We start from the raw sequence: 72,089 nt of genomic DNA, 5'->3' as shown, positions 1-72,089 counted from the left end.
ACTTGAGTTTTTATTTATACAAATAAAAAATTTAGGGTTTACTCAGGCTTTTTTATACCTGGGACATTTACATTGTTGAGAAATGTTTCAATCTATGAATATGCCCGTTTACCGTGTGAGTTCTTTGCCTCTTTATGTGGCCTCCAAACAAATTTGGACTCGGTTCATTTTGTATGGAGTAATTAGTAGTTTTGCCAAAATGTTTTGGACCATTAGCTACTAAGGCGAGCTATCGCATTGAGTGAAATAGGTTGAATTTGGTTTTAATGTACTCTTTATTTTTTTTTTTGGTTTAAATTATATGTTTCTTTTATCTCAAAGAAACGGATAATAATTTTTAATAATTTATCAACAAAAAGAAGTACTAATATTTATGATGTGGTAATAGTTAACAAATAGCATTAATCATTCATATGGACACTATTTATGCATAAACTAGGGTTGGCGTATGATACAAGTGTATAATATATGACTGTAAACATTATGGGGGTTTAGCTGTAATAGGCAGTAACAGTGACAGGCTGGTCATCCTGTCGGTGACCAAGTGGTGAAAGCGATCTGATGAAGGTAATACCACAAATCTACGCGTGGTATCGTGACACGTCATCAGTTGGACATGAGCACGTGTTGATTGCAGTTTGTGGGTCCCTCCACATCATCTTCTTCAATCAAACGCTTCCGAAATCTCAATGTTCAGTGCCTATTTATTCAAAATTGGACGAGAAGCCCATCGAGTGTAGGCCCCACATGGGGGGAAAATTATAGTATATGTGGGCCCTGTTATTATCTAGTGACGATGGATGGTGACAGACTGACAGTCATATCAGCCAAATCTAAAAGGGAATTTCTCAAGTGACGGAGTGAACTTATTGTTGGATTCTTACTTTCAGTAAAAAGAACCTTACTCGCTTTTTTTTTCTGACACGTAGCGTTGAACGTTTATTCACAAAGTTGTCGAGCGTGTGGGTGGACACGTGTCATTCACCCAGACGCGGGTATCTTTTTTTGGTACACGAAGAGAGAGTCAAATAACTATAAAAACTGATCACCCGTTCCGTTTTGAGAAGTTTTATGTGACAAATATATACATATATATTATCATAATTTTAAAAATATTGTTAGCTTGGATAACTCATGAAAATTTTAAATTTTTAGACAATTATAATTAAGTTTATTAAAATTTATAATTTATTTTTTTTCAAAATACATTTATATCTTAATTATTTATTAACTTATTATTAGTTGACAGTTACCAATAAAAACTTATGAACCTATTATGAAACAATGCCTAATATCAAACGACCCTAATGTAAACATACAAATTATTTTAATTATTTATCAAATACCACTTAAATGCACACATGTATAAACTAGTTGATTCAATTTAAGACATTAAGGAGTAACATTTGACTTGAAAAAATATAAGACAATTTACAATTATCTTGAGCAAAAGTCGTGAAACTTATAAGCCATAAAAGAGGGTTTTATTACTATTAGCCCAATTTTTCTAGATGAGCAACATTGAAGAGTCAATGAAACTTGGGTTCCCTTCAATATATAAACTTTTATAGTTTTGATTTTCTAAATTTATGTATTTATGCATATTTTATTCATATAATATGTTAAAGATGTCCATTTAAAGAATAATTAAGTACATAGAGAATAGTTTTCTAAAAAAAATTACTACAATATTTTCAAGATTTTTTAATTTCATTAACATTTTCACTATTTTTATTTATTATTACCAACTTGTATGTTTTTATGAATTAAATACATAAAATGTGCTTCTGTACCTAATGAAACCTTGTTTTACTTTTTATGTGACATTGGACGTAATCATTGTATTTGTGTTAGTTATATAATCTAGGTTTAATAATTTTTCATGAAATTTGATGGGGTTAACAGCTTCACAAACCTTGTGGTTCATGATGCAATATCAAAGAACAGATATAGTGATTCTTAAATAAGAGAAACCTCTAGGGAAGAAAGACAATAGTTACTTATAACTAGGAAATTTTATGTTGTTATGTAGATAAAAAAGTGATAGTTATTGAGGCAATCAACTTCTAAATTCATCTTTATGCATTGTAGCCATTAGAACGGTTAGTACTGTAACATCCCGAGCCCAAAAATTAGGCTCGGAATGATGTGATTTATTTTTTTAAAATAATGATAAAAAGTGTAGGGTTTAATTTTAATTATTTTTTTTTAAATATATGTATTTTGGACGAAACTAAAAATAATTTTAGAAAGCAGAGCAAAACTGTAAATAAATGGGGGGATATTTGAAAGAAAAGTTTAAAAACAGGAGTTAAATCATAAAAAGAGAAAGTACGGGCCACGTAAGACGGTGATGTCAGCAGCACGGTGAGTCAGGATGCACCGCGTGGCAGACACACAAACAGGGGCTCCACAAGAGCGCCACGCGGGCGATTGAATGACCCATGTCCACTCTCACGCGCATGAATGGTTTAGATTGATTTCTTAGATAAGCGCGATCGAACGATCTGCACGTCTTCAATCAAACGATGCATATTTGTTTTCCATATAAGCGAGATCGGATGGCTAAGGATGATCCACGCAGGCTCGGATGGACAACCATGTAGAGGGGAGGGGGTATTTATACATCATTTTGGACGACCCCCAAAACTCTAACTAAAGGACGTTGGCACCACCGCACTAGAAACCAAAAACACACTAGTGAGCACGTATTTTTGTCTCATTCTTCTCGTTTCTCTGCCCTTTAGTTGCTTAACACATTTTCGATACAGGTTGGCCAAGAAAAACCAGGAAGTGCGAGACAGGGATGGCGAAGCTTGGGCGAGCCGCTGCATCAGAGGATCGAGACAGCCGATAAGCATATGTTTTTCCCCTTTTTTCACCTAGAAACACCTCCTAACTATGATTTAAACAGATTTTCACCAAAAACTGGCCAAAAATAACCTGACTGAGAGGAAGGGCTGCTCAGAAAAAGAAGACTAGGCGGCAGAGCACAGCGACGCCGCTAGACTGGAACCCCAACCTGACCCCGGGTGAGATTTTTTATCCTTTTTCGCTGTTCTTCGTGCATTTTTATACCATTTGACGTACATTTTAATCTTATCAGGAAAATCCAAAAACTCAAAAAATCAAGAACCATAAAAAAATACAGTGAAAATGACAGTGTTCTGGACACCGACCCAGGGTAAGAATCTCTCACCCATTTTTTCTGTTACGATTAAATTGAAACTAAATTAATAATAAACGAAAAATTATAAATAGTTGGCGACCCCTTGATTAATTAAATATAGGTTGCCGATGGAGGCAGTAACTGGTCAGTCTATGTTTGTCACTAGCTTATTCGTGTTGTCTATTCATTATTTTTATTCTTATTTTATCGTATTTACTTATTTTGACTTCATTTCATTTTGTTATGATTTATTTTATTTTTAATCTATTCAGTTGACCTAACCTGTTTCTATCTTTCTTTCATTATATTAGTTTAACATGAACATTTTAATTATACTTCTTAAATCTTTAGATTTTAGTTCATTTCACTTCATTATCACATTCTGCTCCACCTTAATTGATCGTTTCATTTTACTATTCGTATTATCGCAACATATGATGTCCCTATTCTATCATGATATTATAGTCCATCTTTACTTATAGTTTTATCTCTTAATAAGTATTGAACCATGGATTTCATTTTCTTGTATTTGCGAGATATGAGTCTTACACGTTATTGATGGCTAAATAATGATGTAAACTATGTATGTGTAAATCAGCGTTATTAAATTAAAGGGTTTACCGTGTGTCCTGAGAAATGGTATACAGACCTAGTACATAGGGTGAACCCCACCGTGGACGTTACCCTCAGCTGTACAGGACTGGAAAGTTCCATACCGGGTAAGGTTGAAAGTTTATAAGTGTCACTCATACCGGATAGGGTATTGAGCCAGTTTCTAGTTATTGCACCCAATACCAGAAGGGGTATGAGAACGACCGTTTGATTACAAAGAAAGTATTTGTATCTATGTGTAGCGATGGTCCCTATGGACCCTCAATGGCATCGGTAGGAAAATATAAAAATAATAGAGTAGTGATAGACATGGTAAGGATTCGATTTTAGAAAAATAACAAAAAGTAAAATGTTATACGTCTTTTGGTATGTATACTGTTAGATTGTTATTCTGATTTTTATCTTAATGTATGGTATTTGAGAAGTTACAAGTTAGTTGAGAAAATACTAATGTTTTAAGTGAAATAAATGATGAATGCACTAGCATTTCGAGTTTTATTAAGAATGGGCTCCATTGGTTGTTTTATATATTCTACAACTCTTTGATTTTTCGTATTAGTCAAAAGGTGTTAATATTCTTACTAAACTAGTGTAGCTCACTCATTTCTTATTACCATTTCATATCAGGACGAACAAGACCCGGATCCTAAACAGCAAAAGATCAATTAAAGAATTATCTCTTCCACTTCGCCAGTTTCGAGTAGAGGGTAATCATAATTATTTTCCTTCTATGTTTTTTTTCGTTGAAGTTTCAAAAGTATTCTCATAACTTTATTAGGTATTTTTAATAACATGTAAGGAATGTAACCTCAAAATATTAATTGCTTCCGCTAAAAATAAATAAACTTCAGTATTGTCGTATTATATTTACTGAGTTATACGCTCGAAATCTCTGATATGAGTTTGGACTTTTACAAGTACACCAATATCTTAATGAAAAATCCTACAACTGAGATATTTATCTTTTTTCAAATCCCAGACTTATGGATCATTTAAAGCAATGAGTTGCTATGTTACATGAAAGAAAATAAATTTGAAAAATCTTAGCCATTAATTTTTCTTTTCATTAAGGAAGAAAATTGGCTAGGAAAATATTTATTCATTGATAAAAATATAATTTAAAGAATCAAGTTTAAATCTTTAAAACCTATGTAAGAGACAAGAGTATTTTGGTTATTTAGCTCACATTGGCATAGCTAATAGAGATATTGGTTACCTTATATGAATAATTAATTAAGATAAAGGTCATGTTAAGTCTTAATATTTATCCTAAACTCTGGGTGTGAAGTCCATTGATTAAAATACCTATATTAGTTTGACTAGTACTTAGTATTTTAATTTGACATAGACTCTAGAGTTTGGAAACTTGATCTCAGTCTCATTTATACCCTCTATGAGAGTTTTTACAAAAGAAGGAAAACAAAATAAAGGTAAGTATAAAGGAGAAATATATCTTGGTTACAATTTATTTAAGACATGAAATTAGTTTTAGGAAAACTCCCCGAATCGATTAAACTCTTGCTTCTTTCTTACTTATTCTAATATCTTCTAATATAGTCTAAACTCTTCAACGAATATCTACAATAGAGCATAGACTCTCACATGCTAGTATGCTTGGTTATTATAGGATTACTCACTCAAAGCTTCAAAAAAAAGAATTCTGAAACTAATTTTAGAGTCTAACAACTATGTATGTGAAACTGAAGAGATTTTAATTTTAGATTTTTTTTCTCAAGCAAAATCAATAAAATAAAGATTTTCTTAGAGGTGAGTGTTCACTTAAGAGGGTAAAGAGAATAGTAAAATAGTTCCTCTCTAATTCGGTGACCTAACTCATGAATTAGGATGAAGAAAAGGTAAAGAAAATTTTTGTCTTCTCTTAGTGCTTTTTCCTCCTAGGTTTTACACCAAGAACACAAGGTATGTAAATATAAAATTTTTGATGTCTACAAAAAAATGAAGCCAAAATAGTTTGACTTGTTTAAGTTTTAATTAAATATTAGAACCTACCCTAGCTTAGATGAAAACAAATCATATGTGATCCATTTTTTTTAAAAAAAAATTAATTAAATGAAAATTTAAATTTTGCATCTAATCTAAAAAGATGCACAAACTTACAAACTAAAAAATCCGTCAAATTCCTTCCATATATAAGAGTTAAAGCATATATTTTTTCCACATACCATGTAAATGATGATAGATGAGCTAAAGGTTAACAATAAAGCAAAAATCAATGGCTAGATCAAATAGTGGAAACCTTATATGGGAACTAGAAGACTAAAGATGAGAATCGATGATGGAAATGTAAATGAAAAAGTATATAATGGAAATAGATGCACAAAAAGTTCGTAGAATGGAATTTATAGAAGATTAAATTGCCCAAAATAATATAAAGCAATTGAGAACTTATCTCTTCACCTTAAAAAGTTTTAAAATAGGGTAATCCTCTTCAGGGGGGGGGGAAGAATTTATCTAAGAAAAGAACAAAGTTATATAGGAATGTTTCTCTCACTTTGAATTAAATCATGCATCAAGTGCCACTTAAAGTTAGGAGAAACATTTTCTTCCTGTACATTGAAATTGACAAATGCCTTGAATAACAAAAAGAATGTGATAATGTTTAAGGGCCAAAGTTGTTTGAAAAATAAATTATCTATTATATATTTTTATTATTTTTAATGTGCTTGTAGATTAAATTTCTTTTTAAAAGAGTTTTGAAGAAATTTTTTAGTAGACTTGCAAACCTCCCACGTTACTAGTAATGATTTCTTAGGACTTTATTGGATAAGAAAGAATTGACTCTTATGACTATATTCGAAATAAAATTGTTCCTCAACCCTTGCTTTATATCATTTAGAAATTGATTGAGACATGATATTGATTATTACCTAATGTAATGACCTATTTTCCTAAACTATATTTATTTAGTTATTTTAAGTATCTGTTTTATTTTGAGTTTTTTAGCATATTGAGCATGGTGATTATAATGAAATGGAACATGATTTTATTTTGTCCATTTGATATTGTATGTGTGCATTATATTTCTGCATGAAATATATAGCCTTTTATAGGAAAAATTTAATACTTGGCTTTAGCAAGGGTTAGTCTTTATATTAGACGAGCTAGGATTTTCAAATCTTTTTTTTTCAACTCCTCTTTTTGAGAAGTAGTTGGTGGGATAAAATAATAAACTATTACTTTATTTATGATAGTCATTAACTTAATCGACAATATGAGCATATTCTAGATTTAAAAAATCATGAGGAGTAATGCCCTCATCATTTTTACCAACTTAAAGGCCTAATTAGTGTTTTCTTGAATTAAAAAATTTACATAATCTTCATTACTAATCCTTGAACTCATACTTAGGATACTCGATCAAGTCCCTTATAAAGGATACACAATCATTTATTATTTCGATCATTTTCAGTTTTATGTGGGTGGAGACTCCCTACTATGTCTTCATTTTAGCACATCTAATAACTTTTCAATTCCTATGCTTTAAGCCCAATGATTGTTGTGGGAACCAAAAATTTAAATTTTTTGTGTCAAAATTTATGCCCTCAATGGTGATTCTTCTAGAGATAGAGAACTGATTTTAGATAAAATTTTACATTAATGTTTATTTTGTTTTGGGAATAATCTTGATATTCTTAATCTTACATGCATTATGCACACTGTTTCTAATTAGGAGGGAGCAGACTTCGCGCAATTCACGATCAAAATATAGCATTCTGGATGAAATTGAGTTTTACAATGATTTCTAAGATTAATCTTTTATGGGTCCAGGTTCTCACTCATAAGTATAAATGAAAGGGATTATCATAGAATTACAAGTTGAATGAGCTAGCCTCTCATCTTTGGCATAATCTAAACCATCTTTGGACATACCTTAAAATGGGCATCAAATGGTCCATTAGCTCAGGAAGAAATGTTAGGTTTTGGAAAGACTGTTGACCAATCCTTCCAAATTCACATCTTTGGTGAAAGAATTTTTTTTGTAATTCCTTACATAAGGATTCAAAAAATATTGGATCTCCGCCTACACAAGAAAATTGTTGATAAAACTCCAAAATGGCATTTTCTTTTGACCCAATTTTTTTTTCTCCTTATCGGTTAAGAAAGACAAGAAAATTTTAAGGTAGCAAACATTCTCTAAAAAATTTCTCTTAGATTCGAACCCATAGCTGATAATATAACTAAAATAAATATTTTCTGTTTCCTACTCACACGAGCCCATATCCTTGCTTTTTTATCAATCTCTAATTCTAACCTTCCTCCCCAATTTGATATTATAGTGCCGGTATGGAATTGGTTAGGTGATGTTGGGCCTCTTAAGTTATTGGCGTATGCTCTTATTGACGAGCATGAGCTCCAGAAATATGTTAGGGACTTCATTGCGCCGTCTAGCTAATGGAATTAGAGTGCTCTGCACCATGTGTTGTCGACAGGTATTCTTCTCCAAATGGCGCCAGGGCAAATCCCTAACAAAGATAATCTTCCCGACTCTTGTTATTGGGGTAGGTCGAGCTCAAGAGAATTCTCAATTAGTTCAACTTATGCTCTTTTACAGAGTGATCATTAGAACATAGATGATAAGGATTGAAAGGTCATTTGGCATTGGCCAGGAGCCTAACGTGTGCGTACTTTCCTTTGGCTTGCGGTGAAGGAAAAACTCTTAAAAAATTGGGAGAGGCACTAGCGACATATGACATCTAATGCAGGTTGTAATATGTGTGGCAATATCATTGAGGACGTTGATCATGTTCTCTGGGAGTATAGCAAAGCTAGGCTACTTTGATCGAAAATCATTCCTCAAGAAGTTTCAATATCCTTTTTCAAGGATATTAGAAATGATTGGTTCATGATGAATCTCAAGAATTGTTGGTCTTGGTGCAAGAATTTTCAAGATTAGAGAGTGTTTTTTGGTCTAACTTACTGGATACTTTGCAATCACATGAATAATTTTATTTTTCAGGGGATAGTTAGTAGTGTTGATGATCTAGTTAAAGAATTTTTTCTTATGACTTATTATACTTTTATGGCTAATACTATGAATACTATGGATGTCAAAATCCCTCCCGGGTTGAGTCAAAGTGAACATTGATGGAGTCCATCATGATAACATTAATCTTTCCTACTATGGTGGCCTTATCAAAGACGAGAATGGAGTGTGCTTAGAAAGTTTTAACAGGAAAATGGGTAGTTTTTTAGTGCTGCAGGCCGAGCTTTGGGAGGTCTTAGATGGTCTTCAGCTTGCATGGACTACTGGATATTGTAGCATTATTCTTGAGATAGATAATTCTCTGGCTGTGCAACTGCTTACTAAGGATGATTATTGCATTAATGCTCATGTTGCTCTCGCCCATGCTATTAAACACTTGTTATTAAAGGATTAGTATTTTGTGAAAGGAATAAATGCATTGACTAGTTGACGAATTTTGGTTTCTCGTTACAGCTTGGTCTTCATGACACATGTGATATCTGGCAACTTATCATGAAAGATGTTATGAAAATTTCTTGGCCCAGGATGTGCATGAGAAGCTCTTAGTTTTCTAGGCTTTTGCCTCTCTTTATAACCCAATTATCGTATCTTATTAGTTCATCAATTTTAAGAACAATTCACAGGGTTACTCTATTAAAAATTAGGGTTATATTTCAACTAGATTTTAAATCATCTCTATTTTTTATATATTTTATTATTAATTAATATCAAACAATTTAAATTTACTTACCTATATCCTAATTAATTAACTAAATTATAGTGTCACAACCCTCTCTTAGGTATGACCGTAACACAAATTCATGAATAATAACATTATTATTATTTATAATGCAGATTCATATCCCTTGAAAACATATATACATTATATATACAAACGATAAGGCCAGATTCACAAATCTTGCGGGCACATAAATATTTCTCCAATACACTCGAACACGTAACGGGCATGTATGGACAGAAAAACAGACTCCTAACATGGTATAGATGGATTTAAAGTTGTCAATGAGGCCACACTCCCCTCATAATTATTGATGAACATATTTTCAAAATTATGTGTTGAAAATGAAAACGTAATGATTACTAATTTTTAGTTTCAAAATCAAAATGTTGATTTCCGGAATTTTTAAAACAAATAAGATAATTTGAATTTAATAATCTTGGATTAATGACATAATTAACTCATACTTCAAACATTAAAATCAGGCCACTAAAACCATTGTAAGCACATATATTGCTCTCATTAATTTTCAAAAAATCTTTAAACCCTTTTCATAGTCCCAGTGGCATATCAGCCTATTCGAGTACCGATTTTATCCCTAATTTTTAGCAAAATGCGAGTTTTTTATATCTATATTTATTTTCAAATAATATCTTAATTATATTCTGATTGACATTCCAAAATTAATCATAAAATCAGAATTTCAAAATTTTAGAAAAGTTTTAGAATTATATATTTGAGGCTCATCTAGTTTAGCTTGTTTTCTTTACTATTTCGACCGTGATTCCTTCCTTCTTTCCTCCTTATTTTATAAATTTTATTCTTTGCAAATATTTCTCAAATTCTCTCCAAAATTCCTTCACAATTTTCTCAAAATTTCTTATCTCAAAATACTATTTTCTTAATTTTTTTCTCTTCATTCTTCTTCAAGTCTTTCTCTTTTTTTTTGTTCTTATTCTTTTTTTCTTCTCTTTTCTCATTGCTAATTTCTCCTTGAGTTCCCTCCCTATTTATAGGGAGAGGGAACCATTACAAATGGACAAGTGCTGTGGGAAGGTTGAGCTTCCTATAACAAGTGTATGCATATATTGGTGTATATATATACTTGTGTGTGTGTGTGTGTGTATGTGTATATTGGTGTGTATATATATATATGTATATATGTATAACATGGCCCTTATATCCTCAAAAATTCGCCACCTCACTTCCCATTATCTCCCTTCACTTTTCTTTTCTTAATTCAACGCCCCTTATTTCTCTCTCTTCTTATATATATATAATATATATATAACATTAATTAATTCATATGTATATATATATTAATTCATACATTATATATAATATTAATTTAAATAATAATAATTATTCATGTGGCCTTCTTCATTTAATTACATTCTCTTCTTCATCTTATGATTAATTTTATTTTACTATATATATATATTTTTATACCATTAATCCATTTTCATGTTAATTAATTAATTTATTAAAGTTCTGATTAATTTTGGACACTTGGCAAGGGTTAATCAAAGGGAAATACAAAACCGAGAGATTTCTTTACCCGTGGGATTTTTATCCCTCAACCACGGGTTGGCTAATTTTCTCCTATTTTTTGTTTCTCAAAATTTTTTCTTTCTTTATTACTGCATTTTCCTATATGTTAACATGTCCTCAGTCGAATTCAAAGTTAAAATTCCAAGTATTCCAATATCAAGAAGCATTTTAACATAAAAAAGGTTAATTTAGGATTTTTCAAGGGATAATTTACGTAATCTTCGCTTCTCTCTCATTTTTCTTGATCCAAAAATTCTTCTTTCCTTACAATTCTCTTTTCTTTTGTGCTAACTAATATTTCCCAAAATTTTAGACTTAAATTTTAGGATTTTTCAAGGGATAATTTACGTAATCTTCGCTTCTCTCTCATTTTTCTTGCTCTAAAAATTTTTCTTTCCTTACAATTCTCTTTTCTTTTGTGCTAACTAGCATTTCCCAAAATTTCAGACTTAAATTCCTTCTATTTTAAGTTCAGGAAGCGTTTCAAGCTCAAAAGGTCAGTTTATCTCTCAACTAGGCGATTTAGGGTTTCCCTTTAATCCTAATTTTCGTTTTATCACTTAGCTTTTGTTCTGATTCTTTTTCTCATTCTCATGGAATTTTTTTAAATTTTTTAGAATGTTATCTAGAGTTTAGAAACCTAATTCGAAGTTCGGAATAACTTAACTCCACTTTTGAGGGATAAAATCCCTTGTTCGGGATTTTTCTCTTTAAACATAATTTCTCTTTCATTTTTCCTTTCTAGTTTTCCTTTTTCTACTTTTATAACATATTTTTATTTATATGTGCATGTTAAACATTCATGTCATGTATAAATTAGAAAATGAGTAATTTGGGATATTAAATTTCTCCCCACCTTAAAATAAATTTTGTCTCCAAAATTTGAACTTACTAGGGATTGAAAAATAGATGAGGGTACTTGTCTTTACTCTCCTCTTCTAGCTCCCAAGTAGATTTCTTAGTAGAATGGTGTTGCCACAACACCATCATAAATGGAATCACCTTGGATTGTTGTACCTTTTTTTTAATGATCCAAAATCTACACAGGGACCTCAATATATAACAAATCATCTTGTAAAGGAAGGCATTTATACCAAAGTCCATGTGTCGGATCTAATTGATACTTCCTCAGTGAAGACAAATGAAAGACATTGTGAATATTGGTTAGTTCCAATGGTAAGGCCAAAATATAGGCAACAACTCCAACTTTATCTAATATCTCGAAAGGTCTGATAAATCTGGACTTAGTTTGCCATTCGTTTCGAACCTCATTATCCCTTTGATCAGAGATATCTTCAGGAAAACATGATCGCCTACCTCAAACTCTAAAACTCTTCTCCAGTTACTTTTATAGCATTTCTATCTATTTTGAGCTGTCAACAGATGTTTTCTGATTAACTTGATTTTCTCTATAGCCTCTTCTACTAAATCTAGGCCAAATACCTTTCTTTCAAACTATTCCTTACAGACTGGTGATCTACATGGCCTTCCATATAGAGCTTTTTACAATGTCATTTGAGTGTTGGACTGGTAATTGTTATTATAAGTAAACTTTATCAAAGGTAAATGATCGTCTCAATTATCTTTCAGTTTGAGAACACAAGCTCGTAACATAGCTTCCAGTGTCTTCTTTCATATCGTCTATTTGTTTATGGATGGAACACTACACTAAATGATAATTTAGTCCTCACGGCACTCTGTAAGCTTTGCCAAAATCTTGAAGTAAGCAGTGGATCTCAATCCCAGATAATAGTAATTGGAATCTCATGCAATCTTACAATTTATTTAATGTAAAACTTTGTCAATCTACTTAGAGAATCATTCACCTTTTGTGGCTTGGTCAACCTATCATAATCACCATATGGAGTCATGGTTAGATCTTGTTTTAGGGAGGCCTACAACAAACTCCTTAGTGATGTTTTCCTATTTTCATTCAAAGATTGGTAAAGGTTGTAAGAAACCTGCAAGGTCTATGATGTTTAGCTTTTATGTGTTAACACGTAAGGCATTTTGACACAAATTTTATTATATTCTTCTTCATGTTATTCCACCAGTACCTCTTCTTCAAATTCTAATACATCTTGGTGTTCCCTGGGTGCATAGCAAACTTAGAGCAGGTGACTTCCTCTCAAAACTTCAGTAAACCATCTTTTGAAATTTTAAACCTTGGTTTCAGACCTTTCTAAAAATCATTACTGATGGATTTTAGTACTGAATCTTTCTATTGACTCTCGTGAATCAATTGTATCATAATTAGCTGAATTCTTAAATTTGCTAGATAGCCATTTAACCTTTACCTTTGAACATTAAGACTTAGTTTCTACACATCCTCTAACAACTTTCATTTTAAAACCATCATGTGGGCGAGGGTGTTTTTTCTACTCAGTACATCTATAACTTGATTACCTTTGTTTAGATGATATAAAATCTTACAGTTGTAATCATTTAACAGATACATCCATTATCTCTAACACATATTAAGCTTATTATAAGAAAATAAGTACTCGAGACTTTTATCATTAGTATAGATCTTAAAAGTCTCACCATAAAGGTAATGACATTAGATCTTCAGTGCAATCACAATGACAACTAACTCTTCTACATGGGTGTGATAGTTTTGCTAATGATTCTTCAATTGTCTTGAACCATAAAAACTAAGTTTACCATTTTGCATTAATGTACATCTCAACCCCTGTTTGAAAGCATCAATGTATATTATAAATCCTCATGTGCCTTCTAAAATAGTCAACACTAGTGCAATAGTCAACCACTTCTTCATCTTTTTAAAATTGTTCTCACATTTATCTGTTTACTTGAACATTACATATTTTCTTGTCATTTATGTCAACGATGCTGCAATCTTAGAGAATCCCTCTACAAATCTTTTATAGTAACCTGTCATTTCTAAAAAATTTCTAATTTTTTTTACTATTGTAGGCCTTTCGCAGTTTATCACATCCTCAACCTTTAGTAGATCCATTGAAATGCCATATTTAGAAACTATATGATCAGCCATGTTGCGTGAATAGATTAAAGTATCACATATGAAAATAATGATATATCTATTAAATAACGACTTAAAAGTTTGATTCATCATATCCATAAATATAGACAGAGCATTAGTTAACCCAAGTGGCATAATGAGAAATTCATTGTGCTCATACCTTGTTCTAAAGGTAGTATTGGAAATATCTTTGCCCTTGATCTTCAAGTAATGGTACCCTGATCTCAAATCTATAATTGACAATACTTGGGATCCTTGCAAATGGTCAAACAGATCATCAATTCTAGGCAACAGATACTTAATCTTGATTGTTACCTTATTCAACTATCTATAGCTAATGTAAAGCCTCATTGTGTTATCTTTCTATTTCATGAGTAGTACCAGTGCTCTCTACAGAGATATACTAGGTGATAAATCCTTTGTCTAACAATTCTTACAATTGTTTCTTCAGTTTTTCTAGTTCAATATGACCACCTGATTAGGAGTCTTAGAAGTTGCATTTGCTCTGGGAATCACATCAATTGTAAATTCAACTTCTCGATTAAGAGAGAGACCTCAAAGATCCTCTGGGAACACATTTGGAAATTCTTTCACTATCAGTATCTGTAGTAAATCCATATCACCAGTCTTGTTCTCTGTCACGTACATTAAGGTAACCCCCACATATTGTTTCTAGAAATTGATGAGATTAAATGCTACAAATCAAACAAGGACTTCGAGATTCCTTAATTCCTTTAAATTAAAAGGGCTTGTCATTAAAAATGTTGAAAGTGGCTACCTAGATCATAGTCTGCACTTGTGTGATACGTGGCTAACCAATCCATACCGAAAATGATATCAAAATCATGCATATTTACTAAAATTAAATCTACCTTTAGTTCTCTATCATCAATCTCTATTATATAGTTCTTACGTACACTATCAATAATTAGTTCAGTATATGCTAGTGTAGATACTATCAGAAAGCAGTCTAATTATGGAAGTTTAACATATAACTATGATGTAAAGTAATAAGACAAAAAGGAATGTGTCAAAGAAGGGTTCATCAGAACTTTTAGTAACTGCTTAAAATCATATCCTAAATCACAGTTTGAGTCACCTATGCATCTCTCTCAGTAATGGCATAGACTCTTCCTTGTGCACTGGGCCTGTTCTATTGTTGTCGGAGGGGATAATACCGAATCATGTACTATTTACTACCACATGTGAAATAACTATTAATTAGCTTGTAGTATGACTTGCTCCCATGATTTTTTCCATAATGCAGACAGTTTTGCTCAAGTACTGGAACTAGTCATGAGCTTTAGGTGCCAGAGCTCTAGGTGCAATAAATATTATCCTAAGCCTCTTGTCTAGCTATCTCAACTCTTGTGGTCTCCTCTTATTATTGTTGAGCATAAAATTTCTTGCCCTAATTGTCTAAGCCACATTCCTGGTTGCTTATTCTAGAAGTTGAGTATGATCCAATGCCTCCTAATAGGTACTCAATCTGAGTATGAGATCATATTCCAGATCTATTTACACAGACAGTGTTGGAACTTCTTTATCTTGCTTTTTTCGTTTACAACCAAGTATGGAGCAAATATGGAGAGCTTTGTAAATTTCTCTGCATACTTTTAGACACTAATATTGCCCTATTTCAGCTCAATGAACTCAACTTCCTTCTGGTCGCTAATGTACTGATAAAAGTATTCCTCATAGAATGCTATTAGAAATACTTCTTAGGTCACTAGAGCTCTCAATATCTCTTTTTTCATGCAACACTAGTATGCGACGACTCCCTCAATTATAAAGCTTATCAAATGGACCTCATGCTTGGAGGTAGGTCTGATGATCTCAAACAATTTCTCAATTTGCATTATCCATTATTCAACTACAATTGGATAAGGTCCTCCTCGGAATGATGGTGGTCTGAGTCTCTTCCAAAATTCTTCCATTGATCTCCCACACTATTTCAGATTGGTTATTGTTATGATTTAGTGTTTCGTTGTTATTGTTTGCAACATTCTATTGATTAATCACTTGTTGGCTTACTATTGTAGCCAACCCTTCCATGATCCATATTAATCGATCCAGAGTTTGTTATGTTCTATCTTATGGTGCAGGTTGCATCCTTGGCCTCATCATTTTTCCTTACATTCAAAAAATAAATTTAGGTAGAGTTTTTCAACGTTATTCTACTATTCTATCTTGTGTTCACAAAAACCTAAACATCGTGTTTCAAGGGACATTTAGAAACTTGGCTCTAATATCATCAAATGTCACAACCATCTTTTATAAGGTATGACTGACACAGATTCATGAACAATTACACATTATTATTATTTATAATGTGGAAGTGTATTCCTTGAAAACATATATACACTGTATATAAAAACAAGACTCTATTAGTTTACAATTCTTACAAAGATAAACATTAACCTGGATATTACAAAATTTAGAGCCTAATGTATCCCCAAAACCTTCTTAGCACTACCCACTACTCAACAACAGTGTCCTTCGTATCTAAAGAGTAATCCTTGGGTGAGATTTACTATCTCATTAAGTATCTTACTATGGAAATACAACATTTATCAAGTAATATACACATACATATATATATATATATTCTCATGTAAAATATCATGTACAAAATCATATATATATTTTGTATTGAGAAATCAACGTATACGTATACAAAACAGAGCATACAAAACACAAAATGAATTTATAGAGTTATAGTGCTACATTGTACAATGAGCCTAATTCATCTTAACTATGGAGGGCACAACAAATATATCCAACTGCACCATGCCTAAGCACAAAATGCCGATAAAACCAGACTCCCAACCTCCTGGGCACATAAATATATCCCCAATACACATGAGTATGCAATCAGCATGTATAAAAAGACAAAAAGACTCCTAGAATGGTATAGATGGGTTTAAGTTGCTGATGAGGCCAAACTCCCCCCATAATTATTGATGAGTGTATTTTCAAAATCATGTACCATAGACAAAAACATAGCGGCTACTAATTTTCAATTTCAAAATAAAAAAAGATGATTTTCAAATATTTTCATAATTTTCAAAACAAATACGATAATTTGAATTTACTAATTTTAAATTAACAATATAATTAATTCATACTTAAAATATTAAAATCATGTCAATAAAACCATTGTAAGCACTTAATTCTTTAAACCCTTTTCATAGTCCCAACAGCATAGTAGCCTACTCAAGTACGAATTTTATCCTTAATTTTGGACAGAACCTTGAATTATTTTATGTCTATATTTATTTTCAAATAATACCTCAATTATGTTCTAATTGACATTCTAAAATTAATTCTAAAATGAAAAAATTTGGAATTTACAAAAATTTTATAATTATACCTCTAAGGCTCTTTTGCTTTAGCCTTGTTTTCTTTCCTAGTATGGCTATGGTTCCTTCTTCATTTCCTCTTTATTTCCTAACTCTTATTCTTTTTAAAATATTTCTCAAATCTCTTTAAAATTCCCTCACAATTTTCTCAAAATTTTCTTCTCTTAAAATATTATTTTCTTAATTTTTTTCTCTCCATTTTTCTTCACGCTTTTCCCTTTTTTTCTTATATTTTTCTTTTCATTTCTTATTTTCTTGTTACTGATTTCCCCTTCAATTCCCTCCATATTTATAGGGAGAGGGAACCATTACAAATGGATAAGTGATAGGGGAAGGTTGAGCTTCACACACCGAAACTTTCTTCTTCCCAAATGGTGCCCATCACCGTTACCAACTTAACTTCCACATTTTAAATCATTATTCAGCAAAATCTTGATTCCACAAAACCCACTCAACATCAAATGTTGATACAAAACTAAGGGATTTTTATCGCTCAACAGCAGATTAGCTAATTTTCTCCCATTTTTCGTTTATAAAATTTTTTTCTCTCTTTACTACTTCCTTTCCTATATGTTAGCATGTCCTCTGTCAAATTTGAACTTAAAATTATAAGTATTCTAATCTCATAAAGCACTTTAACCCAAAAAGGTTAATTTAGGGGTTTTCGATGGATAATTTTCCTAATCTTTGCTTCTCTCTCATTTTTATTGCTTCAAAAATTTTTCCTTTACGATTTTCTTTTTTCATGTGTTAATTAATATTTTCCAAAATTTCAAACTTAAATTTTATCTATTTTGAGCTCAGGAAGCATTTCAAGCTCAAAATATCACTTTATCTCTCAACTAGGGGATTTAGGGTTTTCCTTTAACCCTAATTATCATTTTCTTGCTTAAGTTTCATTCTGATTCTTCTTCTCATTCATGTAGAATGTTTTTAAATGTTTTAGAACTTTATCTAAGGTTTAGAAACCTAATTCGAATTTTAAAGTAACTCAATTCCACTATCGTGGGATAAAATCCCTCGTTTAGGGAATTTTTCCCTCTAAACCTAATTTCTACTTTGTTTTTCTTTTCTCGTTTACTAATTTCTATTTTTATAACATATTTCTATTTACATGTGCATATTAAGCATTCAAATCATGCATAAAATAGAAAACTGAGAAACTTGGGATATTACATTTATAATAATTATTATTAGAGTTACCTTGGTATCCTTTAAGATATCACAACTTTAAGGTCAAATTGATTTAATTCCACATCTTACCAAAACCCCAAGTTGGGTATAAAAATATAATTCTTAGGGTTTAATTTCCCAAAAATTTCCTTGCACTGAATTTTTGCTTTCTCGTTAATCCTCTAACTCAAATGCCTAGTAGTGATTGCCAAGTTCCTACTTGCTTCTTATTCTTAAAGCTTGGTTTTCCACAAAAAGAAACTTTTAGATTATCTTCCATGTTAAAATAAATACTTCAACTTGGATTTTTTAATATTTTTTTAAAAAAATCTTGAGTTAAAAAGCAAAATTTCTACTTACGTTGAAGGCTATTATTAATGAGTGTTACAACTTCAATTTTCTTCTCTTTTAAGTGTGTGTAAACATCATATCTTCCATTTGCTCCTTTATTTACCTATATCCAGGAGGTCTTTAAGTTATTCACTTGTTGTTTTAGCTTTTACTGCAGTTAAAATTTCAAAAACTTATCTAAAACAATCTTACTATAAATTAAGTATTTTTATGTCATCAAAATTAATTACATATTCTAACAATTTTATTTAATTTTATATTATTTGCTAAATTAGTACTGTAAATTACTAGATTAGTATCATAATTATAGGAACTTGATTAGTTGATTTTTTGTGTAATAATTTTATTTCTTTTTCTGTGATATAATTGTACTTTTATATTGCCTCTGAAGAGAAGAATAGACATCCTTGAATTAGTTACAAATTCTATTGTTTTACATGGTATTAAAGAGTTCTTCCTAAAGGACCTCTTGAATCAAATCTTGTATTCCTCTCTGTAAAATCAAATAATTGAACTAACTCCCTTCGTATCCGACAACCAAACACCATCGATTGTCATCCACCAAAATAATTCTATGTTTTTTATTAGTACCGTATTAGATAAGATAGACTACTCATTATGGTCTCAGCTCATGGAGATGCGAAGTGGTGCTCGAAATAAAACTAGTTATCTTATTGGAGAAATGAAAAAGTCTGCACCTAAAGACAATTACAAAACATGTGACACGAGAACCATCACAAAGAATATTCCGATAAAAGAGGAAGACACGAAGGACACTGAAGCCCATGACTAACTAGGGCTAATGGGGAGACAAGCCTAGTTGCCTGAGGGCTCAATCACCCAAAGCTGCGCTAGCAAGCTTCAAGGAATTTTTAATCTTATAATACAAGACTGGGTAAGCAACACAATTATTGATGAAGCACAAAGAAATGCCCAAAGTCCAGTGCGACAGTGGAAGACACATGCAACATGTATAAACTATCTTTGACACGTGAGTAACAAGCATGGGAGCCCACCCGCACAAGTAGAAGACTCACACACATGAAACAGCATGTGCGGCATGCGCGCAAAACACGAGTGACATGTGTGTGGCACCGCGCATGTGCGCGAGCCTAGGGTTGCAAGCACTATCGCCCGAGCATGTGAGACCCACAACCCGAGAGAGGAAGATCCGCAGCTAGCAGGCCCAACCTAGCCGCCCTACGCAGTTGGGCCAGAAATCAGCCCAGCCACGACCACCCGCGGGCCTGCCTTATACGATCCGAGAGGTTCAGTCGTCCCAACCCATTCGGGCTGTCCAAAACTGGCCCTCTTCCCACCTTTTTAATTAAATAAATTATTTTTAATTATTTTAAATATTTGGACCCTACCTTTTTAATTCCTCATGTTTTAATTTAATTCCCACATGCATAAATTAAATTTTCCATGTATTTTATATGATAATCACATGGGATAAATCCTTATCTTATTTTTATTATTATTTTAATATAAATTCTATCTCTAGGATTATTTAACTGATTATCTTGTATTTAAATGGGATACAATAAATATTTTATTATGTAATTATTTTAGAATTAGATAAAATTTTATTTATGATATTATTTTATTAATTTTTTTTAAGAGATAATAATCATCTAGAATTATCTCAAAAAAGCTATAAATAGACTTTTGTCTATAGGCTATAAACATACCAATTATAATCAATTTGAGAGAAACTCTTGAAAGCTTAGGCTTTTCTTCTATTAGTATTTTTACTAATTTAGTTTATTCAAGTTCTTTGAGGAATAGGAGTCTTTTGAAGTTTTGTTGAACCAAGGAGCAAGGATCATCTTATCAGTAAGTTCGTGGAGTTTTTCATTTTCTTGTTTTATTTTTCCTAGTCTTTGTTTTTCCATTCTTTTTATGATTGTAGATTCAATTAGAGGAATGGATTTTCTAGACAGTTAAATTTTAGTATTACATAACGTTGAGTGGGTTATAGGAGTTGATTTAATCTTTCCCATACCCTCCAGCATCATTTGGTATCAGAGCTTAGACTCCTAAAACCCAAATCTATCTTTATTGATTTCAACATTTTTTTCTTTAATTAACAATTCAAATTAAATTTTTGATTTGTTAGTTCGTCTTGCATCCCATTTGAATTCATATCTATCCATTCAATTCAAGTGATTTGTGTTTATTATTATCTTTCTTTTGCTTATAGTTGACCACATAGGAGAACATTTCTATGAACTCTACTCACTTACCATATCGATACTTGAGTTTACCTTGGTCCTTTAAGTGCTTACGGGATTCGTGATTGGTTTGAATCACAAATTATTTTGGTAACAAGTAATGTTGCCACACTTCTAAGGATTGTACCAAGTTATATAGCTCCTTATCATAGGTCGAGTAGTTAAGTGGTGCACCACTAAGTTTCTCGCTGAAGTAGGCTATCAGGCACACTTCTTGCATCAATATAGCTCCTATATCTATTTTTGAAGCATCACATTCAAACTCAAATGTTTTATTAAAGTCAGGTAAAACAAGTATAGGGGCAGAGCATAACTTTTTCTTTAACAGGGTAAAGACGGATTCCTGTTTATCAATCCACACGAATTTGACGTCCTTTTTAACCAACTCATTTAAAGGTGTCGCGATGGAATTGAAATCTTTGACAAACCTGCGATAGAAATTGACTAGCCCATGGAAGCTTCTCACTTCACTCGTATTTTTCTGTGGAGGCCATCCCCTAATGTCTTTTATTTTTTCTTCATCAACCTTAATACCACGAGCACTCATTATGAATCTTAAAGAAGGTCAATTTATAACTACATAAGGTACATTTCTTCGCATTAGGATATAACTGTTCCCTTCGTAAAACCTCAAGAATGTAACAAATATGCTGGATATGTTCATTTAGATCCTTGCTGTAGATTATGATATCGTCAAAGTACACAACTACGAATTTTCCTCGGAAAGGTCGTAAGATATGGTTCATAGGTCTCATGAAAGTACTGGGGTTGTTTGAAAGGCTAAAAGGCATTAGGAGCCATGCAGAGAGGCTATACTTAGTTTTGAATGCCGTTTTTCACTCATCTCTAAGGTTCATCCTAATTTGGTGGTACCCACTTTTGAGATCGATTTTGGTGAAAATGTATACCCCACTAAGTTCATCTAGCATGTCATCTAACTGAGGAACTGGGTGCCTATACTTTACGATAATTTTTTTAACAGTCCGACAGTTGACACACATTCTCTAGGAACTTTCTTATTTGGATACTAGTAGGACAAGTATAGTACAAGGGCTTAAACTTTCCCCAACATGCCCCTTTGCTAATAGCTCTTCCACTTTGCGCTAGAGTTCCTTAGTTTCTTCCGGATTACTCCTATAGGTAGGGCGATTAGGAATGGTCGCTCTGGGGATAAAATCAATATGATGTTTGATTCCCACAATAGTGGAAGTCCGTCCGGAATTTCCTCCAACAGAGCATCCTCAAATTCTTGGAGGAGGGAAATAATACCTCGAGGTAGGGTTGGTTAGGCTAGATAGGTTCAGATAGACTTCCTTATATCGCAACACGATGAGGTTTTTTCTTTCACAAACTACTTGCTTCACCTGTTGTTCCCTCACATAAAGACTCTTTTTCTTTTTTCTCTTTCTTGGGTCTTTACTGGACCCAATTTACTTCTCTCTGAGGACTCCTAAATCTTTCTCTCCCTTTATCTCTTTAGGTATTCCTCGAAGGCTTTTTGACCTTCACTTGATCCTCGTACACCTCTTGATGTTAGAGGGGTATGAAAACATGAGTGAGGCCATCTTTTCATAAAGAATAGCGATTAGTCTGACCATGGTATTGGACTTGTCTATTAAATTTCCAAGGCCTGCCAAGTATCATATGGCTGATGTGCATAGGAACGATATCACAACATACCTAATCTTTGTACTTACTGATGGATAAGGGTACCATGACTTATTGGGTTACCTTTAATTCGCTACACTCATTTAACCACTGCAACTGATAGGGGGGTTGGGATGAGCAATGCATGCTAGTCCCAATCTTTCCATAAGTAGGTTCTTGTCATGTTGGTGCAGCTTCCTCCATCGACGATCATACTACACACCTTTTCATCGACCTGATAGTGGGTGTGGAATATGTTCACCCTTTATTCATGGTCCCCGTCCTTAACTTATAAGTTGGGGGCTCTCCACAGAATAAGGGTATTGCTCCAGTTGGGAGTTTCTCTAACAATCTGAAACATATCAAAGTACCTACAAGAAGAAATTAACAGAAATAAAAACTCTCCCTTACCTTTGCTTGTGTTTACCGGCAATCTCTTAGTCTATCGAGTTGAGCATCCAGAATTGGAATCACTTGAATTGGGTTAGCATGTTAGTCCTTACGATACAACAAAGAACCCTAAAAGGATTTGATTTCTTCAGAAGCTTAGAAACAAGTACACGAAAAAAAGAATAGTGTGTCATTTATGTGTTAAGCAACTAGTATCAATTAGTCACTTTATAATGGGATAAACATAAAATAAAAGACAAAACTATAGATCACAAAGATTGACAATACGGGCTAATGCCTAAGGATTCGATCAATCCCAACAGATATAACCAAAAGGTGTACCTGTGTATAATACTCCCGATCTGTTGGCTACACTCGACGACATGTCTAGTTTCTTTATGTAATATTGATGCAAGATTATAGAAATGCTCAAAAATTAAACGTGGATAATGTGCAGAATGAAAACAAAAGTTTTCGCTTGCACCCATAATGTGAGGTACTTTGCCTTCGATTTCTCAAAGGATTTTCAGTTACTAACCAAGTGGCTATTCTGCTTTTTTCATGAAAGATGGAAATAATGTGCCAATTGCCTTATGAGGTGCAATTGAGATATTTTTGATATTTTGATATATATAGTTGTGGATGCATTATCTCAAAAGTACGCACTTCTCTCCACTTCAAGTTCCAAATTTTTAGGATTTGAGCATATAAAAGAGATGTACACTAATGATAAAGATTTTTCCTCTGTTTATCAAGGTAGTGAGCACTATGTTTTCCACAAATATCACCGAAGTGATGGGTTCCTCCTAAGGAAAAATAGGCTCTGTGTACCAAGCTATTCCATTAGGGAATTAATGGTACATAAAGCACATAATGGGGGACTCATGGGACATTTTGGGGTAGCAAAAACTCTAGATATGTTACAGGAACACTTATACTGACCAAACATAAAGATAGATGTCAAACGCATCTATAGTTAGTGTATAACACATAGGCAAACTAAGTCTAGAGTAATACCTCATGGCATATACACCCTGCTACTTGTACCCACCGTCTGGTCGGTTGACATCTCTATTAACTTTGCTCTAGGGTTGCCTAGGACAAGCAGAGGTCATGATAAAGTATTTATTATGGTAGACTGTTTTAGCAAAATGGCCTATTTTATTGCATGCCATAAAACAGATGATGTCATAAATATCACAAATTTGTTCTTTGAATACGTCATAAAACTTCACGGTATACCTAAAACAATTGTGAGTGATAGGGACGTTAAGTTCCTCAGCCACTTTTGGAGAGTGTTGTGAGAAAAACTAGCGACAAAATTGTTATTCTCCACTATCTGTCACCCCCAAACTGATGGGCAAACTAAGGTGATAAATAGGACCCTAGGATCTCTTCTAAGAGTCGTGGTATCGCCTTTCAAGATAATATACAGTTTTAATCCTTAAACTCCATTAGATCTAATCCATGTTCTTGTGCAAGAAGTGAAAAATACAGATGGATAGCAGCGCGCCAAACTCATTAAAACCATACATAAGAGAAATCGACAACACATATAAAACAAAATGAATCTTATGCCCACAATGCTAACAAGGGATGGAAACACATCATTTTCAAACCAGGAGACTGGGTATAGGTTACTTGAGAAATGATAGATTCCCTAAACAGTAAAAATTTAAGCTGAATCCTCGGAAAGAAAAACCATTCCAAGTTTTAAAGCGTATCAATGACAATGCCTACAAGATCAATCTACCAGGTGAATATGAAGTGTCCACTACTTTTAATATATATGATCTCTCGCCTTTTAATATAGGTAAAAATTCGAGGACGAATCTTTCTAAAGAAAGGGGGGATGATGCAAGAACCATCACAAAGGATATTTTAATAAAAGAGGAAGAGACGTAGGACACTGAAACCCATGACAAACTAGGGCGAATAGGGAGACAAACCTAGTTTCCCATAGACCCATTCACTCGAAGTCGGGCCTGCAAGCTTCAAGGAATTTTTAATTTGATAGTACATGACTAGGTAAGCAACACAGTCAACAATGAAGCACAAAGAAAGGCCCAAAGTCCAGTGCAATAGTGGAAGACAAATGCAACATACATAAACTACCTCTAACACATGGGTAACAAGCATGGGAGTCCACCCGCAAATGCGGGGGACTCACACGTGTGAAACAGCATGCGAGAATGTGACAAGAGCAACTCGCATGCCTAGCGTACGTGGCATACGCGCAAGACACGAGTGACATACTCACGGAACCATGCATTTGTGCGAGCCCGGGGTCATATGTACTACCACCCATGCACGCACAACCCATGGCCTGAGAGAGGAAGACCTGCGGCAAGTAGGCCCAACTTGGCCGCCCCATGCAGAGAGGCCAGAAACTGGCCTTGTCGGCCTAGACGCACAAGCCCGTGACCACCAACGGGCCTGCCTTGTGCAACCCAAACAGGCCGGTTGGCCCAACCTATCGGGTTCTCCAAAATCAGCCCTCTTCCCACCTTTTTAATTAAATAAATTATTTTCAATTATTCTAAGGCTTTGGACCCCATAGTTTCAATTCCTAATGTTTTAATTTAATTCCCACATGTCTAAATTAATTTTCTCATGTATTTTACATGAAAACGAAATGGGATAAAGTCTTATTTTATTTTTATTATTATTTTAATATAAATTCTCTCCCTATGATTATTTAATTAATTATCTTGTATTTAAATGGGATAGAATAAATATTTTATTACATAATTATTCTAGAATTAGATAGAATTTTATCTAGATTATTATTTTATTAATTTTTTAAGAGATTATAATCATCTAGAATTATCCCAGGGAGTGCTATAAATAGGCCTTTGTTTATAGGTTGCAAACACACCTATTACAATCAATTTGAGAAAAATTCTTGAAAGCTTAGGTTTTTCCTCTATTAACATTTTTGTTAATTTAGTTTCTTCAAGTTCTTTGAAGAATAGGAGTCCTTAAAAGTCTTGTTAAGCCAAGAAATGAGGATCAACTAATCGGTTAGTTTGCAACGTTTTTCCTTTCCTTATTTTATTTTTTCTATTATTTGTTTTTGCATTCCTTTTAGGATTGTAGATTCAATTAGAGGAAGAAGTTTTTTAGGTAGTTAAGTTTTGGTATTGTATAACATTAAGTAGGTTATAGGAGTTTATTCGATCCTCCCTATGCTCTCCCATGTCAACATGGGTCACCGTAAATCAGAAAGTAAAGAGTTAGCTTATTAACTCAATGAGTCCATCCCTTATACAACGATTTATTCGCCTTCCCACAGCCAAGGAAATATAGTAAACTGTATCAAGGAATTTTTATAATAGATTATATGAAAATCATCTATTTAAATTAAGCTAGAAGACCTTTTCTACCACACAAAATGGTAGACCACTGTCTATTTACTATAATGAACTTGTTGCTATTTTTTAGAAAATTGATCATAGGACTGACTCTCAAGTAGAAACAGTTGAAAGAGTTGTTCAGTTGTATTTTGCAATGGCTAGACTTCGAGTTCATATTTTTTTAAGTGGACTTGATTTTGAGTTTGATCAAGTTCATGGAGAAATCTTGTAAAAAGATCCAAAACTGGATTTAGAGAGTGTATATGTACATATAAGAAAAGACTACCAATAACGACAGACAATGGGAGGTTCTCAAGTGATTACAGAAAGCTCAGCCATGCTTGTTAATTGAAAACTGAATGGATTATCCTTGACATCACCAAAACTTGAAATAATCAATCCATTGGAAAGTCCAACAATTTTGTGTGCAGCCATTAGGGTGAGACATGTCATTTTAAACAATAATGCTATGAAATCATTAGTTATCCTAAATGATGGGATTTCTCAAAGAAACCATAGAAAAAGATTGTAGGGAAAACTACGACGAGATCGTCTAAGGAAGTTGAATTTAATACGAAAGATAATTTGCAGCCTATAGCAAATATTGTTCACCTAGGTATTCTCAATCAAACAAATATTTTTTCTGTAACTTCTAAGAATACAACTTAGATTATTGATACAGGTGGATATGATCATATGACTAAAGACCCTTCCCAGTTACAATCCATTTGCTCATCTTCTTAATCCATTATATTTACAGCTAATGGGAGTACAAGTCCTGTTATTGGAGAAGGATATGCCATTTTGTCTGATATACTTACTTTGGATATAGTTATTATTGTCATATCTCTTGAATATAACTTTTTACATGAGACAAATTACCTTATCTCTTGATTCGGCAATAACATTTTGACCTTATTTTTATGTATTTCAGGATATTTTTACCCAAAAGATTTTTGTTTATGATATTAAACGAGGCAAAATCTACTATTTGAATTGATAAAAAATGGGGAACAAAAATTTAATCGTACATGTCAAACTAATAGTGAAGAGAAAGCTTGAACAACTATATGGTTATGACATAGAAGATTGGGGCATCTTTCTTTTAGATATCTTTAAAATTGTAACCACTTTTATTTTTGAACCTGGATGTTTCTGATTTTTATTGTGATATTTGTGAGCGACTAAAAGCCATTGTATTCCTTACTTACCTAGTAAGAATAAATGTTCTAAACTTTTTGTTGTCATACACTCTAATATTTGAGGCCCTGCAAAGGTTCCTTCTCTATCTAAAGCTTTATATTTTGTTACATTCATTGATGAATGTACTAGGATGACTTGGGTGTCCTTGGTTCAGAGAAAAAGTGATGTTTTTATAGCTTCACAAACATTTCATAGTTTGGTGGGAACTCAATATCAATGCAAGATTTGTGTTTGGTGATCTGACAACATAAAAGAGCTTGTTGATGCAAAGTTTAAAAATTTTCTTATCTAAAAAAGTATTCGACATCATACCTCTTGCACATATAATTCGTAACATAATGGGATGGCAGAGAAGAAGAATAGGCAAATAATGGGGGTGGTTCATGCATCGCTTTTTGATATGAATATGCCTTGGTTCTATTGGGATGAGGCTATAAAATATGCTGCTTATTTAATCAATCAGACACCTTCTAGAGTATTAAATTTCTAAACACCATAACAAAAGATTTAATCTATTTAATCAATCTTTTTTCTCCATTCTGCTGTGAAACTTAAAGTAGACGAAAATATTAATCGATATAAGGCGAGACTAGTTGCAAAAGAGTATACACAGAAGTATGGGGTGGATTACCAAGAGACATTTGCACTAGTAACTAAACTAAATACAATTCGCATTCTCTTATATATAGCAGCAAATCGAGACTGGCCCTTGTAATAATTTGATGTTAAGAATGCATTTCTTAACAGAAACGTAGAAGAAGAAGTTTATATGGAGTTGTCACCAAGATTTATGCAAAATTCTTCAAGTAAAAATAAAGTCTATAAATTAAAGAATTCGTTGTATGGACTTAAGCAGTCACTAAGAGCATGGTTTAGAAGGTTTTCTGCAGCAATGAAAGCTTTTGTTATAAGTAAAGTAATTCATATCATACTTTGTTTATAAAGAATAAAGAAGGGAAGGTAACAACTTTAATTTTGTACGTTAATGACATGGTCTTAACAAGATATGATTTTTGTGGAATGAAGTTATTATAAGAATATTTGGATACTGAATTTGAAATGAAGGACCTAGGACAACTTAAATACTTCTTAGGTATTGAAATAACCATATTGAACACGAGATTTTCCTTTCACAGTGAACATATGTGCTGGATCTTTTGACTGAGACTGGAATGCTTGCTTGTAAGCCGATAGACACGCCCATGGAAATGAATCACAAGCTTGAAATTTTTTCAAACCAAGCTTTAACAGATATTAGTCGATATCAACAGATGGTTGGGAGATTAATTTATTCGACACACACCAGGCCAGATATATCCTTCGATGTAAGTGTCGTCAGACAATTCATGCATGCACTAAGGGAAGATCATTTAAATGCAAAGTACTAAATCTTGAGATACTTAAAGGTGCTCCCGACAGAGGTTTATTATTTTCAAAAAATAACTCCTCAATAATTGAAGAATACACAGATGCTGATTGGGCAGGTGATCAAATGACTAGATGATCCATTTCTGGTTATTTTGCTTTCATGGAAGGTAACCTGGTCACATGGAAAAGCAAAAAATAAAAGATTGTGGCAAGATCAAGTGCAAAAACTGAATTTCGAGGAATGACTCATGGAATATGTGAATTGTTATAGATCAAGTGTATTTTAAAAGATTTCGGAATTAAATATGAGAAACCTATGAATTTTTATTATGAAAATACAACTGTTATTGAGATTGCACAAAATCATATACAACATGATCGCACTAAACATATTGATATTGATATACACTTCATCAAGAAAAAAATGGATCAAAAGATTACACTTTTTTTCTTTGTCAAATCTGAAAATTAGTTAGTTGACATTCTCACAAAAACAGTTACTGGAAAAAGATTCTTTGAAATGACCAACAAGTTAGGCATAATAGACGTCTATGCTCCAACTTGATGAGCAGTGTTGACATGAGTTGTAAATTACTAATTAATGTTATAAATTATTATATTAATTGCTAAATTATTGTTGTAGATTACTCTCTTAGTATCATAATTACAGGAACATGATTAGCTGATTTTTGTATAATAATTTTTATTTTTTTTATGTGATATAATTGTATCTTTATATTATCTCTGAATATAGAAGAATAGGTATACGTGAATTAATTACAAATTCTATTGTTTTACATAAACCAATACCATCTACTCTAATTATTTTTCTCTTATAGATACTTATATTATCCATCACGTATTATTGTTTACATTGTTTGGCTTTCTGTTTTTTTTTTAACTACTATTTTTATTTCACTTCATTTACATGTCTTTGTGAATAACCTAATGTAGTTGTTCTCTTTCTTTTATGCAGTAAATATATACTTATATCTAAATGTCATATAATGTATGAACTAAATTGAATCATTATAAAATTAAAATTTAAATGAATTAGTAACATTAAATAATAAGAAATGAACTCTAATAACCAAATAATTTAAAATATATAATAATAATTTTTCTAATCATACTCAACTTCTAAACTTTTAAAAATGAGATTAATCATTAAATCCTGATAAAAATCTACTATCTACTCTCAACATAAGTGATGTTCTATTTTGATATTACTTTAAATTTATCTAACTAACTTATTTCGTATTTTTAAAGATATAATGTTTGAAAATTGAAACATGTTAAAAACTTGATGTGCATATATATTTTTATAACTCAACCATTTGTGTGTATATATATATTTTACAAGAGGTTAGAGTTGCTAACTATTTGTATTTATACACACCACCTCCTGTATATATAGCTCAAGCAGTATAGAAAAGATTTTTCATAGCCATAACAAAATTTTGAAACCAAAAAAAGAAAGTTCGTATATGTTGACGAGGGTAGCCAGACAACAAACCATAAATAACTATTATCTCTATTTTCCACGTCACCCAAGAAAGAGCACCTGAATGTGATATTACTTTAATACCCTTGGAAGACCCTGACATTTTCTAAAAAATCCAGGGGCAGGCAGATCTGTACATGGATACAAGACTACTAGATCCACTGTTAGATGCGGTAGTAGGAGAATACCATGATTAATTCAATTTCATTTACCTCTTTCTGCTTAACTCAGCGAATCTTAACCGTTCCAATAAATTAACGGCCAAGATCCATTGAGACTTCTTGCAGTACGACACTGCCAAAATATGACCATACATTTTCACCATTGAGACTTTTTCACTGACAAGACCAGAGCGCGTGCATATACGCTCAAGTACATTGTCCTAGCTTTTGACGTTGTGTATAGGTTGGAAAGGAAATGACGATTGGCACGTGGCGTATACGTCCCTCTAGAGAGAGTGAACTATGTAAGTTTATTTATTATTATTATTATTATTATTTTATCTTATGAGAAGGCCAATAATTTTGGAGTTTTCAGGTTTAAGAATTTTCTTTTCTTTTTTCTTTTTTCTAATAATGGAAATTAAAATTAGCATTTCTTGTTCAGCTCTTGGGATATTTTTCTTTGAGAATTTTCAGTATTACTAAAGCCATAGCTTCATTCTCTTTGGTATGTTTTTAGTATTGATATATCTTTGAACTCTTTTTTATGTATTAATATAGTAAACTTGTGTTTTGTTATATATATCTTTTTTCACGAAAAAAAAATCTAAATCTTCATTATAAATCTTTGAATTTTGCAAGAAAACGAAAGATATTTTCTTTTTATTGAAAAGTGTTTTGAAGAAAGATTTGTAAGGCGTGAGCTTGGTATCGAGATCAACAAGCATTGTGAAAATTAAAGCTTAACGTGTTGAGAAAAAAATAGTTGTATTTAGAGGAACACATTTGAGAGATAAAGTTAGGTAACTTGAGAAAAATAAACGGTTGTAATCGAGTTTTTTATTAGTGAAAGTTTTAAATGATCAACTTGAGAAGATGATATAACACAAGTTGTGCAACATCCTAGATACCTGGTGGGGTAAAAAAGAGTGTGATAACAAAAACATATACAAGTGTAAGTATATATATATATATACTTATATAGCAAAAAAAAATAGAAATCTCTTACAATAAAATCAAATGTTCATTTACACCTAAGGCCAAAAGTTGGCTATCAAAATACGAATATACAAAAGTAAGAGTCATTATAATAATTACAAACAAGTGTCATTAGAGTGTAGACAAAATATTGCACTCGTAAATATCTTAAGGATCCAAGAAGGGATCCAAACAAGGTTAAAGGGCAACTCAGCGAGCGAATCATCACTTCCATCATATGAGAGAGGCATGGATTGGTGTGAGTTCTATAAACTCAGTAAAAAAAATTATATAAACTACACAACTAAGGTTTAAAAAATGATTAACTTTCATAATAAAACGTCATTTTTTTAACTAAACAACTTACCTCAGAAATCTCTATAGGACGAGTTCAATTTAAATATGTAGAAGAGATCGTTATTTCTTTATAAAAACATATGAACATCATCGATATATTAAATAACAAAGGCATAAAAAATATAAAGTCATTCATAAATCAAACAATTCAGTATAAACTAGTTGAACAAACCAAGAACACAATAAGATCAAGATAAATTAAAAGAATCATCATACAAAATTGTCATCCTGTATCAACAACTATTCTAGTCAATATTTGTATTTTATTTAACTCTTCTACTGAAATCTGCACAAAATCGTTCTAACATATATCCAATGAGGGCAAAGGAGATTCTTAACTACTATTGTGAATGACTAATTAATTCTATTTCCATATTGGGTCGGTTCCATTTTTACGTTGGGTATAATTTATGACCACAATCATACGTTGCCACTGTGGCTCGACATATCATATCGTATATCTACTCTCTTCAACGGAAATGCCAATTATTTATATGGAGCGGTTCACCAACATTTCATATTTATAATAAGGAGAGACAGAAACTCCTCAAAAGTAATAATTAAATGTGTTTTTATTCTTTTCTCTTTTATATTCGACGTTCAATCATAATTACTTTTATACTTAGAATTCAGTGAGGATCTAAGTACATGTTCGACCCAATGCTCATTTACCCGAACTTGACTTTCGGGTCATCCTCTTAAGTCAAGGCTCACTAGTATAACCATCTTTGACATTATCAATATAAAGCGAATGACCAAACCCGCATGCATTTTTCAATCATCATGTTTTTATGCATCATAGTCATTATTTCCATAATTCATATTCAAATGAGCAATAATCAATCACTATAAAGATTTATGCATCAAAATCATCATACTCAATAATTCTGTATTTTTATATCTAAAAAAACAATCGTCAATCATAATAGAATTCATGCATCATAAATCATTTAAATTATTCTTTCTAGAAAACACACTTAGGAATATAAAAAAAAAAAAAAACTAAAAGAATTCCTTATCAAAACCGAAGTCATATTAGTCTCTAGAAAAAGAATGAATGATTTTTAGTTCTAGTTGTATAACTTCTTAAACTTCTACTTTCTTATCTTTGTTCTTGCCTCTTTTTCTCACTAAAATTCTCTCTCTCTCTCTCTCTCTCTCTCTAAAGTCCCTAGAATGAAAAAGGGAAAATGGTGAGAAAAATATGAAGAGAGATGGGTCTTTAAATAGCCATGGATGGGTGACACGCGACACTTATCTAGATGGGACACGTGGTGGGTAAGTGCCCTAAAAGTTGCTGCAGCATGGGGTGGTGTACCCACAAAAGTGGTAAGACTGCGGACGAGATAACTTGTCACGTCTGCACACGGGAAGGCATGTTCACGTGGAAGGAAGGCATGTCTGCACGGCTGCTAGCACACATGGCCTGCGTGGGCTGCACGCGCACAAGCAAACATGTCGTGCATTGTGCACGCATAGAGCATGCGTAGGCACTTGCGTGCATGTCTACGTGCACAGTGCGCGGACATGCCTGCACGGTGTCACGCAGGGGCTGACACACAGGCCCACACGGATGTGACCGCATGCCCTCATCTAGCAGGTTTTTCGTGGATTTTTCCCCTTTTTTTATTTTTTTCTTATTTTTTCTGAAAATATACATAAAATAATTTAAAAATAATTTAAGAACAATTTTAAAATAATTAATAAAGATAAAAATAAAATAAAATAAAATTTAAAATAAAATACTGATATAATTTAAATGACCATGATGGTCCAACGTAATAGAGTTTGACACTACAATTAAGTGTAAAGGCTTAGGTGTTACAGGTTGGGTTTAAACTTCTATAAATTGAGTTTTTATTTGCAACTTACAAAATAGAAATAACAATAATCTTAGTCTCTCTAGGGCACCTATGCTCTGATATATATATTTTTATCTTGAGAAACTTATCAAAATCTTTTAAATTAGCATCCAATAGTATAAGCAATTACATCGATAAACAATTCAAACTCTTATTAGTTTATTCTTCTCGAATCAAAATTGTAATTATTTCAATGCAATATACTTGATCATGATTTTCTTAAAAACTTTGTTATTCTTAAATAACATATAGACAATGAGTATTTCAGCTATACTTTAGATGTGACTGGTGAAACATGTGCATTAAAATTAAAGTCATGGATCCTTTAATTTTTTTTTTTTATAAAAAGGCGTATACATACAACAAGAGTTATGATAATCACAAGTGCACTTAGTTTATATTTTTTAAGGTATTTTCAGAAGTTCCTCTAGCCAACTCATTATTTGATTGCTCAAGTGAATTTCCTGCTCCATTTTAGCCTATATTCCTTGAATATCTCTATGTTAGTATATAACTCCATTAACTCCATCATCAAACGAAAAACATTGTAATTATGCCACTATTTTACGATAGTGTATTAACACGAAGAAAATTGCAAGACAAAGTAAGAACATGTTAATCAAGGGTAATATGGAAAAAACTTTGTAGTTTAGGTGACCAAAAAACCTTTCCCCAAGATTTTTTTGAGATTTTATAAATAGTTAAAATTTTGTCATTTGTAGAAGTGGCATTGAGCGCATGAATTATTAACCCAAAAAAAAAAAAACATTTTATTTAATTATTTTTCACAATCTTCTTAATATGGAGAGACATAATTTTAAATTGTTTAAAATAACAATTATATTTAGAGTAAATTATCAAATTGATATATGAAGTTTGACACTTTTTACAGCTTGATTATTAATTTATTTTTTATTATAATATACTCCACAACGTTTTTATTTGTTTAAAAACTTTAATTTTTATTTATTTTTTAAAAAATATTAAATTAATTATAAAATATTTGGATACTTTAAGAAAAAAAAATAGTTCATTCAAAATTTTAAAGTAATTAAAAATTAATTTTCCTTACAAAAGCTCATTTTGTGTAAATATGAGTGGTTATTTATTTATTTATTGATTGCTATGAAATTTAACAAATTATTTTTTAAAAACTTTCAGATATAATTTAATTATTTTATTTTTTTCTTATAAAAGATAGACAAAGACTGAAGTTTTGAAATAGATATAAAAAATTATAATTAAAAAAAAAATTAGAGTTGAAAATATATATTAACATTTTGACACACGGTTAGTATTAAACGAAATAAGAAGAGAACAATGTCCATTATAATGTTACATTAAGCTCACGTAAATATAAAACTTCCATAATTAAGGCATGATTACCTGATTATAATTTTTAATTAAAAAAAAAAAAACACTAAAGCAAAGAATTAAATCCAATGCATCTCAAAATTCTGAAATGATTTGAAGTCCAGAAGAAAGTGGGTAAAAAGATAATCTCAGCATTAAAAAAACAAAAAGAAAAAGAGAGAAGCTGAAATTTAAAATATTTGTTTCTTAAAAAAAAAAAGAAGAAGCAGAAAGTAATTAAAAATAATTGGAGGAGAATTAAGAGGGTGATTAAAGTGTGTTAGCTTAATAATTAAATCCCAAAACTTGTGAGATGCAAAGATGGTCAAACAATAATTAATATTTAGAAATGAATTAATTGAAGTTTATCTCCAGTTGTTAAGAGACAAAAGCAGTCAAAAAGCAAATTGCATATCCAGTTTGTTTTAAATAATTAAGAACTAAAACACTAAGGAAGGAGCAACTCATTTTTAATTAAACAAACAAACACACAATTAATTAATGCTAAACACATGAGGTGGGTTGATAATATTATATTGTTTTGCGTGATAATATAATATTTTTAAGGATAAAATGCTTCTCAAATTAAAAGAAAGTTATTATTATTATTTTTCCTTAATCGTTTCATTTGAATTTGTGTATTCAAATAAACTTAAAAATTATCTTAGGATAATAACACAAAATAAGTTTTGGGAAACAAATACTAGGCATGAACTTATGCTCCCTCTCGAGTTGGAATGCCAAGTTTATTATTAATCCCCAAACTTTTATAAACAAATGAAATTGAGACCAAACAATATTATAATTGTTGCTCAACTACAAATTTCTTGGTCAAATTTTGAAATATATTCTTGAACCTTAAAAATATATGCATAATTCATCATTAAGCCCCCTTAAATTTAATGAAATATTTGGCGATTGAAAGATTTTTTGTTGCACCCTACACAATATTTCGCTTTAGCTCATGTGTTATTAGTGCATTATCTTGTGAGAATTATTCTTACAAGTCCAACAACATGTCACTAGCATTGTTGAAGAAGATACTGTTAACATATATATCTAATGTAAAGAGTTGAATATAAAGTATATCACCATAATATTTTATTTTATCAATGTAAGAAAAAAAAAATATATATTAGTTGGTTTGATTCGTGTGTCATCAATAAAAATAATTTTTAAAAAATATTATTGTTTTATATAAGATAAGATAGACTGTACTATTAAAAAAAAAAATAGTAAATAAATATATTATTATTGAATTCTTTCACTATGATATAATGCAAAATTATAATAAAATTTTGTTATATGTTTCATTCATGAATGTATGTATTTACACCAAAAGTACATATATTATGTTAAGAAGATAAAAGACTAGAAGAGTATTAATTTTTTCAAGTTTGGAAAGTGAGAAATATAAGTTTTAAGTTCAAAGGTGAAGAGAGAGAGAGAGAGAGAGGGAGTATAAATAAATGCCAAAAGAAATATATATATATATATATATTGATTAATCCTCGTGAACAAAAAGATTCATTTAATTAAGAGATGGAATCTCTCATTATCATTAATTGACAGTGATAGATCAATTGGCTATCACACGTACGCTCAAAAAGCTATGAGAGACAAAACAAGAAATTACTATTTTATTTTATATTATTATTATTATTATTTTTTACTTCTTCCTCAATTAATTTCAGTCTACTTTTATAATAAAATTCACTTTTTAATAATAACAATATTAATAATTATTATTATTATACAATAGAGAGAGAGAGAGAGAGATAGAGAGAGAAAGATAGAGTCACATGGCATGTGACCAACAGCTGTGTCCCCCTCTTCCTTTTCATAAATACCCTTCTTACCTTCCTTACTCTGTCTTTTCACTCTCTCCCCTTGCTCATGGCACTACCCAAACCCTAATCACTCCAGAGATGACACCTCCCACTCCCTTCTCCCTCTTCTTCCTCTTCTTCTTCTCCATCTTTCTCTCTCTTTCTGCAACTAAAGACTCTGAAACCCACCTTCTTATCTCCTTCAAGGCTTCTCTCCCTAACCCATCTGTACTTCCCGACTGGCTCCCCGATCACGACCACTGTACCTTCTACGGCGTCACTTGCCGCCAAAACACAGTTTCTTCAATCCATCTCTCTTCCATTCTCCTCAGCGTAGATTTTCGCTCTGTTGCTTCCACTCTCCTCACGCTTCAGCACTTGGATACTCTCTCCTTGCCTTCCGCCAATCTTTCCGGCACCATTTATTTTCCTTCTGGATCCAACTGTGGCTCGCTATTGACTACCTTAGATCTCTCATTCAACTCCCTTTCTGGTCCTTTATCATCTCTTTCTTCTCTTGCTTCCTGCTCAAACCTCCGCTCTCTCAATCTTTCAAATAATCTTCTTCTTTCTTCTGCCAGAGATTCAGGTGCTTTAACACTCCCTCGGTTGCAGCTTCTCGACCTTTCCCACAATAAGATTTCCGGCACCGGAGTTGTTTCTTCGGTTCTTGACGTCGGTTGCGCTGACCTCAGGCACTTGAACTTGAAGGGAAACAGAATCACCGGAGAAGTTAATGTCTCTAATTGCTCTGTTCTTGAGTATTTGGATCTCTCCTCTAATAATTTCTCTGTGCCTATTCCCTCATTCGGCGACTGCTTAGTTCTTGAATATCTCGATATCTCCGCCAACAAGTTCTCTGGCGAGGTTACTCGTGCCATTTCTTCTTGTTCGCAGCTGACTTTCTTGAATCTCTCTAGCAACCAGTTCACAGGTCCGTTTCCGACGCTACCGGCCAATAACTTGCAGTTTGTCTCTCTGGCATACAATGATTTCCAGGGCGAGATTCCTCCGTCTCTGGCGGACGCCTGTTCGAGTTTGACGGAGCTCGATATTTCCAACAATAAACTCTCTGGTACGATTCCCAGTAGCTTCCGTTCTTGCTCTTCGTTGGAGTCTCTTGATATTTCTGTTAACAGCTTCTCTGGAGAACTGCCGGTTGAAACTCTGCTGGAAATGAGTAACTTGAAGGAGCTTGTTTTGTCGTTTAACGAATTTACTGGTGCCTTGCCTGATTCTTTCTCGACTCTTTCCGGTTTGGAGATCTTAGATCTGAGTTCCAATAATCTGTCCGGCTCAATCCCTCCGGGTTTGTGCCAAAATCCTAGGAGTAGCTTGAAGGAGCTCCATCTTCAAGACAATCAGTTAATAGGGTCGATTCCTGCTAGTTTAAGTAACTGTTCTCAGCTTGTTTCACTTCATTTAAGCTTTAATTACCTGACGGGAACAATTCCTTCGAGCCTGGGGGCTCTTTCCAAACTCCGGGATTTGAAGCTCTGGTTGAATCAGCTCCACGGCGAGATCCCACAGGAGCTGTTGCACCTTCAAGCACTTGAGACCTTGATTCTAGATTTCAACGAGTTGTCGGGGGCGATACCTTCTGGTCTGAGCAACTGCACCAATCTCAACTGGATCTCATTATCCAACAATCGGTTGACCGGCGAGATTCCTGCCTGGATTGGCCGCCTCTCCAATCTTGCCATTCTCAAGCTCAGTAACAACTCTTTCTATGGTAGAATCCCGCCGGAGCTTGGAGATTGCCGCAGCTTGATATGGCTGGATCTCAATACTAATTTGTTGAATGGGACCATACCTCCTGCACTCTTCAAGCAATCTGGAAAAATTGCTGCCAATTTTATTGCGGGAAAGAAGTACGCTTACATCAAGAACGATGGCAGTAGAGCCTGCCACGGAGCTGGAAATTTGCTCGAGTTTGCAGGGATTAGGGAAGAACAGCTGAACAGAATTTCAGCATGGAACCCCTGCAACTTCACTCGGGTGTATAGAGGCCTCACACAGCCCACATTTAACAATAATGGGTCGATGATATTTCTTGATATTTCTTACAATTTATTATCAGGGAGTATACCCAAGGAGGTCGGGACAATGTCTGATCTCTTTATTTTGAACTTGGGTCATAACAATATCTCTGGAGCCATTCCGCAAGAGCTTGGAGGCTTGACGGGTCTAAACATACTGGATCTCTCCTACAATAGTCTTGAAGGGACGATCCCAAATTCTATGACAGCCCTAACCATGCTTATGGAGATTGATCTGTCAAACAACTATCTCACCGGGATGATTCCTGAAATGGGTCAGCTTGAAACCTTTCCTCCTTACAAGTTCATGAACAATTCTGGTCTTTGCGGTTATCCTCTCTCTCCTTGTGGAGGTAGTTCAGGGACAAATGCAAATTCTCAGCATCAGAAATCTCACCGGAGACAGGCATCTCTTGTTGGAAGTGTGGCAATGGGGCTGCTTTTCTCCCTCTTCTGCATCTTTGGTTTGATCGTAGCTGCGGTGGAAATGAAGAAGAGGAGGAAGAAGAAGGAGTCAACTCTTGATGTTTATATGGATAGTCGTTCTCATTCGGGCACTGCTAACACAAGCTGGAAGCTAACTGGTGCAAGAGAAGCCTTGAGCATCAACCTTGCTACGTTTGAGAAACCTCTTAGAAAGCTTACTTTTGCAGATCTTCTTGAAGCTACCAATGGGTTCCACAATGATAGCCTTATTGGCTCTGGGGGTTTTGGTGATGTATATAAAGCTCAGCTCAAGGATGGGAGTGTTGTAGCTATCAAGAAACTAATACACATCAGCGGACAGGGTGATCGGGAGTTCACAGCTGAGATGGAAACGATTGGAAAAATCAAACACCGAAACCTTGTGCCCCTTCTTGGGTATTGTAAAGTGGGAGAGGAGCGGCTGCTGGTCTATGAATATATGAGATATGGAAGTTTAGAAGATGTTCTACATGACCAGAAGAAAGCTGGAATAAAACTGAACTGGTCTGTGAGGAGGAAGATTGCCATTGGTGCTGCTAGGGGATTGGCTTTTCTTCATCACAATTGCATCCCACATATCATTCACAGGGACATGAAATCAAGCAATGTGTTGCTTGATGAAAACTTGGAGGCTCGAGTATCGGATTTTGGAATGGCAAGACTAATGAGTGCAATGGATACGCACTTGAGTGTAAGTACGTTGGCAGGGACTCCAGGTTATGTACCACCAGAATACTACCAGAGCTTTAGATGTTCCACCAAAGGCGATGTTTACAGCTATGGTGTTGTTTTACTTGAGCTTCTAACAGGGAAAAGACCAACAGATTCCGCCGATTTCGGGGACAATAATCTTGTCGGGTGGGTGAAGCAGCATGCAAAGCTAAAAATCAGCGATGTTTTTGATCCTGAGCTCATGAAGGAAGATCCTAGCCTTGAGATTGAGCTTTTGCAACACTTAAAAGTAGCTTGTGCATGCCTTGATGATAGGCCTTGGAGACGACCAACAATGATTCAAGTGATGGCAATGTTCAAGGAAATCCAAGCTGGATCAGGACTCGACTCACAATCCACCATTGCCACAGAAGATGGAGGATTCGGAGGGGTAGAAATGGTAGAGATGACCATAAAAGAAGTCCCTGAACTAAGCAAGCAGTAGGCGGGCTTAAAAAATTTTCAGCAGAGGAGAATTCTTTAAAGAAGAAGATGGTGATGATTCAAAATTTTCTGTCTTCTTTAGCACTCCATACACACTGCCTCTTTTGTATCTCTGCCATTTAATGTATCTATCTTGTTATTTATACATAAGAAAAAGGTTGTTTGAAGGTGTTATAATGTGTAAATATACAGTTGGATATCAGCAGTTGTAATGTCATGGTTTTTAATTTGCTCATCCAAGTTTTGGGAGATTAATTTGAATATGTGATGGTGACCAATTTGGAGGCAGGTTGATTTGGTTCTATTTTGGCAAAAGTATATATATGGTGTTTGTCTGTGTCTGTATGCCAGGAGGAGTAGCCAACACTTAATACTGGTTTTTCAGATGAGAATCAAAATCAACACCTACTGATTTCTGTTTCCTCTGGTGTCCTTATATATATATATATATGTACTATTCTTATATATAAACCTCCCCAATTGTTTGTTTCTCCATATAATTCTCCTATTTTCTAATTATTAGGTCTATAAACTTTCAACTTTATTTTAAATATTATTGAAAATTTTAAACATCTTAAACTCATATTTACAGATTCTGGAAATTCATTTTTACTTGGAGAAAGTTGATTTAATAGTCTAATTTATGGTGGTACTGCAAAAACTAGAACAATTGATTTTGTAGGTTACAGTCAATCAACATGTATCATTGGACCATTTTCTCTTACCATGGTGCTTCAAAACTTCTCCTATTTGTCTCCACTAAATAAATAAACAATATATGTGTGTGTATATATATATATATGTATATATGTATATATACCCAAAAGCTGGACCATCCACTCTTATACACCCAATCACGTAGTTTGTAAGGGGACACACAATTGTATGCATGTCATGCTCATTTATAGTCTAATTTTTTTGTTTTGTTTTTGTTTTTCAAATCAATCTTATTTATTAAAATGTTATTTTCAATTTTTATGTAAAATAAAACTACATATGAATTTTATAAATGTTATCTCTATCATTATGTTGTATTAAAAAAAAAAATTAATAAATAAGAAATTTGTCTGATGGGGAACGTGCAGCGCACGTGTTTGTCGATAGATTAGAGGTACACGTACAATTTTCTTTTTAGTAAGAAAGTGCGTGCATGCTTTCCTTTCCTTTCATAATAATTTTAATTAATTAATTAATTAATTAATTAATTAATGTGGGACATCATCAACATCTTGGTGGTCATAATTTTTGACTTGTAGCGGGAATGCACATGCAACTTCATCTTGTGATAATAATTTATGATCATTATATAATTAGAATCTTTTGCTTCACATCACTTAAAAAAACCTGGTTAATTAATTAATTAATTAATTAAATTGGGTAAATTACACAGGACAACATATATTCATGTAATTTTGGACTTTTAAAATTGGATTGTATAAATATATATTTATATGGGTAAGAAGCTAATTGAGGTGACGAATGAATGAAGCCTTTTTTTTTTTTTTTTTTTCTTATATAAAGTTTGTCACTTTTTGCCAGAAATAGGGTGAAAGTTTTACATTTGGCTGCGTCAAAAGCAGCTTTATTTTTCATATTTTTTTCTTAATTTTTTTTAAAACTTTCCTTTAATGATAACAAGCAAAAGATAGTTAGAATCATCTAAAATTTTTGAAAATTAAGAAATTGGGAAAAAGCAAGGATAATTGTGGGAGAATCTTCGGATATGTTTAGGTGTTATATCTAGCATGATATGACATGATATAATATCCCTAAAATTATAATGTGAAGAATAATTAATAAGCTAGTTAAAGTTATTAAAGCTATTATGTAGTAAAATATTATCATTTATTATGACTAAATTAAATTTTTATCCCCACTATGCATACATTATATAATTAATTATATTGATTTTTTTTTATTTATATAAAATATTTATAATTGTCAAACATAAGTAGAAAATATTAATCATCATGATATATTAAAAAGTCTTCTAAAGCTACCTAACAATTTATTGACTATAAAATATTTATATTTACTTGACCAAATATACTTAGTTAAAATGCTACACCGAGTTACATTATAAACAATAAATATTACTGTTTTTAGTTAGTTTTCAAAATTTTACACTTCTTTTTACTATTTTTTTTTTGTTATAATTTAGTTTCTAACATTCTTTATTTGTTTTAATTTTTTAGTTTTCTTCAATTTCCTTTCGAAAAAAAAATTGAGATTGTTCAAACAATATTTTGACACTTTAAAAAACAGTTCAAAAAATTATTTTAACTAATTAAATTGATTAATTAATTAATATTTTTATTAATTTAATTGATTAGTCATATTTATCATTTTCAACTTTTTTTTAAAATGTTCAAACATGACCTAAGCAATTTCAATTTTTTTTTTTATTAAAAAATGTGTGATGTCCCTATTCTCTCTTAGGGGGATTACACTCATCAATCACTAATTATACTGTGAAAATATAATAAGAAAAGCATATATAGATTCAAAGCATACACCATCCATTCCTTGACCATATTATAATACTATTTATAATACATGAAGTTTGTAAGATAGAGTTAAAATAAAATAAATACATGTTCGGTTACAAAATATAAATTTCTGTCATGGGTGCTTATACAGTTCTTTCTTGATCTGGTTCAAGGGTTAGATCATTCTGATCCAAAACTAAATTCTCTTGATCTGAAAAATTGAATGGAATGAGCTTTCTATGCGCTTAGTAAGTATAAGAAATATACTACACCCTAAGCATATGACATATAGACAATCAATCAATTAGAGATGTAAAATTTTTCTTTCTCTTTTTATTTAAAAATTATGAAATACAAAGAGATTCAGTTCTTTAAATCTATCCCCCATTATTCCCCTAACTTTCATCTACCCTTTAAAATTCCCCCTAAGTTCAATTTATCCCCCAAGATCACATTTTATCCCTCAAAATCCCCCTTAGTTCCTTTTATCACTCAAAATCCCCCTAGGTTCATTATCCCTCAAATTTTTCCCTCGGTTAACTTTATCCCTCAAAACCCCTATAAGCCAAATTTTATCGTAAAGTTTCCCCCTAAGCCATATTTTAACCCTCATACTCACATATTGAATTTCTTGCAAATCACGACTCAATCAAGACATCCATAAGCCCTTAATGGGTATCCCGATTCTCGATTTGCCTCTAACCTAATTATCTACTTAAAATTATTAAAATTTTAGAGTTCTATTTGAGATTGAACGGATGTATCTATTATCCAATTGGTACTATTTTCATATTAAGATTCTCACTATCATAAGGGCATACATACACATACAAAATTTACAAATTAGGCACAATAGTCCGTTGCTAGGTGACCCAGAACAGAACACACATCTCAGCCATGTTTAGAAAAGCTTTCATCTACCCAAAGACAGAGTTCATCACACCACTGAATTTCAACCATACTGATCTTAAATAGGTTGTCTCTAAATTTTTGTTGCTTTCAATCTTTGTATTATTTTTTTCTTACTATTCTAGTTAAGATTGGTATTTTATAATCTTTTATTTTACAAATTTGAATTTCTACCCATCACTATCCTTTTCTCTTCCTAATAAGTCTTCTTATTTAAATTAATTTACAATTTAATTTATTTATAAATGTTAGTTTTCTTTTATTTTGTTCTTGAAAATTTGTTTGTGAATTTAATAATAATAATAATAATTATTATTATTATTATTATTGTTATGCTATATATATATTTATATATTTTTTGTTTCTTATTAAATTTTGTTTTTTTTTCAATTTACTATATTTTATAATTAACTTCTAATTTTTCCAATTTTTTAAATTCTCCATAATTTCATTCCCTAATTATTTCTAAATTCATCATTCTATTTCAATTTTTCCTCCTAACTTGTAATTCACATCAATTTCTATTTAAACATCATACCATACATTCATACACTTTAATTCAAGCAAATGAATTTTAAAATCTATAAATATTTTATCAATTGGTTCTTCAACTAGGTGACCAACCCACCTTTTGATGTAAATATCTTTTATTTTACTTCATAAAATGGGTTTTCACAATTTCCAACACCGACTGTAGCACCCGGAAAGGGAAAAAAAAAAAAAAAAAAAAAAAAAGGGAAGGCCACGTCAGCAGCCACGTCAGCAAGCCCGGTCAGCACCCGGCCAACCAGGGCCTGCCACGTGGCAAGACCGCGTCACTCCAAAAGGAGCCACGTTGGCGATCCGCGTGGGTGCGATCCGACGGCCCAGATCAATCACGCGATCGGACGGCCCAGATTCAAACGCACGGACGGCCCAGATTCAATCAAAAACGAACGGCCCAGATTAAAACGAAACGAACGGCTGTGATCAAAAGGCAAGGGGTTATAAATAGAACCCCCACACCAGACCAAAAACCCTAGCCGCCAGCCGCTCGCCGGAGAAGACGAACCAGAGGCCGACCGCCGCCACCCGCCGCCACTCGCCGCCGCACCGGGGAAATTTCCGACCGCCGATCGAGGTAAATTTCATACCCCCGACTCGTTTTTCCCCACTGATTCCTCCTATGGCCAAATCGAAGCCGAAATCCCGGCCAAACGGCCGGAATACGCGGCCGAAGCCCAGCGGCGCCGCCGCGCCCCCTCTCGGTTTTTGCCTCCGACGAGGCCCTTCCCGGCCTCCGTTCGATGCAATTTTTATATCACCGTGATCACCATTCTTTTCTCTACAGGTTGACCGGAGCCGAATCACCAAAACACGAACCTCGCCGGAGAGCCGCTGCACCCGAGAGCGCCGCCGCCGGTAAGCTCCGTTTTTCCGTGATTTTTTGGCCCCCCGAGGGCCCTAGGGTTGTTTTCTGACAAGGACCAATGCGAGCGTGGCCGAATTCGGCCGAAAACGGCCGAAAACAGCCAACCCGAGGCGACTCGCCGCCGCCAGCGGCGGCGCCGTCGCCGGAGCACGGCGGAGCCGCCGTGCCGGAGTTGCGATTTGGGCCGAAGGAGGCCCTGGGCCTAATTTGGATTTTTTTTTGGAACACGTGCAGGTACTGTTAGTGTGTTTCAGTTTCCCGGGAAAAAATTCAGGGAAAATTAGGGACAGCCTGCAGGCGCACTGTGAATCGTATTCGGATCCCGAAAACAGGTAAGGACCCCTCACCCTATTTCCTATCACGGTATTAAAGTTCAAAATAATAAAACGGTATTTCTTGAATTAACGCATGTGTGAAATTGCTTAAGGTTGCTAATGGAGCCCGAGTCTAGTGTGATTGATGATTTACTGTTATTTGGCCTGTTTTACAGCTTTAAATGCATTATGGGGTTTGATGTGTTCATTTTATAGTTTCGAATGCATATATTACTGTTTTATTAATTATGGGTTGAATGACTGAAGAAGTGATACTGTATGTTGTCTGTTCGGCATGAATTATGATTTGCTTGTTTAAATGTGAATTGATGATGCTTATTGAGGAAAAGTGAAATGAAACATTGTATAGACTGATAATTGTATGATGGGGTCAGCCTGACTAGATATCCTGGGAGATGGTGGACGGACCGGGTCCGTAGGGAACCCTACCGGGATTGTGGTCTCACATGCCGGACGGGGTATGGAGATCTTATGGTTTTGGCGCCCATACCGGACGGGGTATGGGGACGGCCCGTTTCACCCTCATACCGGACGGGGTATTGAGGTTTATGGTTTTGGCGCCCATACCGGACGGGGTATGGGGACGGCCCGTTTCACCCTCATACCGGACGGGGTATTGAGGTTCATGGTTTTGGCGCCCATACCGGACGGGGTATGGGGACGGCCCTGGAAAACTGATTATGAATGTTAAAGGTTAACGGGTAGCGGGACCCCTAGGGACCCCCATGGATACTAGTAGGCTGGTAAATGAGAAAAAGATATGTTGTATAATGATTGAATTACAAAAGGCGTGATAAGTGCTATGTTTTACAGCTTATATTATTCCATGATTGTGATAATGTTATTATTTTCTTATATTGTTTTCATAAATTCCACCGAGGTAAGTGGATGGTAAAGGTTTTCATGTTAATAAACGAGTTTATTGTAAATTATGCTCCATTGGTCTTTTTGTGTTTTTCTACCCACCTTTACCTCCGTGACGGTGAGATATCGTGATGTTCTTACTGGGCTAGTGTAGCTCACTCCTTAATTAACCATTTTAGATCAGGAAGACATGGTTCCCGAGCCCGTTCCGCAGGAGGACGACGAAGGGGATGCCTAGAGACTCTGTAGTCATACGCATAGTTTATTTTCGAGTTTTCTTTCTTAGTTAGTTTAACCTTTTATATTTTAAGTACGTTTTTTGGTTTTTCGTGTAAGGGATGTTAACTGAAATTTTGATCTCGCTTCCGCATTCGATATATTTAAATACTCATTTCATTTTAATATTTTCCGGGGTCGTTACACCGACAATCGCGAATCACCTCTCCCTTTATGCTAGGCCTCCCACCAGTGCATTTTGCCTCCTTTTCTTCCTCTTTTTCTCTCTTCTATGTCGAGAATGGCAGTCCCAATTTTTTGCATCCTCATTCTCTTCTTTTTTTTTCTCCTTTTTTGTTATTTTTTTCTTTCCCTTTTTTTTTTCTTTCTTTTCCTTCCTCAGTGGGCCCTGGGTCGAGTTGGCATGGTTGGGCTTTTAAACCCAAACCCTCAATAAATTCGAACCTCATAATCATGGGGACATGGTCGTACACAATCTATTGGATGCAACCTCATTAGTGGTAAAATTATAATTTTCCTCGCACTCTTTCAATCTTTTGATCACGATCGCCATAGATTTCTACTGTCTGTGCGCGTGACTGTTGGATTGCCTTAAAATGCATGCAGGCCATTCAAACGACATCTTGCCCATGAGCCGTTGGATCGCCATCATTCTCCTATACATGCCTGCGCACCGTCTGATCCATCCTTACAATCTCTAGTGTTGGATTTGGTTAAAATGCGTAGGGTTATTTGATCTTATTATCGTAGTGTGCCCATGTGGCTGACCATGCATGCACGTCAGCTGGCACGTAACATTATTTGGTTGGCCCACTATCACATCGTTTGCTGAGGTGGCACATGTTCTAAAAATTACACTAAGGCCCAGATTTTGAGATTCCTTTGCATTTTGAGCCCTAAATCAATTTTTAAAATTAGAAAAGGCCCCAAAATGATTTAGATTTATTCCTTTTGATCCCTAATTAATTACATATTCTGGACAGGTTGGATGTTTTTAAAATTTTCTTGAGCTTTAATTTATATATTAACTAATTTCTCTTAATTAAAAATATAAATTAAAATTTATACATGCGTACCAAATGGAAGGAAACTGAGAAACAAATAAAAAATTTTATTGCCCACATGATAGCAAAAAAAAAAAAAATCATTAGAAACTGAATTCTAACAAGTGTTAAAATTCGAGAACTAATTTGATAATTTTTTTAAATTTTATTTATATTTATAATTAAAGATAATATATATATATGGGAATAGTAGATTACTTAATTTTAATAATAAGCCAACCATCTCTTAACTAGATAGCTCATATTTAACCCTCCTCTATGTGATGGTGTAGATTTGAATCAAATTCTGCTTTTGGTATATTATTATTAGGAGATTGTAGTACTATTGATTTTTTCACTAGTCTATACAAGTCTCACTTAATTATTAAAATATATAAATTTTTACAGAAATGATATTTTTAATAATATATGAATCTAGCATATATCCTAAATTTATTTATCTCTTGCTCGACTCTATAATACTACTGTTATAATTTTGAAAAAAAAAAAGTTTCCCTCGAAAGGGATTGGTAAATGCCTACAATTAGGGCTCAAATGATCTTTGATTATTTTCTAATGAAACTAGAATCTACATAGAAAGTTGGAATTATAATACATGTAATGCATCTCCATGTCAACAATTAAAATAACTTATCCTTCTTGTTAGGTTTATCTCTCTACTCTTAGATCTCTCATTTTCTAATATCTTCCCATCAACTCTTCTTAAATTTAAAGTAGCTAAATATCACATGGTGGAACGTTTCATAAAAGGTAGTATTTTAATTGATGGTCCATGTACTGGAAATAGAATATAGAAGTTAAGGTAACCAGTTAGAAGTAGGCATTTAATGAAAAGTTCTCGCCTCCCCCCAGCTACGTATTTATAGTAAATACTGTAGTACGACCCAAAGAAGGCAACTCAAATTAGGCCACAAGAAAACTCAAGGTGTTTTACACCATGAACAAAGCTCATATGGAAGCGTACAAAGGCTAGACCTAACATATGAATGATTTGGGGCAAAAGAACTTAAAAAAAACTTTCCAAGAGTGGATCTATGAAGAAAAAAAGCTTGAGCCCAAGAGAAAAGCCTACAAAGAAAAAGTTTTTCGCTCATTCGCCCAAGAGGAAGTTTAGTCAAACATCCTCTTATAATTTAGGACACATGACTAAGAGACATGCATGGAGGGAAGTCCCACTCGAGAGGGAAATTCTCTCCCTTGAGAGTTTTTCCTCCACTCTTCTTTTCTTCATCCATTTAGTTTTACGAGTCATACTTGAAGTAAGATCTATGTTTAAGTTTCCTTAAGAAATTCGAAGTCAATCTTGCAAGAGTCTTTATAAGTTTTCTCTTCATAAATTAATATTCTAAAGGAGTTGGAATCATGTTTGAAGTACGAAATTTTAAAGGGATAAGGATTTCCCTTCATGGTCGATTCCTACAAGAAAAAGAAGTTGTTTTTCTACTTAAACATGGACTAGAATTTTGTTCATCTTTAACACAAAGTTTACATCAAAAACTCATTCAATAATAAAGTCCCAATATGATCAAAACAAGGCAAGTACACTCTTTCAGGGAATCCTATACTATTCAAGAGAGAAGAGATTTAATATATTTATGTTTATGAATCTTTAAATTAATTTTTTTATCTGAGTCTTAGATAAAGTTTAAGGATAAGTATTAATAAGATTTTTTGTTTTCGTTTCTACTCGGATTATTAAAGTTTATGGCTATATAAAAGCCCCATTACTTAAGTTGTAAACATATCAAGTCAAATCAATAAAATATAAGCTTTTTGCTTGATAGTTTTGAGCTATTATGAGTGTTCTTTAAGAAGGTTCTTTAACCATTTGTTGAGTGATGAATTGGTTCTATTTATCGAGATAATCTCGTGACTTTTTATTAATTCTTATTACTTATCCTAATTACCTTAGTTCTTAATCACGAGTTAATTGTGACTTATGTAGGAAGGATTTGTTTAAGGACTAAATTTTTTGTGCTAAATTGTATATTAGAATTTTTTATCATATTGGTTGATCGTGAGTTTCGAATTATAATGACTAAAAATAAAATGTCCAGGAATAAAAAGGAGGAGAATCCAAGCATACTCAAAGAGGTGGACTATCTTAGATTAAAATCCAACCCTTTTAGTACCTAAGAACTCACCATAGAGGCTCAGGCTCGATATCCAAAAAATGCGATGTCGTGCTTATTGGTAGGTTTTCTTTAATAAACATATCAATTTCAAACTACCCAATAAATTCTTAGTACGATATGGTTTATAAGTCAAGGAGTCACTTTCTAAAATCATGTTCTTGTGTCACTTCAAACATGAAGCTAACAAGAAGAAAGAGTTAACCAAAAATACATAGAATATAAAAGGTGTTTAATTGTCCAAAAGGAATGCATAATATACCTAACCGTAGAAAAGTTAGATTTTTCTACAACACCATTTTATATTAAAGTTACAAATCTATCATGTCCTTTAGTCTCATAAACCATACTAACGTTAAAATGATAGCTAGCAAGATAAGAGAATTTTTTAGAGTGTAAGCTTAATAGTGAGGAAGGATGTTGGGTGGACTTCATAAGAATAAAAGTTGAAGTGGATATTACAAATTCACTACTCTAGGTTTCTTTTTGTCCAAGCTAAATAGTAACTAACATTTGGTGCAGCTCAAATATGAAATATTACTGGATATCTGTTAGAAGTGTGGTCTGATTGGCCACGAATCTAAAGATTGTGAAAGGAAAGTGCTACCAGATGTCTGTTACAAAATTATGTTTTATGATAACATAAATTTTATAGTTCAAAATTTATTATTAATGTTAAATATAATCAATAAAGTATTATATCATATTCTATATCAATTATTTTTTTCCATGATAAATTTTAGTAAACCACAATTGTGTAGTTGATTCTACTTTACACTAACATAAACTAAGATTAGATGAGTAGCCGAGAATAGGTTGAATTGAATTAAAATTTGAGAAAGCTTAATCCATACAAAATATTAAACAAAAACTGGGAACAAAAATTAGTATTTCAAATGCTAGAACTAAAATCTGTTATGTTTATTTCTTATTAATTATCGTTGCAGTAAAGTTTAAATGTGGAATATTGAAGTGTGTGTATATATATATATATACACATGATATTCAAGTTGCTATTAAAAAAACGGTAATCATATTATAAAAAAAAAAAAAAAGGATGCCATGCATATAGTACATATACAATGGCAAGAATGGCGAAGTCAATTAAAGTTGTTAAACATATATAATATAGCTATCAAATCAACCTGTAATTTCAGATTAACATATAAATATATATATATATACGCGCATATAAAATGGATGCAGCTAGGAAATATTAAGCAACTTGATAAACCAACGCATGCATCATGTATATTATATATAATATTATCAGATCCCAAGAAAGGAGAATAATTAAAATTAAATAGTTTAGTTTTTGATATCCTAAACTTTTTTTAAAAAATTAAATTAAATGAAGCCATAGAAGCTGCAAGATGCATATTAGACGGGTCATCCTTAGCTGTCGTAAAAAAATAATATTTTTCTAATAAATAAATAAATGCATGATTTAATTTAATTTAATATTTGATTATATTAATTCTGCTGTTCAATTTGGCTCGTGGAATACAGCTTGGTTCGAGTAATTTTAAGCAAGAGTAATTAGGTGGGTATAATTAGAAAATTGAAAATGGAATACTAAATATAAAGTTGGCTATACATACATATATATATATATATATATGAATTTCTGTATATGCCGTGCTAATTAACGTGTACGTTATTTGTACCTTAATTAATTTGGTCCACATTTTAAGTTTCAACTTCAGAGAATCTGTACGGATAGGTGACAGTTTTTATTCTCATCTTCGGTGGAGGTAGTATTAAGAGAAATGTAAGAGAGTATATAAGTTAAAGTTCACGTTTAAATCCGTTGTAATTTGTACTAGTATTTTTAAAATAGTATGATGAATATAATTGCAATTGAAATTTTTTAGGAGTTTTACATTTGTATATTAATAAAACTATTTATTATTTCTTGAAATTCAATCTCTAATTCGGATGAACCATATAGTCAAGAAAAATAATAAATCAGAATATAAGAATTTGGCCTCCCATTAGTAAATATTTTGTAGTAGTCTCGTTAGATTGTACATCTCTTTTAGTATATCTAAATAATAGGTAGGAGTATAAATTGAAACATTATGGAACTGCAAATATACTTAATAAATCCGCTTAAAACATTACTCATAGAGTAACGGTTAATATGAATAATAGAAATTATGCTATACTCATTTCTGTACGTTCAATGTATTCAATAGATAGAGAAATACAGAGAGTTGAACATAATAAAATAAAAAATTAAAAGATTTCGTTGAAATTGTTTGTTTGAAAATTTCCTAAATAAGTTGTAATATCCGGGTCCGAAATTTTTTCCAGGATCAATTTTAAAATTTAAAAATAAATAAGAATTTATTTATAATTTAATTTAATTTAATTTTTATTGAATTTATTGAAAAAAAAATAGGTTAGGGATGTAATCGAAAATAATTTTAGAAAAAAAGGGACGGTGCCAAAACTCCAAAATTTCTCCGATGATCCCCTTTCCGATTTTCGTTTTATGTGATTTTTTTATCATTGTGTTCACCGTCCTTTTCTGTATAAGTTAGTCGAAGAAAGAACCTCAACCGCGAAGGAGGACCGGCATAGCCACTGCACCTAGATGTCCCCCTTCCCTCCGGTCTGTAGGTTCGATTTTTTGTGATTTTTCGGCCAACCGATGTCCTTGCTTAAGCAGATCACTGGTGGCAGCTTAAGCAGGCCACCCTACCCGTTTTAGTCACATGGGAATAGTTCTTGATGGCCTTCAATGCAGAGTACCTCTGGTATTTGAAGGAAATTGAGTTTGCACACCTAGTCCAGGGTGATATGACTGTGTCGAAGTATACCCGAAGATTCCGAAAGTTGGCTCGGTATTCCCCTGAGAGCATGATGGATAAAGGCAGGAAAACAAAGAAGTTTGAGTGGGGCCTCAGTCTTGAGATTATACAACATCTGTACATGTTTGAGCTCGGTACTTACTCAGCCGTTCTAGTTAAGACACAACTAGTAGAGATGAACATTCGCATTTTTCCTCCAGTAGTGGGGAATCTCAGACCCCCAGTTTCACACTGCAGACCAACACCTACCACATCAGTTTAGCAGAACAAGAGATATAGACCAGTGACTCAAGCTCCTCCTCAAGTTTTGGTAACAGAACGCGGTAGAATTTGCCAGCACTATGGTAAAGATTATGGGGATCGACCTTGCTATCGCCTCAATAATACTTGTCGCATATGTAGGAGCGCCCAACATTACGCGAGAGAGTGCCTGCGAAATCAGAAACAGGCTAGACCTCCCATCCAAGACAAAGCTTACAACCTCATGCTTTTACACTAAACTTGAATGTATTACCTGAAAGACTTGATTCTACATTGTTTGTGTCTACTCCTGGGAGTAGGACACTATTATTGGAAGTTATATACAAAGCTTGTATCATAGACATAGCGGATAGGAAATTAAGTGTGGACCTAATAGAGATTGACACAGAGAACTTTGATGTAATCCTATGAATGAACTTGCTAGCGGTGTATCATGCCACCGTAGATTATTTTCACAAAAAACTTGTATTCAACCCTCCTAATAAAGAGTCATTTACAAGTTAATAAAAAATTTAAATATTATTCCCTTATGACAATTTCCTTATTACTAAGTGTTTTAACTTGGTTATTTTCTCTATACTAGGCAAACCTAAGAAATAAATTTGCATTCAAGAGATTTTGAGAGTCTGAGACTTTCCGGATATGTTCCCTGATGAACTACCCAGACTGCTAGTGGACAGAGAAGTTGAATTCACCATAGATCTTCAGCCAGGCACCCAATCTATCTCAGTTGTCCCTTACTGCATGAGTTGTGTTGAGATAGAAGGGCTGAAGAAACAGATTAGTGAATTATAAGATAGTGAGTTCATCTGACATAGTGTGTCTCCTTGGGGTACTAGAGTTACATTTGCTAGAAAATAAGATGAGACATTGAAGTTATGTATTAATTACAGGGGAGTGAACCAGGTCACGATCAAGAACAAATATCCCAAAGATCAATGACATTTTTGATCAGTTGCAGGGTACCTGGTTTTTCTTCAAAATAGACTTGTGTTCAGGTTACCATCAGATAAATATCAGGGCAGAGGACATTCCCAAGATAACCTTTAGAACTAGGTACAGATATTATGAGTTTCTGGTCATGCCATTTGGACTAACAAACGCACCAGCCATTTTTATGGACATGATGAACAAGATTTTCAGATAATTTCTAAATCAGTGCGTCATTATATTTGTAAATAATATCATGATTTATTCAAAAAACAGAGAAGAACACACTCACCACCTGACTCAGGTTTTGCAGGTTTTCAAAAAAAAAAATTATATGCAAAGTTGAGTAAGTATTAATTTTGGCTCAAGCAAACTACATTTCTAGGGCACATCATATCAAGAGATGGAGTATCAATGAGCTCTAAAAAAGTTGAGATAGTACTTGGTTCGGAGAGATTAACCTCGGTCAAGGAGATCCACAACTTTCTAGGAATGACAGGTTATTACCGTAAGTTTGTGGAAGGATTTTTTAACCTAGCTGCTCCTTTGACCTGACTCACAAAGAAGAATGTTAAGTTTGAGTAGAATGAGAACTATGAAAAGGAGCCTTTCAGAACTAAAGAAATAGTTGACTATTGCACCCATGTTGGCTTTGTCGAGTGGGACAGGTGGATATACAGTTTATAGTAATACCTCTTACCTGGGGTTGGGTTGTATTCTGATGCAGCATAGGAAAGTCATAGCCTATGGGTCCAGACAATTGAAAAGTCATGAGAAAAACTACCCCACACACGACTTAGAACTTGCTGCTATTATCCATACCTTGAATACCTGGCATTACAATTTGTATGGAGAGACTTTTGAGATCTATACCGACTATAAGAGCTTAAAACACATATTCACTCAGAAAGATCTCAACATGAGTCAGAGACGTTGGATAGAACTCTTCAAGGATTACAGTTGCAACATTTTATATCACTCGGTTAAGGGCAATGTGGTAACCGACGTGCTCAGCAGAAAAAGTACAGTTATGTTAACTCACTTAATGGTTTCAAAATGCAGGTTAATAGGGACTACACAACATATACGACTTCAAGACTTGAAGAGAGTTACATGTTTGACCCACCTGACTATTCAACCTGAATTGATTTAAGAATAAAAGAAGCTCAATTCGTCGATTCCACCCTAGCATCTCTCAAGAAGGATGCAGAATAGGGAGTAAATTGAGAATTCTGAGTCTCTACAGATGGATTGCTCAAATTTCAGGATAGATTATGTGTTCCAAGTGACAGTGAACTGAAAAGGAACATCATGACAGAGGCTTAGTGCTCAAAGTTCGTCATGCATATCAGAAGTACCAAAATATATCAAAGTATGCGACTCCAGTTTTTGTGGAATGAGATGAAAATAGATGTAACCTACTTTGTTTTCAAGTGTCTAGTATGTCAACAGGTTAAGATAAAGCATCAACGCCCAAACAAGCTATTTCAGCTATTACCAATCCCGGAATAGAAGTGGAAATATATCACAATGAATTTTGTGACAGGGTTGCCTAGGGCACGTTAAGGACATGATGTTATTTGGATAATTATCGACCGTCTCAACAAGTCTTCTCACTTATTGGCTATCAAGATGACCGACCCTTTGGATAAGTTAGCAAGAATGTATATCTGGGAGATAGTCAGGTTACATAGAGTGCTAGTGACAGTAATATCCGACAGAGACTCTAAGTTCACTTCTCGATTTTGGTTTAGTTTTTAGCAAGCCATAGGAACGAAACTGTCTTTTAGTACTTCATTCCACTCTCAGACCGATGGACAATCAGAAAGGATGATTCGCACACTGGAGGATATGCTCCGAACTTGTGTTCTTGACTTTGGAAGGCCATTGGAATGATCACTTACTTTTAATAGAGTTTGCCTATAATAACAGCTATCAAGAAAGTATCGGCATGGCTCAGTACGAGATATTGTATGACCGTCCATGCAGATCGTCGATCTGTTGGGAAGATGTGGGTGATAGAAAATTATTCGGCCTAGATCTTGTGGAGGAGACTACTGCCAAGATAGTTAAGATCAGGAAGAACATCCAGACAGCTCAGAGCAGACAGAAGAGTTATGCGGACACCTAAATAAGGGATTTGAAATTTGAGAACGGTAATCGAGTGTTCTTCAAGGTCACTAATTTCAAAAGAATCAGTAGATTTGGCAAGAGAGAGAAATTAAATCCCCAGTTCATTAGGCTATTTGAGATCTTAGACAGAATTGGTACCGCCGCCCACAAACTGACACTACCTTTAGAGCTATCTGTAACAGCCCCGGAAATTTAAAATGGAATTTTATATTCAAAAATATCAAATGCGGAAGCGATGTCAAAATTTGAATAACATACCTTACACTGAAACCGAAACGTGCTCACAAAATATAAAAGATTAAACTACCTAAAGGAGAAACTTGAAAGTAAAAACTACGAATGTGACTATGGAGTCTTTAAGCGTCCCCTTCGTCGTCCTCCTGCGGAATCGGCTCGGGAACAATGTCCTCTTGATCTGAAATGATTAAATAAGGAATGAGCTACACTAGCCCAGTAAGGACATCACGATATCTCACCGTCACGGAGGTAAAGGTGGGTAGAAAATACAAAACGACCAATGGAGCATAATTTACAACAAATCCTTTTATCGATAAATAAAACCTTTACCATTTACTTACCTCGGTGAAATTCATAAAACAATATACGAAAGCAATAACATCATTATCATCATGGAAACATATATATGAACTGTATAACATAATACCTATCACACTTTTCGTAATTCAATCGTTACACAACATATTTTCCTAATTCACCAGCCCACTAGTATCCATGGGGATCCATATGGGTCCCGCTACCCGTAAATCCTTAATACTTGAAATCAAATTCCAGGGCCGTCCCCATACCCCGTCCGGTATGGGCGCCAAACCATAGACCTCATTACCCCGTCCGGTATGAGGGTGAAACGGGCCGTCCTCATACCCCGTCCGGTATGGGCGCCAAAACACATAAGATCTCCATACCCCGTCCGGTATGGGAGACCACAATCCCGGTAGGGTTCCTTACAGACCCGGTCCGTCTACCATCTCCCAGGATATCTAGTCAGGCTGACCACATTATACCATTATCCATTTACATAATTGTTCGTTCTCTTTTTCCTCAGTCAGCATCATTAATCCACGTACAAGCAAGTAAAACGATAATTTATGCTAAGCAGACAACATATAGCATCAATATCCCGGTCATTTAATCCATAATCAATAAAACAGTAAAACATGCATACGAAACTATAAAATGAAAACATCGAACCTCATGCTACGTTTAAAACTGTAAAACAGGCCAAATAACAATTAACCGACAAACACACTAGACTCGGGCTCCATTAGCGACCCTAAGCAATTTCACACCTTCATTGATTTATGAAATATCGTTTTATCATTTATTGAACTTTAAAACCGTGATAGAAAATAAGGTGAGGGGTCCTTACTCGTTTCGGGGTCCGAACATGGCTTCACAGCGCGCTTGCAGGCTGTCCCTAATTTTCCCTGAATTTTCTTCGGGGAACTGAAACGCACTACTGGTACCTGCACGTGTTCCAAAAAATCCCAAATTAGGCTCAGGGCCCCTTTCGGCCCAAATCGCAACTCCGGCACGGCGGCTCCGCCGTGCTCCGACGACGGCGCCGCCGCTGGCGGCAGCGATTCGCCTCGGGTTGGCTGTTTTCGGCCGTTTCTGGCCGAATTCGGCCACACTCGCATCGGTCCCTGCGAGAAAACAACCCTCGGGCCCTTGGGGGGCCAAAAAATCATGGAAAAACGGAGCTTACCGGCGGCGGCACTCTCGGGTGCGGCGGCTCTCCGGCGAGGTTCGTGTTTTGGTGATTTGGCTCCTGTCAACCTGTAGAGAAAAGAGTGGTGATCACGGTGATATAAAAATTGCATCAAACGGAGGCCGGGAAGGGCCTCATCGAAGGCAAAAACCGAGAAGGGCGCGGCGGCGCCGCTGGGCTTCGGCCGTGCATTCCGGCAGTTTGGCCGGGATTTTGGCTCCGATTTGGCCACAGGAGGAATCAGCGTGGAAAAACGAGTCGGGGGTACGAAATTTACCTCGATCGGCGGTCGGAAGTTCCTCCGGTGCGGCGGCGGGTGGCGGCGGCCGGCTTCTAGTTCGTCTTCTCCGGCGAGTGGCAGGCGGCTAGGGTTTGTGGTCTGGTGTGGGGGTTCTATTTATAACCCCTTGCCTTTTGATCTCAGCCGTCCATTTTGTTTTAATCTGGGCCGTCCGATCGCACGTTTGATCTGGGCCGTCTGATCGCGCCCACGCGGATCGCCAACGTGGTCCTTTTTGGAACGACGTGGTTTTGCCACATGGCAGGTCCCGATTGGCCGGGACTGCTGACCGGGCCTGCTGACGTGGCTGCCGACGTGGTTTTTTTTTTTTTTTTTTTTCCCTCCTCGGTCCGGGCGCTACACTATCTATGATTCATAATGTGTTTCATGTGTGCATCTTACGTAAGTAAAACTCAGACTCGTCACACATCTTGGCCCATGAGCTCCTTTCACTCCAAAAAGATCTATCCTATGAGATGGTACCAATGGACATTGTAGACCGAAAGAGCAGAGTACTCCGTAATAAAAAAATTCTCTTCGTCAAGGTTCTATGGCAGAATTATACACAGAAAGAGGCCACATGGGAGCTAGAATAAGACTTTAGAGTCTAGTATCCCTAACTGTTTGACTAAGTAAGAGGACGACAAATTTAAGGGACCAAATTTCTTCTTAGGAGAGGGGGGAGAGTTGTAATACTCAGGCCTGAAATTTGGCCCTAGATCAATTTTAACATTTAAAAATAAATAAAAATTTATTTATAATTTAATTTAATTTAATTTTTATTGAATTTATTGAAAAAAATATGCTAGGGATATAATTGAAAATAATTTTATAAAAAAGGGACAACGGGAGAGGCAGAAACTGCGGACAAAGCTCGGCAGAGCCACCACGGCCAAAACCCCAAAATCCTTTCGATGAGCCCTTTTCGATTCTCGTTTCACATAATTTTTTGATCATATTGTTCACCATTCTTTTATGTGCAAGTTAGTCAAAGAAAGAACCTCAGCCGCAAAGGAGGACCGGCGAAGCTGCCGCACCCAGAAGCCTCCCCTGCTGGTAGGTTCAGTTGTTTGTGATTTTTCAGCCAACCGAGCCACCTAACATGTTTTTCTGTAGGGATACAACCAGAACTAGCCAGACCAAGTCAAACTGTGGCCGTGGACGGTGGAGTTGGCACCGGAGCACGGTGCCGCTGCCATGTTGGAATTCCAAAATTGGCCATAATGAGTTTTGGACACTGATTTTGGATTTTTAGGGTATTTTTAGGAATGTGACGAGTGTTTTAGATTTTACAGGAAAAATTTAAGAAATTCGATACCTGATAAGAGGCATAGTAGACAGCTCGACGTCTCGGAATATCGATTCGGGTAAGGATCCCTCACACTATTCCCTATTACGGTAAATTGAGGCTTAATGATATATAATTTCATGTTTTTATGAAAAATCAGATAACCCTAAAAATAATTACAGGTTACTAGTGGATGCAGAACTGGTTAGTTCACGATTTTCTCAATTTCCTGTTTATTTTCTTATACTACTCTATTTACCTGTTATTATATAGTGCATGTTTTAAATTTATATTTTCTATAGTTTTATCGATTTATCTAGTTTATTCAGTTATATACTATCAACATGAATGTAGTTTAATTGATTTGTAAATATAATATGAGAAGTTGGTATTGTATGGTTGGTTATTTTATTGATGAAAATCTATATGTGAAAGACTTACTAGGTACCCAGGAAAGGGCAGACGGGCCTAGTGTATAAAAAACTCTATCGTGAACGTTATCTCACTCGGACGGGGCCGAGAAGTCTCTTACCGGAAAGGTTTAGGAGACACGGTTCACTCTCATTCTGGACGAGGTATCAAGACGATGGAATATTTGATGCCCATTACTGGACGGGGTATGGGAACGGCTGATTAATTATTTAAATTGAATATTAAGTTCACGAGTAGGGGGGACATCCCTATGGACCCCCAATGGTACCGGTAAACATGTAAAAATGGAAGGTTATCGTCTCTTGTTATCACATGGGTGAAAATAGAAAGTGATATGAATATGGGTCTGTATATGTTGTTTTTGGAAAAAACTCGTTACATAAGTACGGAATAAATGACTTTTTTTATATTAAAAGAATTTAATTAAGTTAAGGGCTCCATAAGTATTTTTTTAATTTTTATCAATCTTTAGTTTTCCGTATCTGTGATTAGTGTGATATTTTTACTAGGTTAGTGTAACTTACCATTTCATTAACCATTTCAGATCAAAAAGACCAAAATTCATATCCCGATCAGTAAGAGGGTTGTAAGTAGTTCACCACCCGGACTCCCTTTAAGTACTAGTGAAGGTTGTCCTAAAATATTTATTTATTCGTTTTTCTTTAATTACCGTGTGTTTTTTAGAAGAAACATTGTCATAACCTTATTAGGTATTCTAAATTATTGTGTAAGAAATGTAAACCCTAATTCTATTATTCGCCTCCACATTTAATTTATGAATTTATTTCTATTTAAGTTTCAAACTTTTACATAACTAATCATAGGTTCTTCTCTCTATCGAAATAATAGGACCATTATGCTAATTACTCAACTTGTTGAAGAGAATAAATACAACAAAGATATATTTTTTTATTAGAAATTAAATTGATAATTCACTAAAAATATTTTTGATAAAAATTTATTTAATATTTTACAAAAATAGGTGCACAAAAGTGTAAAAAAGTACTTAATACACCTTAGTAACATTATTTAATATTTGGTATTAGATAGAAATAATTGTAAGAATGTTATTAATTTTTTTTTTATAAAAAGTAAAATTTATGTACTTAGTAAAAAATGACTTTTAAAATTTCAAGTATAAATTTTTATTAAAAGTCAAAATTATTTTTATGAGTTACAAACTGTAAATTTTGTACTTAAATATAGCAAAAGCATATTTTAACTTTGATTTTTATATAAAAAAAAAAGAAACAGTTTAGTTGTAAAAGTAATTTCATAATGCAAAATTCAATGTCCAAAATGCTCCAAATACCCTTAAGAACATATTTTAGTTTTAAAAATTTTACCAAAAAAAAACTGTAGCAACCCCGGAAATTTAAAATGAAATTTATATTATAAATATCAAATGCGGAAGCGAAGTCAAAATTTGAATAACATCCCTTACACTAAAACCAAAAACGTGCTCACAAAATATAAAAGATCAAACTACCTAAAGGAAAAACTTGGAAGTAAAAGCTACGAATATGACTATGGAGTCTTTAGGCGTCCCCTTCGTCGTCCTCCTGCGGAACCGGCTCGGGAACGATGTCCTCTTGATCTGAAATGATTAAATAAGGAATGAGCTACACTAGCCCAGTAAAGACATCACGATATCTCACCGTCACGGAGGTAAAGGGGGGTAGAAAGCACAAAAAGACCAATGGAGCATAATTTACTACAAATCCTTTTATTAATAATAAAACTTTTACCATTCACTTACCTCGGTGAAATCCATAAAACAATATACGAAAGCAATAACATCATCATCATCATAAAACCATATATATAAACTGTATAACATAATACCTATCAAACTTTTCGTAATTCAATCGTTACACAACATATTTTCCTCATTTACCAGCCCACTAGTATCCATGGGGATCCATAGGGGTCCCGCTACCCGTTAACCCTTAACACTTGAAATCACATTCCAGGGTCGTCCCCATACCCCGTCCGGTATGGGCGCCAAACCATAGACCTCATTACCCCGTCCGGTATGAGGGTGAAACGGGCCGTCCCCATACCCTGTCCGGTATGGGCGCCAAAACACATAAGATCTCCATACCCCGTCCGGTATGGGAGACCACAATCCCGGTAGGGTTCCCTACGGACCCGGTCCGTCCACCATCTCCCAGGATATCTAGTCAGACTGACCACATTATACAATTTTCATTTACATAATCTTTCATTCTCCTTTTCCCTCAGTCAGCATTATCAATCACATACAAACAAGCAAAACGATAATTTATGCCAAACAGACAACATACAACATCAATATCCCGGTCATACAATCCATAATCAATAAAACAGTAAAATATGCACATGAAACCATAAAATGAAAACATCGAACCTCATGCTGTATTTAAAACTGTAAAACAGGCCAAATAACAGTTAACCGACAAACACACTAGACTCGGGCTCCATTAGCGACCTTAAGCAGTTTCACACACTCGTTGATTCATGAAATACCGTTTTATCATTTATTGAACTTTAAAACCGTGATAGAAAATAGGGTGAGGGGTCCTTACTCGTTTCGGGGTCCGAACACGGCTTTACAGTGCCCTTGCAGGCTGTCCCTAATTTTCCATGAATTTTTCTCAGGGAACTGAAACGCACTACTGGTACTTGCACGTGTTCCAAAAAAATCTCAAATTAGGCCCAGGGCCCCTTTCGGCCAATATCGCAACTCCGGCACGACGGCTCCGCCGTGCTCCGGCGACGGCGCCGCCGCAAGCGGCGGCGGTTTGCCTCGGGTTGGCCGTTTTCGGTCGTTTCCGGCTGAATTCGGCCACACTCGCATTGGTTCCTGCGATAAAACAACCCTACGGCCCTCGGGGGGCCGAAAATTTACGGAAAACCGAAGCTTACCGGCGGCGGTGCTCTCGGGTGCGGCGGCTCTCCGGTGAAGTTCGTGTTTTGGTGATTCGGCTCCAATCAACCTGTAGAGAAAAGAATGGTGATCACGGTGATATAAAAATTGCATTAAACGGAGGCCGGGAAGGGCCTCATCGGAGGCAAAAACCGAGAAGGGGCGCGGCGGCGCCGCTGGCTTTCGGCCGTTTGGCAGGGATTTTAGCTCCGATTTGGCCACTGGGAAAATCAGCGTGGAAAAACGAGTCGGGGTATGAAATTTACCTCGATCGGCGGTCGGAAATCCCTCCGGTGCGGCGGCGGGTGGCGGCGGCCGGCTTCTGGTTCGTCTTCTCCGGCGAGGGCAGGCGGCTAGGGTTTGGGGTCTGGTGTGGGGGTCTTATTTATACCCTTTTGACTTTTGATCTCAGCCGTCCATTTTGATTTAATCTGGGCCGTCCGTGCGATTAAATCTGGGCCGTCCGTGCACGCGATTGATCTGGACCGTCCGATCGCGCGCACGCGGATCGCCAACGTAGCCCGTCCCCGGTCGACGTGGTTTTGCCACGTGGCAAGTCCTGGTTGGCCAGGCCTGCTGACTGGGTCTGCTGACATGGCTGCTGACGTGGCACGAGCGTTTTTTTTTTTTTTTTCCTTCTTCAATTTTCCCCGAGCGCTACAAAAACTATCGAGTTCTATAAAAAAAAATATTGAATTATTTTAATAATTCTAATACAGATAATTTTGTTATTATCAGATAAAATAATATTATTAGTTTAAAGATATGAACAATTTATTTTTTAAATTTTTTTATACATGTAATACTGATGTAAGATGATTCAATTTTTTTGAAGAATTTTAAAAATTTATTAGTTTCAGTATACATAAACTTTTCCTAAATTTCTCAAATTTTGGATTTTGTTTATGTTTTAACCTCTTTATACTTTAAGTTGTGTTATTCAGTTTTTTTTTTATAGTTTTAATTTTTTTTTTATAGTTTTTCTAATTACAAGAAGTTTATTCATTCATCTGTCTTTTTTTTTTTTATAAAAAAAAAGAGACGTTTACTATTTTGTGTTCAAATTCACAATATTATATTATCTTACTAATTTGTAGCTTATATGAGATGGTTAATTAAGAGAATAGATTAAACTTTAGTTTAGTGATTGCTCAAAGATTTGGAACAATATACTATATGTTGAATTAGTATACCGAAGTTCTGGGTCTTTCTTTATTCTTATGTGTCTTATAAATGTTAATTAACATCATTTTGTGAATTGTTAATGTCATCAGCTATGTGATGTGTGGCTTGAAAATATAATTAATTGATAGCATTTTTATTTTACTCATGAAATTATTAAAAGAGGGGATGTAATTTTTCGGAGTCGACACAAATTATTATAGTACGACAGATCCATAAGGTAAGAGTACTTACGCTATAGATATTTAATCGAGTATAAAAATGGATCAATTTTTTGAGTGAAAGTCCTCTTAGATCTAAATTATCATATTTCTGCTCCATACACTTTTATTTAACACATCTCCAAAGTAAAAACCCAACAACCTCTTTTGACCCACCATGAAATTAAAAGTTTAGATACAATTTCCTATCTCAAATGAGAATTTTATAAATTATCATGAATATATATATCACTTTGGTGATAACAATCCATATAACTCTCAAAATAGTACGGATTCGACCCAAGTTTTACTAATATATATACACACACACACACACACACTAATTCACAATTGTGATCATTATGAGCCAGTAACTGATAATAATTATAAAAAATAAGCAATTAATTAGTATGCATCTGCATAATGTTTTGAGTATAGAATGAGAGTAATTAAATAATTGATTACCCATTTTGGATTACTGTCCAAATAAAACGTAAACACTAAATTAAAGTACCCAAATAGTAGAAGTATTGAAAACTTTTATGTTGAAGGTAGGAGAAGTTTCTGATGAAGCTGTAAAGCTGAAACTGCTGAGTGGCGCTAGAGTGTGAAGATGAAGATGAAGGAGGTGAAAGCCCTGCGAAGCCGAAGATGCTCACGCTGTTACAGCTGGATGGCTGTAGTGTAAAGATGAAGATGAGGATGAAGATGAAGATGAAGATGAAGATGAAGATGAAGATGAAGATGAAGATGGAGGAAGTAGCCAACGGTGTGGAGGGGAGGAAGTGGAGTGTCTGTTTTAGGGTTCTTTTGTTTCCTTACATATTTTAAGTTACTATATATATCTGTTTATATTTATATACAGAACCCAGTCGCATTCACACAGATTCTTACAATGCAAATCTGAACCGTTCCGCTTTGATTGAACATATTCAAAAACTTCAATCCAAACAAATTCAGATCAATTTGGGTTTTATTAAATCCCACATCGGTCTTTAACAGAGCAAACATTTTTGACAGAGTATAGAAAAACAATCTTGATTTTTTCACAAATCTTAAACTAGCTTTATTGCTAGAATTAAAAAAAAAAAAAAAAAACCACTAAACTCGTAACCGACCTTCATAATTACAAGCTAGCGTTTATAGCCGAAAACGTCCCTCCTATGCTGGAAAGAAGTCCTGTTTCAGCGAAAGTAACTCTACTTTGTCTCTGTTTTTCGCCCCTGTTTCAGTTAGAAAGCAGCTACCTCGAGCCAGAACGGCAGCCAGCCATGCGCTCTGTTCTACGCTTCTCAACCGAACACTATAGTTTTGCTCTGCTCAGTCGCATATTGTGTTTCCACCATGTTTTACGTGCCTTGTTTCACGCATACAACCCTTGTTTTCGCGTTTTATTTTGCTTCGTTTGGCTCTGTTTCACATCTTGTCTTGTATTCTTTTTAACGCTAAGATCTACTCTAATTTCGCACAAATCTACTTTGTTTTTAAAGCTCTGTTCTGCTGTTTTTGTAATCTATTTTGCTTCATTTCAGCTGCAATTCCTCTGTTTTCAAACCTCTGTCCAACCACAAGCAACACCTCTACCCAATGCTTCCTGCAGTCGCGAACTGGTCCAGCTGCGCAGCTACCAACCGCACAACCAGTCAACAACTGCTGTTTTAATCGGCCTTAATTACTTTGAAATTTTTTAATTAATGTTGAAGATTACGTCCTAAAGTTACTAGAGCAAATCTTAATATGACAAACTTCATATTCTAGTAAATTCAAAGTGGAGATTAAAAGACCAAGGGCTCCACTTTAGTCCCTTAAGAAACAAATAGTTATAAATCTATTAGCACATTCAGGTACAACTTCTACCTAACAAGAACTCAATGCCTTAGATAAATTATTTAAAAATTATTAGATTATAAACTAAGGAGCCACACGCGCGTGGATGGTCCGAATCCGTTTTCCCCTTAAGTACGATCGAACAGTTGAGATCAAATGTGATGAACGGTCCATATTCGTTTTTTCCCCAGACGTGATTGGATGGACGAAATCGATCGCGATAGACGATCCAGATTAATGTGGGATTGGTATAAATATTTTGCATCACACAGAACCCGAACCCTATCCACTACCCCCCCTCCCCCACACCACTGAAGAAGAAGGACCAGACGCCAGAGAAGGAATTTGACCGCCGACCGCTGCCCGCCGCCGCACCGGAGCCACTTTCGACTGCCAAAAAGAGTAAAAATTCTCCTACCCATTCGAAATTAGATTCCAAGCACCCTTGTGGCCATATCGGAGCAAAACGAATGGCAAGTGAGCCAAAAATCGCAGGCAAAGCTCAGGGGGGCCGCCGCGGCCCAAAACTCACAACCTCCCCTGATGAGCTCCTTCTCAGTTTTCATTTTGTGTAAATTTTTTACCATTGTATTCACCGTTCTATTTTTTGTAGGTTGACCGAAGGAGGAATCCCAGTTGGGAAGGAGAGCCGACGGAGCCACCGCACTCGGAAACCCCACCATCAGTAAGTTTCAGTTTCCTGATTTTTTCAGCCAACTGAGGCTTCCTAACGTATTTTTTTGCAGGATACGTGTAAAGTCAACCAAAAAGGGCCAGGCCGAGGCAAACCGCCACCACAGGTAGCGGTGTCGTTGTCGGAGCACCGCAACGATGGCGTACCAGAATCCTAAAATTAGCCAGAAATGATTTTTAACACCAATCGTCGTGCCGAAATTTCGAAATTGGTCAAAAAATATTTTTAACACCGATTTTAGATTTTTAGGATATTTTTTAGGTACGTAAAATATGTTTAATCTCCACAGAAAAATTCAAGAAATCTTAGGACCCCCAGGATGCGCGGTAGAAAGTACGGTGTTTCGAACACCGATTCGGGTAAAAATTCCTCACCTTACTCCTTGTTATAGAATTGAAATTTAATAATCAATAATATGATATTTTGTAAAATTTAGAAAACTAATGGAGTCTGAACCGGTTAATTATTTATTTATCCTGTTTAACTAATTATTTACTTGTACAGCCTTAAATACATCATAGCTAAATGATTCAGTTGGTTTCCTTGATGCATATATCGTTTGTTTTGTGTAATTTATGGTTGATTTGTGAAATGCGAAATTAATAATATGGTATAGAATTGAAGCTTAATAATCAATAATATGGTATTTTGTAAAAGTTAAAAAAAATTTAAGAATAATTACATGTCACTAATGGAGACAGAACCAGTTATTTATTTATTTGTCTTGTTTAACTAATTATTTACTTGTACAACCTTAAATACATCATAGCTAAATGATTCAGTTGTGTTTCTTTAATGCATATCTCGTTTGTTTTGCTTGATTTACAGTTGATTTGTGAAATGCGAAATTAATAAACAAATGAGAAATTGCTTGATTATGTGAATTAATAAATAGTTGTCTTACTGGATATCCTAAAAGATGGTGGACGGACCGGGTACATAAGAAAACTTATCGTGAACGTTATCTCATATCGAACGGGGTATTGAGATATAACATTTTTAGTGCTCATACCAAACAAGGTATGGAGACAGCCTAGTTGACCCTCATACCAGACGGGGTATTGAGAGATGACATTTTTGGCGCTCATACCGAACTGGGTATGGGGACGGCCAGTTAATTAACAAGTTTAGGAATTAGGTTCACGTGTAGGGAGACATTGTTATGGACCTCCAGAAGTACCAGTAAGAAGATAAAAATAAAAGTTATTATTCTTACTCGTATAAGAAATCATAACGTTATTTGAGTTATTGTCTTTATAGGTCGATTATGAAATTTTATAACGGTAAGTATGCAATAAATAGTTTTTCTTATGACAAATGAACTTACTTAAATTAAGAGCTCCATTAGTTGTTTTATATTTTTTTTTACCAACCTTCAGTTTCTGTATCGGTGAGTAGTGTGATATTCTTATTGGGATAGTATAACTTACTCCTTTTAGCCATTTCAGATCAAAAAGATTAAGATCCAAATCGTAATCAGCAGGAGGGTTGTGAGTAGGTATTCTCTGGATCCTATCAAGAGCTAGTGAAGGTTAACCTCCCTACAATATTTATTTACTATTTTCATATGTTTATTTTGTTTTTTTATGAACCACTATGAAAGGGACATTTCCGTAATCCTATTGAGCATACCTAACGTTATTATACGCTTTCGCATCTTTAATTCAAATTTATTTTACCTAAGGTTTTCGGGTCTTGACAGTTGGTATTAGAGCCGCGTTCTTCGGAATCTATACAAAGATTTAAAAACACTAGATACAAAACTATCACTCAACCTTTCCTTGTAAAATGTAGGTACAAGAAATGAGGAGAGGAAGACCTTCACTAAACCGAGCAGCCCGGGATGGCTCACTTTGAAAGGAGGTCAACTGACTTTTTGAGATGTTGGAGAGACTCATCTCTACCCAACAAGCCCGAGAGAAAAGGAGGGAGCTGTCTGACCCTCCCCCGCTGCCAAATTTGAGCCACCTTTGCAGCGGAAAGATCCGAAGCTACTTCGTATAACCCTGTTCCTCCACCGTACTATCTGGTACTACCACAATACAATCCGATGTCTCTACTGCATCATCCGATATCGCCACAATACAACCCAGTGTCTCCACCATATCATCTGGCACCACTACTGGGCCACCCGATCCATCCCCAGCACAATCCAATTCCTCTTCCATGGGACTTAGTTCCACCTATGATGGACCCAGATTACATTGAGAGGTATAATAAATTAAATCCATCTATCTTTGTAGGGGCATCCTCTTTTGAAGAGGCCAAGTTTTGATTAGCTGAGACAGAGAAGGTTGTCGCGACTCTTGGGGTAGTTCCCGAACAGAAGATTATACTTATCACCTACATGCTTGTGAGAGAGGCAGGCCACTAGTGGCAGCTCAAGCAGGTCACCCTGCTCGTTCCAATCACTTGAGAACAGTTCCTAATTGTCTTCAATGTAGAGTACCTCCCAAAGTACCTTTGACATTTGAAGGAGATAGAGTTTGCACAACTAGTCTAATGTGAGATGACTGTATCGGAGGATGCCCAAAGGTTCTAAGAGTTGGGCCAGTATTCCCCTGAGAGCATAATGAATGAAGGCAGGAAGGCAAAGAAGTTCGAGTGAGGCCTCTACCCTGAGATCAAACAGCAGCTTTACGTATTTGCGCTCAGTACCTACTCAGCCGTTCTGGCCAAGACACAACTAGAGGAGAGGAACCTTTGCCTCTTTCCTCCAGCAATGAAAAATCTCATATCCCTAGTTTCACACAGTCGACTAGCACCCACTGCACCAGCTCAGCAGATCAAGAGGCTTAGGCCAATGACTCAGGCTCCTCCTCAAACTATAGGACACGTTAAGACTCGTCAGTACTATGGTAAGGATCATGGGGATCGACCCTACTATCATCTCAATAATACCTGCCACATATGTGGGAGTACCCAACACTACGCGAGAGAGTGCCCGCGGAATCAGAATCAGGTCAAATCTCCTATCTAAGGCATAGCTTATAACCTCACTCAATAGGATACTGAAGCCAACCTAGATGTGATACAAGGTACGTACACTACCTGTAATCATCTTGCATATATTTTAATTGATACTGGTGCTTTACATTTGTTTGTCTCACACACATTTACACAAAATTTAAATGTATACCGGAAAGACTTGTTTCTATGTTGTTTGCGTCCATTCCTGGAAGTAGGACACTACTAGAAGAAGTTATATATAAAGCTTGTATCATAGACATAACAAATAAAAAATTAAGTATGAATCTGATAGAGATTGACACGGGGAACTTTGATGTAATCATGGGGATGAACTGGTTAGCGATGTACCACGCCACTGTAGATTGCTTCCACAAAAAACTTGTATTTAACCCTCCTAACAAAGAGTCGTTTACAAGTTAATGAAAATTTTAAATGTAATTTTCTCATTTCATAGTGTTTTAACTCTGTTGTTTTCTCTACATTAGGTAAAGCTAAGAAAGAAATATTCATTTAAGATATTTTAGTAGTCCGAGACTTTTCTGATGTATTCTCTGACGAACTACCTAGACTACTAGTGGACAGGGAAGTTGAGTTTACCATAGATCTTTAGTTTGACACCCAACCTATCTCGGTGGTCCCTTACCACATGAGCTGTATTGAAATAGAATAACTAAAAAAATATATCAATGAATTGCAGGACAGTGGGTTCATTCGACATAGTGTATCTCCTTGAAGTACCAGGGTCACATTTATAAGAGAAGGGGATGGGACGTTACAATTGTGTATTGACTATAGGGGATTAAACAGGGTCACGATCAAGAATAAGTACCCCATTCCCAGAATTGATGATCTCTTTAACTAGTTATAAGGTGCCCAAGTCTTCTCTAAAATAGATTTGCATTCGAATTACCACCAAGTAAAGATCAGGGTAGAGGACATTCCCAGGATAGCTTTCAGAACCAAGTACGGGCATTATGAGTTCCTAGTCATGCTTTGGGGACTAACCAACCCACTAGCCATTTTTCTGGACTTGATGAATAGGATTTTCAGATAATTTTTAGATCAGTTTGTCATTGTGTTTATCGATGAAATCTTGGTCTATCAAAGAGCAGAAATGAACACACTTAACACTTGACTCAGATTTTATAGATTCTAAAAAAAAGAAATTGTATGTCAAATTGAGCAAGTGTGGTTTCTGGCTCGAGTATACTACCTTTCTAGGATATATCGTATCAAGAGATGGAGTATTAGTGAATCCTGAAAAAGTTGAGACAATGCTTGGATGGGAGAAATTAACATCGGTTAAGAAAATTCGTAGCTTTCTGGGAATGGCAGGTTATTACCGCAAGTTTATAGAATGATTTTCCAATCTAGCCGCTCTATTGACCCGGCTCATAAAGAAGAACGTTAAGTTTCAATGGAACGTAAACTGCAAAAAAAAGCTTTATAAAACTCAAGAAGTGATTGACTACTGTACTCGTGTTGGCCTTACTGAGTGGGGCAGGGGGTTATATAGTGTATAGTGATGTCTCCTACCTAGGATTGGGTTGTGTTTTGATGCAGCACCACAAGATCATAGCCTTTGGGTCCAAAAAATTGAAGAGTCATGAGAAAAATTACCTCACCTATGACTTGGAACTTGTTGCCATTATCCATACCTTAAAGACCTGACGTCACTACTTGTATGGGGAGATTTTTGAGATTTTTACTGACTATAAGAGCTTGCAACACGTATTCACTTAGAAAGATCTAAACATGCGTCAGAGGCATTGGATAGAACTCCTCAAGGATTATGATTGTAATAACTTGTATCACTCGGGTAAGGGCAACGTAGTAGTTGACGCGCTAAGCAGAAAAAGTATAGGTATGTTAACTCACTTAATGGTTTCTGAATGCAGGGTAATAGAGGCCACATAGCAGATACAACTTCAAGACTTAAAGAGTGTTACATGCTTAGCCCACCTGACTGTCCAACCCAAATTGATTTAAAAAATAAGAGAAGCACAATTAACCGATTCCACCATAGCCGCCATAAAAAAAGATGCAGAATAGGGAGTATATCAAGAATTTTGAGTCTCTGCCGATGGATTGCTCAGATTTTAGGACAGAGTGTGTGTTCCAAATAACAGTGAACTAAAAAGAGACATCATGA

General features: G+C 34.6%; 1 protein-coding gene and 1 long non-coding RNA gene across 2 annotated transcripts; both read left to right on the top strand.

Moving 5' to 3' along the window:
- Positions 1–37,217: 37,217 nt before the first annotated feature.
- On the top strand, positions 37,218–41,081 carry BRI1 (Leucine-rich receptor-like protein kinase family protein). Its single transcript, XM_022039801.2, has one exon. The coding sequence runs from the start codon at positions 37,287–37,289 to the stop codon at positions 40,845–40,847; it is 3,561 nt and encodes a 1,186-aa protein (XP_021895493.1). The 5' UTR covers positions 37,218–37,286; the 3' UTR covers positions 40,848–41,081.
- A 3,884-nt stretch (positions 41,082–44,965) lies between these two features.
- Positions 44,966–45,935, top strand: LOC148253476 (uncharacterized). Its single transcript, XR_015812827.1, has 2 exons — positions 44,966–45,645; positions 45,890–45,935. It is a non-coding gene; the product is annotated as an uncharacterized LOC148253476 (long non-coding RNA).
- Positions 45,936–72,089: the final 26,154 nt, after the last annotated feature.

This window comes from Carica papaya, chromosome 6 (genome assembly GCF_054855325.1).
Source record: "Carica papaya isolate Zhongbai chromosome 6, ASM5485532v1, whole genome shotgun sequence".
In the NCBI taxonomy this organism is placed as follows: Eukaryota; Viridiplantae; Streptophyta; class Magnoliopsida; order Brassicales; family Caricaceae; genus Carica; species Carica papaya.
Note: the sequence above shows the minus strand (reverse complement) of the source record. Positions and strands in the feature narration are given on the sequence as shown.

Excerpts from the sequence above, each read along its gene's own strand:
- BRI1 (XM_022039801.2), top strand. The coding sequence starts at position 37,287 with ATGACACCTCCCACTCCCTTCTCCCTCTTCTTCCTCTTCTTCTTCTCC.